Genomic DNA, 72,089 nt, shown 5'->3' with positions numbered 1-72,089 from the left:
TGAGAGTGGCCATTCTGGGAAATGTCCCTGCTCTGGGGATCGTCATTATTGGTCTCTTTTCCAGGAGCGAACATTGCTCAGTACACCTCATGGTCAGGGATGGAATGTAAATGCCCTCTTTGTATGAGTCACTACTTTTTCTCTCCCAAAGTGTGTGTTTTCCTTGGACATTGCCACACCAAAAGCAATCCCTGTTGCCTAAACATATGGAATCAACCACCAGTCAGAAACATCCTGGTTTATTGAGATATGAAAGAGTTTCCCTTTATCTCAGTGAAACAAGGTGAGATGTCCAAGTCACCCTCAGACGGGCTGCAGAATAATGGTGACCAAGATGAGAGAAAGAGCAGTAAGGGCATTTGACACAGAGTGCTATGGATATCTTGAAGTGAAAATTTTGAAATGCAGGCATAGAAGACACGAGACTCATCAAACAATACACCTATGGAGATCAGGTGACACCGTCTCACTGACACAGACAGTGAGACAGAGAGAGAGAGAGAGAGAGAGAAGCAGAGACTGAGGATATGAATGGATGAGTACGGGGTCATCCTCACGTGCACGGTGCACTGTCAAAGAGTCACAACAAACAGTTCGTCGAAGAGGACACAACGAAAGGAATTGCTACAGAGGGATTGAGCCAGAAAACTCACAGATGGATGAGGTCTTTACTTCTGGATTGTGACGGGCTTGTGACCATTGGAAGTGGCATTGAAGAGAGGACAGCAGAGGCAAATCAAACAAAAAGCCTTGGATTTTCTTCTGAGTATGAAACTAATACAAGCTAGAAGTAATTAAATTGTGGTGTGTTCAAACAAAGGAAGTATCATAGCATTGAGAAGAAACGGCCTGCTGCTGCACACAACAAGGATGAAACTCCCAAGCAAAACACTGGGTAAAGAAAACAGACATAAAAGATAATATAGTGCATATATTATTTTTGCATACTTTTCTATGTGATAGACTTTTATAAAAAAATTACCTAAAAATATTAAGCTCTTTACAAAATATTCAGAATCTAAATAAAATATCACCAACAAATATCACAGCCTTTCGATATACTTCCTTTTCTTTTGCATACTCCATATATATTTTGTCTCACTCGAATCAACTGTACATATATATTGAACAATTTTGTATGTCATTTATACTTTTTAAAAGATTTTTAAATGTATGCATAATATTTCATTTTGCGGATATCCACAGGTTATGTAATCTGTTTTCTATTGTGGGATATTTATATGGCTCCCAAGTTTTCACTATTTTGATAGAATGCTGTGTACACATGCTCCTCAACCTACAAAAGGGTTGCATTTGGATGAACGCATGGTAAGTTGGAAATATCACATCAGAAATGCATTTAATACTTGTACACCTCACCTACTGAACATCGTAGCTTAGCCTCGCCTACTAAACATGCTCAGAACAGATAGGCAAAATCATCAAACACAAAGCTTACTTGATAATAAAGTATTGCTTATCTCATGTCACTTATTGAATACCGTACTGAATGCATATGGCTTTTGCACCATTGTAAAGTCAAAAAACTGTTGTGAGACCACTGCAAATCAGGAACTGTCTGTACACATTCACATGCCAATATTTCTGTACACCTCTGAATAGTTCCTCATCACGGATATCTAGAAGAAACACCAGGTCAAAGGCTATGACCTTTTGGGGACACCTGGTAGGTGCTGCCAAAATGACCAAAACAGTTATACTACGTTACATTGTGAGAGAAGTGCAATGAAATTTTTTTTCTCCATTATCACCTTTACGCACATTATCTCTTTTAAAAATTGCTAATTTGATTGAAGAAATCTTAAAGTTTGTTAATTTGCATTTCTCACACCATGAATTCAGATGACATTTTCCGATGTTTTCTACCCATCAGTATTTCCTGTTCTATGACTTGTTATTTTTTGTGCGTCCCCTGTTCCCTTCCTGATTGGGGTTTCCCTGTTTTCTGTCTGATTAATATGAGATCTTGCTATCTTAGGGATAATAACCCTTTAAAATGTTTAATTGCAACAAATGCTTTTCACAGGCAGTGGTGTGATTTTGAAGTCTGATGTCTTTCACATACGGAGGGGTTGTTTGTTTTTATTTCATTCAAATTCATTAATATTCCTCATGATTCCTTCAAATGCTTTTAGACTCGGTCTTTCACTTGGATGAGAAAAACATCCAGCCATATTTTGTTCTAGTTTTTCCATATTTGTATTTATTCGATATTCGACTCTTTAATTGATCTCAAAATTATTTAAGTGTATGATGTGAGAGGAAATGAAATGTGTCTCCCACCAATAGTTAAGCATTTGTCCCAGCATGATTTACTCCCCATCTTTCCCAAATGAATGTAATATATTATGTTAACTCTAAACGTTTTGCTGAGTTTCCAGTCAGACAATTTTAGAACTAGAGCCACAATATCTTAAAATTGTACCTTCGAATGTTTTAGTATTTGATATGGTCAATCACCAATGTCCCATAAGCAGGATTTTCCAAGATTTTTAAAGCTACACTAAAGAATTTTCTCACACCCAAGAATAATTTGTGTTTCTCCACTTACCAAAGACTTATTTTATAACTCCACACTAAGGTATTCGTACTTCTTTCATACACGTTCTGTTAATTTTACTCATTTATTCCTTGGAATATTTTTGGGTAGCCATTATCAATAGGGTGTAGCTTGCTAAGTGCCTGATGCAAGTATATGAGAAAGCTACTTGTATTTATAGCTAATTAAAAATTTAGCTAGACTGACTAAAGAAGAAATAGAAAAGTCTCAACAGACAAACCTATAACTAGAGATAGAAGCAGTAATCACAAACCCCCCAACAAAGAAAAGCCCAGGACCAGATCGCTTCACAGCTGGATTCCAAGAAACATTTAAAGAAGAATTAATACCGATCCTTCTCAAAGTCATCCCATAAAGTTGAAGTGGAGGGAAGTCTTCCTAACTCATTCTATGAAGCCAGAACTACCGTGACTCCAAAGCCACATAAAGACATCACAAGAAAAGGAAATTACAGCCCAGTTTCCCTTATAAATTCAGATGCAAAACTCCTCAACAAAATTATAGCAAATCTAATCTTACAGCATATTAAAAGGATTGTTCAAGAGGACCAAGTGGGGTTTGTCCCAAGAATGCAATGGTGCTTCAACATAAGAAAAGCAATCAATGTAGTATATCACATTAAGACAATGACAAAAAAAAAATCAATATCTCAATTAATGCAGAAAAGGCATTTGACAAAACCCAACACCATTTTATGATGAAAAATTATTAGCAAACTAGGAATAGAGGAAAATTGCATAATCTGAAAAAAAGGTATTTCTGAAAAACCCACAGCTAACACTATTCCTAGTGGTGAAAGACTGAAAGCATTCCCCCAAAGCTCAGGACCAAGACAAGGATGCCCACTTTCACCACTGCTATTCAACATTGCACTGAAAACCCTAGCCAGAACAGTCAGGGACAGAAAGGAACAAGGCATCCAACTTGGAAAGGAAGAGGTTAAACTACCCCTATTCACAGATGACATGATCCCCTCTATAGAAAATCCCAAAGAATCCACAGGAAAGCTACTAGAGCTGATGGACCAGTTCAGCAAAGGTGCTGGGTTCAAGATCAATACACAGAAATCAGTTGCGTTTCTACATATCAGGAATTAACCTTCCAAAGGGAAATTAAGAAAGCAATTCCATTTACAATACCATCTAAAAGCAGTAAATACTTGGGAATAAATCGCTCCAAGGAGGTGAAAGAATGCTACACTGAAAACTACAAAACATTGTCAAAAGAAATTAAAGAAGACCTACATAAACGGGAAAGCAATCCGTGTATGGATAGGAAAACTTAATGTTGTGAAGATGGCAATACTACACAAAGCATTCTACTAATTCCATGCAACCCCTGTCAAAATGCCAACAGCCTTTTCTGTGGCATTATTTTTCTGTGTTACATTTGTCAACGATCTCACAGATAGTACACCAAAAGCATAGGCAACAGAAGAAAACAATAGTTAAACTGGAGTTAATCAACATTAAGAACTTTTGTGCATTAAAGGACAGTATAGAAAAAAGACAAAGACAATCTACAGAATGGCAGAAATTATTTGCAAATCATATGACTGATAAAGGATTAACATCAAGATCATGAAGGACCCCGAAAACTGAAGAACAGAAACTGAATAACCCAATTCAAAAATAGGCAAAGAACTTTATACACATTTCTCCAAAGATCTACGAATGGGCAATCAGGATGTGAAAGGATGCTCAACATCATGAGTCATTATGGAAATGCAAGCCAAAGCCACAATAAGATGCCACTTTCCATCTACTGGGATGGTTATAATTTGAATAATATATAATACAACAAGTGCTGGTGAACATGTAGAAAACCTGGAACCCTTGTGAACTGCTGGTAGGAATGTAAAATGGTGAAATTGCTGTGGAAAACACCATGGTTCTTCCTCAGAAATTAAACAGAATTATCATATGATGCAGCGATTTCACTTCTAGGTAAATGCTCAAAAGAGTTGAAAACAGGAACTTGAGCAGATATTCGTACAATGTTCAAAATGGTCAATAGATGGAAACAACGCAAATTTCTAATAGCAGTGGAACTGATCAAACAAGTGTGGTATATACACACAATGGAATATTATTCAGTCTTTAAAGAGAAAGGAAATTCTGATAAATGCCACAGAATGGAAAGACCCTGAAAACATTATGCTGAGTGAAATAAGTCAGACACAAAAGGAAAACTATTGTACAAATCCACATATATCAGGTACTTGGAATAGGCATAATCATAGAGACGGAAATGTTACCAGGGGCTGGAGGGGGCAGTTATTGTTTAATGAGTACAGAGGTTAGGTTGGAGATGATGGAAGGGTTTGGGTATAGCCAGCAGTGAGAGTTATACAACATTGTGAATGTGTTTAATGACTCTGAATAGTACACTTACAAATGGTAAAAATTATAAATATTATGTTATGAATATTTTATTTAATAAAAAATGTGGCCTAACTACCTTTACAGAAATCTCTTAGTCTTAGTTTTTTCCATCGGTCAGATAAAAGAGATCAGACTATAATAATTACTTTTCTGCATCCTCTTCTTTTGGCTAAAATTGGTCTTTCCACACTAATATTTTAGATATACTGCAGTCACTTTAACAACTCCTCATTTTTCCATCATTGCAGTTAAGCCATAATTTATTTATCCAGCCCCTAATTCATGGGTATTCAAGCTGCTTCTAAATGTTTACTCTTGCAAAGAACACTGCTGAACCATCTAGCATTTCTGCAACCAGTTCTATGGGATAAATTCCTAAATGTAGAAACAGTGGGTCAAAGGGTATCCACCTTTGAAAATTCTCCTCTACATCTTTTCCACTAAGAGACAGCTGTTGGAGTCACCCAGGTGTTCTAGAACACATTAAGGGAGTATCCTGCTGGTCTTCCATAGAGTGATAAAACCAGAACAGATAAGAGGTAAGAAATGACTTTTTGGCAGCAGTCAGATCAGGTGTCAGCAAATGACAACCTGTGCACCAAGTCGACATCGCACCTGTTTTTGTATAGTCCACAAGCTAAGAAAGTGGGGGGGGGGGTTATTTGTTTACATTTTTCAATGATTGAAAAAAAAATAATGTTTCATAAAATGGAAAAATTATAGGAAATTTAAATTTCAGTGTCCATAAAGGTTTACTGAAACACAGCCACACCCATCTGTTTCCATTTTAGCTGTTTTCGTGCTTCAAAAGCAGAGTTAAACACTTCAGACAGAGACCTTACGGTCTGCAAAGCTTAACATACTTACTTATCTGGCCCCTTCCAGAAAGTTTACCAATCAATCTCCAACCTAAGCAATAACATTTCGATGTTTCTAAAAGTATGAAACCCTAAGCCCCAAACAAATAAAACAGAACAAATTGTCATAAAGCTACTGAAGAAATATTCCAAGGGGTATGTGGAAGTGAAAACAGAAATGGTTTCACATTTCTTTCATAACTGTGATTGGGAAGCAACTCTGGGAGGGATAAATAGCTCTAGCAGTTCTGCTTGCAGGTCTCAACTTTGCATGAATTCATTTGAGGTCTGATGTAATTGGTATTAGGTTTTTAACTTGAAATTCTGATGGTTTATTGCTTGGATGTAGTAAAGTGATTGGCTTTTGGTTATTAACATTGTATCTTGCAAAATCACTTACTAGTTCCAGGAGATTTTTTTTTTTTATACTTTGAGACTTTCTACCTAGATAATCATGGCATCTGCTCTCCGGACTCTTGACATGACCTGTTATTCCTAGACGTTCAACTTTAGCTTTCCACTTTTGCTTGGCCACCAAATAGTGATAATTATAGTTGACCGATATGAATAATTTCAGAGACAGAGCATGCATTGTCCACAACCTTTTCTGAGGCTGTTTCCCCAAAGAGCGAAAAGAGAAAAGGGCACATGTGAAAGATGAAGTGAAGGGTAAATGCAAGCAGAACCAAACTCTGGGGTATTACCACAAAACTTAGCCCTCTGCTATCCACTTATTAATGTAAAGTTTATCGGGGTATTTTAGGAACTCACTGCAAATGGGAACCAGAGAGCAAAATTTTGCCCGGAAAGAAATTTAACAAAGTTACCATATGACATTCGGGATGCCAGCTGATAAGTTATCACTGCAGCCTTCCAAATTTGGTTGTATATTCAACATGTCATCAGTAATCTCTCTTTCAGAATCTTCTATTATGATGACATCATCATCATCAATTCTACTGTCGCAGTCGTCTCCAACAGTTACAACAATATAATCTAAGAAAAAGCAAAGAGAAAGTTTAGTTTGGAAACCACATTAAATAAACAGTTCCTTGAAGAAACTACCTTATAAAGTAATGGATTGCTTAAAAATCATATTTTAGCTGGAAAAATTACATCAAGTGTTTTTAAATCTATAGTCAGTACAGGTTAGCTAACAAATGAATTATTTAGTATAAAGCTTTGAGATACATATACAGGTGTGTATGTATGTATGTATGTATGTAAACACATGCAGAGTAATATTTCTACTAGTTTCAAATTTGTAAAGCAATGAATTTATTCTCAGTTAAGAATTGTGACCACCTGGCTCACGCTCCAACGTGTTCACTGATATGCATTAACTTGTAATTGATGCAACTGGTGTTACATAGCCACACTTGTGGTGACCATGAACTTCCGAACTTATGCTCTAAAAATTAGTATTAATAGTTACACTGATTAAAGATGCAGAAATAAAGTGCAAAAGTAAATGTTGTTATAAAGCAAATTCAATTCAATTTGAATCTGAGAGACCTTGAAATAGATAACCACAAATAAACGATGTGAAATATCTACTCAGTAAACCATTTTCATATATACGTAAAACAACCCAGTAGGCATAATATCTGATATCTACATTGGATTATTTAATCACGTTGGCCTGGAAAAGAACATGTTTAAACTTGAAGTATTTACTCACAAGATCATGTTTCCACTGCATTATAACTTGGATTCATTATACTTATTCCAAATGGACCAAAGCAGAAGAATAAGGTAATTAGCAAGTGTGAGTGGTATGTGATGGTGTGAATATGATACTGAATTAGAAATCACATAATGATGTTTCCAATACAACCTTTGGGCCAGAGACATAGACTCTTTCCCTTGTTTTCTAACCCTTAATGTGCAGTTGGGTTTGAAGAGCCACTGAGAATTCTACTGCATAGTCTTAATGGGGGTGGGGGTGGGGCGTGGGGAATGGAACATTAGAAATTACCCTAATTATCTAATAATTATCTAAACAAAAAGGTCAAATAATCAAAAGCTTCAATAAACAAAATTTTAAGTAAATTACGGCATTTCAATAAGATAGAAGGTACACCAGATAAGCATGTTCTCAAAAAACATTTCTAACAAGATGGTAGAAATGCAACATAATGTTCAAGGGTGAAAAGCTTTCAAAACAGAGAAATACAGTCTAATCCCAACCTTGAGAACCAAAGTAAACATGAATGGTTCTCTAGGTGGCTATCTCTGAATAGCAAATTTATTATCTTCATTAGACTTCCCCGTAGGTTCTCTGCAATGAACTTTCGAGTTTAGCATCAGAAGAAAATGGTAGTCGAATTACCAAGGTAACTGAACATTTACTGTTACATCGAGCTTTTGTATATCCACAGGTTTTTCAAACTACAGTTAGTTAAAGCCTCTGACAACTCCACTAAGGTTTCTCAATAAATGTGTAAAATTCCAATTAATTACTTTAGGTTTACATATAACCTTCATAATCAAAATTTAAAGGCATTATAACATTGAGAAGTTTTTTCAAAATTACGCTTCCAAGGTGGAAAGCAGTCACTTGTCTTCGACTTATCAGATAAGCCATGGTTCACAATGATGAGGACATTTCACCCCAGGACCACTTCAAGGAATACACAGCAACCTGTCACAACAGACAGACCACTCCAGTTTTTTCAAAAAACAAAAGTGAGGGCTGACCTGTTTCTCGGTTGGTTAGAGCACAGCGTTACAACACCAAGGTCAAGGTTTTGGATCCCCTCCTGTCCAGCCACCAAAACATAAAATAAAATGAAATGGAATAAAATACTGCATGTTAATACACTGACCAATCAGTTTCTGAATCTTCTGGCAGAGCTCTAAAAAGCATCCCTTTCATTGTCGTGTCAAACTTTACAGAAACCCGGTGCTGTCTCTAAAATGGGCGATAATGCAGCCAAAGTTGTATCCCATCGTCCAGCACGTGCTGCAGGCCAGACAAGTGAGTTTGGGAAGTGCATCTAGACCGTGTCCCGCTTTATAGAACACCGAGCAGAAGAGTCGTTGGGAAAGTCGCTAATTAGAAACACCTAACCAGTTTGCCACCTCATGTTATGAACCCTAGGGCAGTCCGAACTCGGGAGAGCAGGATAGAGGTGGGAGGGAAGCCACCTCCTACGGACCTAAGTTAGAGCCTTTTCTATGAAAGGCCTGTTCGGCAGGCGGCTGGGCCCTGGAGCTCGCTCGGAAGGGCTCCCCGGCTTTACAGGGATCCCCACATTTTGAAGCATTTCCTGACTCTGGCATCTGCCCTCATCAAGCAAAGGACAGGATCTATACGCGGAGACTTCTTCACAACACCCCTACACCGTTATTTTCTTCCTCATATATGGATTAACAATGAAACAGCGAAGCTCCACTATCTGTCTTTAACCAAACGCGGTCACCATCAAAGTCTCCAAATCTACGTCTCAATCTCAAAAGACGTTAAAGGAATCAATTCGCGGGTCTGTCAATTCTCAGAACCCAAAATCTGAGAGTCTGGGTCCTTTGCCCGCCTGCACCAAAGAAGAGATCAACTCGGCCCAGAAAGTCAGCACCAACCGTCTAATAAATGGCCAAATCCGAAAAAAGAAAAAGGAAGCAAGAAAAATGAAAATACAGAAGCCCCCCATAAAGAACGAAAAAAAGAAAATGCACTTTTCTGCTATCCTTCTTTTAAAAGCTTGATATAATCAAACCACATTGTATACATATATCAAAATATCCCATGGTGCCCCTTAAATGTATATAGTGACGATCTGTCGATTAAAATAATATTAATTTTAAAATAAACACACAAGAAAAGCTCACACTCACAGGGACGTGCTGCCGTCCCAGGACAGGCCTGTGCACCCCGCCGCAGCGCTGCTGGAACTCGAGGCTGCAAAGTGCTAACTCGCTCTTCCCGCAAAGCAGATCTCTGCTCCCAGGAGCACCCGAGCCCAGAAGCCAAATCGCTTTCCGGCTGTAACACGGCTGTGCTCCAAAAAAGAAAGCACAGAGGGACAGTCGTGCCCTGGCGCCAGACGCCAGAGCCTGCCATGCCGAAGCTCGAGAGGGCGCCAGAAACAGCTCGTGCTGGCGCAGTCTCCCCCTATGGGCGATGGCCTGGACTGTTTTATGGCTCCTCCAGGCTCGTTCTGGAAAATCCCGTGGACCCTGGATGCTGGACACCAAGCCCATCCTCTTGACATGTGCTCGTCGATGGCCCTAGTCTCTTCCAGCCCATGGGACACCCTAGCACTAGGATCACTGCGAGCCCTAGGGTCACCTAGAGCCACGAGACACCGCTAGCCCGAGGGTCACCTCCAGTTCTGAGATGCCACACGCCCTAGGGTCACCTCAAGCCCTGAGACACCACAAGCCCTAGGGTCACCTCAAGCCCTGAGACACCAGAAGCCCTAGGGTCACCTCGATTCTCAGTGTCATCGTGAGTCCCTGAGGCTCCTTGAACACGGGGCCATAAGCCGATCGGGGCGCCCGGGGCGCCCGGGGTGCCACGCGCGATCTACACAATGGGGACAGCACCGCTGACCCGTCAGCGGGTGGAGGCCGGCGGCCACTGGCCGAAGCTCAGAGGCACCTCGGCTACGCTCTGGCCCATGACCAGCAGATCGGACTAGCCCTTGAGGGCGTCTAAGTGGGCACGGTCCTTTAAATACTTTTCCCTCGCTGGTGGCACAATTTAAGCTTCTGTCGGTAGAAGGTAATGGATCGAGATTGTAGGAGCCAAGGGTTTTGTCTCCTGGTGCTTATGAGCTCTCTGGTCAGGCTGTTGCACAGCGCAGCTTTCCCCTGCACCCTAGAGGGCAAATTTCTGCCAAGTTCTAGAGGACAGGTTTCCAGCCAGCTCCAGAATTACAGCACCAGGGTGACTTTTCTCCTATTCACGGAGGCTTGGGCACTCTATCTCAGCTCAAACTCTTCTTTTTGTTTTTATCATTAGTTATTTATTTATTTCTCTATCAAGAATATTCATGAGACACAAAGGAAATTGTCCCCTAGCTCAATCTCTTCTGTACATTAAACTTTCCCTGTTGACCTTGGTTCTTGTCTCGTATCACACCCAGACTGATGCACTCGCCCTTCCGGATTTCCTTGTAGTACCTAATACTAAATCGGTGTAGAAGGTTTGTTCATAAAATGTGATTGAAGACCCAACAGATACTCAGCAATCCCCTTCAGTTTCATTTCCGGTCAATCCACTCCATTCATTTACTTGACCTGTTTTTCTCCGTGGAGGGAGATGGAATTCAGAAGGAAACGCTTTCCATACTGTCACTCCTAGGGCTGGCTTTCCATTTCCTGGTGTCCCTAAGCTGCCTTAACCTGAGTAGGGAAGAATAATAGTGACCAACAGGTGCTGGAGATCTCCCAGCAATGGGATGAATGGGGCAGGTGCTGGAAGTGCTATTGACGTGTTCTCGTTTACAAGCTGGACCACAGAGGTGATGGAAAGAGCAGGTATTTCTGTCAACACAGAATGAAGACATGGCAGCCAGGATTTCTCCCACCGGTAACGGGCACCGGGTAATAACAGCAGCCATTTCCCTAAAAGACCACTAGAAAAGCTGCATGAAGTGTTTTTAAAATGTAAACCACACTGAGATACCATCTCACCCCAGTTAGGACGGCTAATATCCAAAAGATTATGAATGATAAATGCAGGTGAGGTTGTGGAGAAAAAGGAACTCTCATACATCGTTGGTGGGACTGAAAAATGATGCAGACCCTATGGACAATGGTATGGAGATTCCTCAAACAATTGCAGATAGATCCATGCAGATACCTAGACCATATGACCCAGCTATCTCACTGCTGGGAATATACCCAGAGGAATGGAAATCATCACGTCGAATGTATGCCTGTTCCCCAAAATTCTTTGCATCCCTATTTACAATAACTAAGAGCTAAAAAGAGCACAAATGTCTGTCATCTGATGAGTGGAAATTTAAAATGTGGTAGATCTACACAATGGAATACTACTCTGCTATAAAAAAGAATGAAATACCGCCATTTGCAACAACATGGATGGAGATAGAACTATATTAAGTGAAACGAGTCAGGCACAGAAAGAGAAATATCACAGGTTCTCACTTACATATGGGAGCTAAAAATAAAGAAATAAATACATAAATAAACTGGTGGGAGAGGGAAGACTTGACACAAAATTTACAATACCTTGAATTTGAGATGAGAAGCAAAGAAATATGAAGTGTTTGGGAGGGAGGTGAGACGGGCAGGAGGGACGGAGGTTTTGGTAATGGGCCAAAATAATCAACCACATTGCACATTGCCAAAATAAAATAAGATTTAAAAATAAATAAATAAATGAAATGTTATCACACTAAACAACATCAAAAAGTTCACAAAACAATGGGCCATTGCTGAGCTAAGAGCTAGGAAGAATCAGAATCCCAGAGAGGTGTGAAATGCTGAGAGGACTGCCTTTGCTCCTGGGCGTTTACTGATCTAGAAAAGGCCTAAAGGGCCTGGGCTGCAGTTTTGCTGGCTTTGGGGCACTGAGGGACCAAAGTCAGAATCTGGAACACACCACAGGAGGGGAAGTGGAAAAGCACCTCCTGTCTTGGGCTGGGACCACAAACAGAGGTATCTCCGGAGTAAACGTGATCCAGAATTAACCAACAGTTAACCACACGGACTGTAGTTCAGGCTCACATCACAAGGGGATTCAACAACCCCAGGTGTCTGGAATAAGCAATCAAAAATGCTTTCCTGTGGAGACAATGTCCAGTTCTTTATACAAAGAATTTTTAAATAGAATATGTAGCATGAACTGAAATATCAGCCGATCTCAGAGAAGATAAGACACAAGAAAAAGAAGCAATGAAAACATCTAGGTTTGGGGGGACACAGGCCTCTGCTGCAACCCCCTCCCACCCTCCAACTACCACAGGGAACTTCCCGACATAGTGGCCGTGACACGGGCACCTGGCTAGCCACCTTGGTCCTCTGTGGGAATCGAGTTTGTGAGCATCTTAGCACATGCGTGGGAAGGGTCCAGACTGAAAATGCTGCGGGGTCCCAGTGTTCAGAAGGGAGCCTCCTCAGCCTTCACGAATGGAAAACCGTGTAACTGCACAGCCGGGGACAGAGGATCGCCGGCCTACGACTTCGTGGCTTCCGATACAGGCTAGAATAAAAGCTGCAGGACACCGTACACTGCAGTGTGTGGAGCTGAAATGACGGACTCAGTGATGCCGGGGACAAGAGAAACCGAGAGGGGAGAGGTGGCAGGGGATCTTGCAGTGCAATGGAGGGGAAGGCGGGAAAGGTGCGTTCCCCTAGGCAGCAGGAGGAGGACTGACGGCCGGGAGCACAGTGGTCAGGGGCCACCAGGTCACAGGGGACATTGGTCTCCCTGCCCGACGGCTGGTGCCCCACCCTAGTCACAGCCTGGGATCACCAGGGACCTGTAAAGACTCCTGACGCCCAGCGCCTGCCCAGAGACTCCCATGTCCCCGGCCAGAGGCGCTGGGGTGGAAACGCTCCGGGCGCCTCTCCCGGGCAGCCAGACTGCGATCCAGCGTCTCTGCACCTTCCTTTTTACTCCAGAGATCGTGACATTGAATTCTCACACCAGGGGCAAATCAAGCTCCCAACCCTTTTACTGAGCCTCAGGCTGTCAGTAGCAAATTTCTCCCTCCACAAAGCTATCCTTCTGCCTCTATATCCCCCTCTGGGCATGTTCTCCTTTAAACATCTCCATTCCGGCCGGCTGCTCTGCCTTCTTGTCTCTGTAAAGACTGGGGATCCTGCTGCCTGAAGCCAAGCCATCCGTCTACACACCAGAAACCGCAGACACGCGGCCCTGACTGGGAGGGATCAAGAGCAGGGCACAAGTACCCCAAAAGAAAAAAGTACCCCCTGGCCAAGGACTAACTTCACCCCCTTGAGGCTGCGTTTTTTCCTTCTTTATCGTCGCAAATCCTCACGCTGAAGGAGAAAAGTCGTGATAGTGTCATTCAGATGTGTCCCTGATCCCTTCTGAACTCCACTCACACCTCGCTAGAGTCACCCTTAGATGATCAAAATTCCCCAAAGATTCGCTACACATTGCTCTTCCCATTGCAATTCTGTAATTCCCAATTATGCCCAGTGTTAACCTGGTGAGACTTTCACAGAGACGTTCTATGAACGAAAGTACTAGAAAACAAATCCTAACTCCTACTGGACTTTCCGATATCATCGAAAGGGCCACGGATCATCAATTCCTGGTATCTCCTGGGAAATCCCCCGTCCTCTCTAGCTCTCACTACCCCACATTTCCCCACAACCTCCACTATCCTGAATCCACCGATCAACCTTGTCCTCGCCACTTTTTCTACCTTACAGATTTCATCACGTCAGTTTAGCTTCAACCATCTCATGTAGCTGCATGATAATTAAATAGGAGTGTGACGGAGAATGTGCTTGTCCACGAATTCAGTTCTCCTCTTCTTAGATTAAGAGACTTTTCACTGGATATGTGGCCACTTCATTAAAAGTCCCCTCGGAGGCTGGGAGTGACTGAGTGGGGGTGAGGATGTGATGGCAGGAGTTGGAGCAACTGTGTTGGGCCACGAGTTGGAAACCACAAGCTGAGGAAAGCAGAAAAAGAGGAAGGGGCATGGATCCCTGCTCTCATGTTTAAGGCAAATGAGAAGCAAGGTAAAATTACATAATTGTTTTTTCAAGTCAATCCTTGTGGTCATTTAATCTATTTACACATACTATCATTAAATTAAGTTGGTCTTCTGACATGTACCATTTTCCTTATGTTTTTGCTGTTTCTCCTGTCGGCAAAATGGCAATTATTTTGTTTGTTTGTTTATCTTCCACAGTGATTAGGACATGATAGGGCCTGGATTCTTGTAATTAAACAATTATTATAAAAGCAATACACAGCAGAGAACTAAGAAATGAAGATGAGCAAAGTGAAGTGAAACATATCCCGAATCTCACCCACCCCGAGATGCCCATTAAACAGGTTCATGTATATCTTCTAGGCATGTAAACACATCTGTATAGAAACACAAAATATAATCCCCTTACAGAAGTAATGGAATACATCTACATCTGTGACCTGCTTGGATCAGCATATTGTACGAATCCCTTTTCCTGTAAATAAATAACTTTCCCATAAGTAATTTTTAATGCCTCCAATCTATCTTATTGAAAGGATGAATCATAATTTAAACAGTTCACCTACTGTGGACTGGTTTATTAATTCTTTGCTATTACTGAGAATATTGTGATGTATAGGCTTGTTAAAACCTTAATCAATTTAGCAGATGGTTAGATCCACAGGAAACATTTGAGGTCTTGAAATTACTAATTCATCAGGCACGTGCATTCCTCAGGCTTTCTATATGGAATGCTAAACTGCGTTCTGGACATGTAACACCAAATTTATGTCCTATTAGAATGAACATTGAATGTTGGTTTTGACCTTTGCTACATTTCTAAAAGGTGAAGAATCACATATATCCTGTTTTCCTTCGTATTTCTTTAGTTACTTAAGATTGACTTTTCCTACGTAGGCGTTTTCAGCCTCCAAGATGGTCCCCAATGATTCCCACCTCCTGCTATCCACACTCTGTGTAATTCCCACCCACAGCCATTCAGGCCTGATCTGCATGACCGGTAGAATATAGACAAGTGGTCATCTGTCACTTCTGACTGACACTTAGGTTCCAAAAGATATTTTTTATTTTGTATGATTCATATGTTCATTGTAGCTTAACACGTGCTCAGTTTTGGGAAAGGTCTGTGAATGCCTCTGCCTCCTCATGGATCGCTTCTTACTGTGATACGCCTCAGTCTTAGATTGCTTGCACGAGAGGGACTTTGTGGCCACATTGTGGCGAGCTAACAGGCCAGCCCAAGGAGGGTCACCTTTAAGGTTCAATCTCATTGACCAATTGGACAGAACAGATCAAAAAGCAGGGAGACAGAGGAAGGAATACTGTCCACCATGCATTTCAAAGTGGGCCCCTCTTTTTCCCTCCTCTCTATCCTAGAGCACTCTCTCACGTCCTGGATCAGCCTCAGAGGGCTTTGTAAGCAAGTCCGAGCACGAGGCCGTGGAAGGATTAAAATCGACTTTGTTTTCTCTGCCACTTGCCAGTACAATCCCCTCTGTAGCCTGAAAAAGCAGTGCTTTTTCTCCCAATTAGTAGTCACACTATTTATGTTTTAATTTTGAACACCGCAGAAGCATGTGGGCATTTTTACCCTTGCGGACGGAGCCCTGGGTTTAAAAGTTTGGACAATCCCACTCTAGAACATATTCTCTAAGACATTCCAAGGATGAGAAATCACATGCATGGAACACCAAAGCAAATTCTGGGTATGCCTGGAAGGACTTAGAGCTCAAGGTGCAAAATTCTGCTGGCTAGAGAGGGTCAAAGGATGGACTGAGAGACAAAGCTAGGGGAAAGATCACTTTAAATGCCTGGAAAACTCACAGGAAAGAGAAAGTACATGATAGTCCCTGGACTCAAAATGTACAAACCTTACAGGAAAAAAGAGGGGCACTGAATCACTCAAGGCTCAGATCACTCAAGTTAACACCTCATTCCAGCCAGCTCATTAGCTAACCTAGAGCCTCAGTCTGGGCTCCAGTGTTGCCAGTGGAAGCTGGGTCACCTGTAGGCAGAGGGACAAGAGCCAGAATCTCAGGGAGGCAGCTCCTGGGTCCCAATGGTAAAAGATCGGCCAGAGTTGTGAGCCAGACGTACAGACTCACACAGGATGAAGTATCTGGGGGTACTGGCAATTTCTAGCACACTCGCAAAATCAGTAATATTTGAAGTAACAAAGCTTTGGAGCACAGTAAAGAAGTTCAGGAAGGCTTTCTCTTAGGGAGGCAGCATGCCTCCAAAATGTAAACCAGAGGTCTATTCTGAAATGGGTTCCTGCCACTTGTGTACTGGACACCAACTTTTCTCCATGGACCTCAAGTCTGTGTGTCCATCCGCAGAATCTCCATGGACCTCAAGTCTGGGTGTCCATCGCCAAACTCTGCATGGACCTCAAGTCTGGGTGCCCTTCCCCAGCCTCTCCTTGGACCTCAAGTCTGGGTGCCCATCCCCAACCTCTCCTTGGACCTCAAGTCTGGATGTCCATCCCCAAACTCTCCATGCACCTCTAGACCAGGTGCCCATCCCCAACCTCGCTGTGTACTACAAGTCCGGGTGTCCATCCGCAACCTGTGCATTGACTTCGATACTGATAATTTGGATGGCATGTTTACCAGGCATTTCTTAACCATAATCCCACCCTTGTTATGATCACCATTTTCCTACCACTATCCCTTCTCTCAAAGGAAAACTTCCTGTACCTGTAATTTAATCACTGTCTTACTAAGTCGGCTTGGGCCTCTATAGGAAAATGCCATAGTCTGAGTGCCTTGTAGACAACAGAATATTATTTCTCATTCTGGAGGCTGGAAATCCAAGATCAAGGTGCTGGCAGACTCAGTGCCCTGTGAGGACACACTTCTGGGTTTATAGATGGCACCTTGACCTCTCATGGTGGAAGGGGTGAGGGAGCTCACTGGGGCCTCTCCTATAAGGACACTAATCCCATTCATGAAGACTCCACCCCCATGACCTCCCAAAGGCCCCACCTCCTAACACCATGGCCATGAAGGTGAGGATTTCAGTATATGAATCTGGAGGGGGAGGGGCACAAACTTTCAGACCGTAGTGCTGTTTAATCTAAAAGCGTCAGGATGGTGTTCAAACAGTTCTTTCCTGCTGCCTCCCTGTGTTCAATCCCCTCACCCCACACTCCCTCAGGCATGCACTCCCCACCCCATCAAAGACAGCTCATTCCCCCTCCTCATTTGTTTGTTATAATAACAATAGTTCACATTTATTTAGCACTTACTGTGTGCCAGGCATGCTTCTAAGTCCTTCACAGTTGAAACTATTCTTACCAATCCCTGAGAAGTAGAAATGGCTCCATCCCTCATTTACAGATGAGAAACCCAAGGTGTGGAGAAGTCCAGACTCACCCAGGTCACACTGGGAGGTCATAGAGCTGGCCTTCAGAAAGGGCCATCTGGCTCTGCAGTCTTTCTTATTCATTTGTTTGTTTAAATTGACAAATAAAAATTGTATATACTTACCTTGTACAACATGACATACGCATCACCTCACATCCTTTTTTTGTGGGAGAGGTCTACTCTCAGTGATTTTCAAAATTTAACGCAATTTTATTAACTGTGGCCACAATGATGTACAGTAGATCTCTTGAACTGAAATTTTGTATTCTGTGACCATCATCTCCCCAATACTCCCCCTCCGCCCAGCCCCTGGTAACCACCATTCTCCTTTCTGCTTCTATAAGATCAACTTTTAAAAATTCCACACATGAGCAAGATTCATGCAGCATTTGTCTTTTGGTGCCTGGCTGATGTCAGTTAACTTAATGTCCTCCAGGTTCATTCATAGTGTCACAAGGAGCAGGATTTCCTTCGTCTTTAAGGCTGAGTAGTGTTCCATGTATATATGCCACGTTTTCTTTATCCATTTGTCTGATGACGGCCACTTGAGGTTGTTTCCATATCTGGGCTACTGTGAATACTGCTGCAATAAACAGGAAATGCAGGTGTCTCTTTCACGTACTGCTATCCTTTCCTTTGTATATATGCCCAGTAGTAGGATTGATGGACCACATGGTAATTTTACTTTTCATTTTATGAGGAACCTCAAAAAAATGACTGTTTTCCATAATGGGTGTACTAAATTACATTCCCACCAACAATGTACAACGGTCTTTTCTCACCAAAAACTTCAACTTTGTGATAATAACTTTTCTGACAGGTGTGAGGTGATATCTCATTGCAGTTTTGATATGCATTTCTCTAATGATTAGTGATATTGAGCATTTTTTTCACATACCTCTTGAATCTTCTTCTTTTAAATGATATCCCTTGATTCTATTCATGTGGTGAATTTATTTATTTATTTTCTAACATTAAGGCCTGTGTTCCTGGAGCAAACCTCACTGGGCCAGGACATTCTGTCCTTTCTATGGCTGAACTCAGTTTGTTAATACTTGGATATATTCACATTTATCTTACTGAGAAAAACTGGGCTCTGATGTCTCTTTTTGAATATCCGTGTCAGGTCTGGATCTTAGAGTTATGCTGGCTGGCCTTATACGACAGGTTGGGGCTTTGGAAACTGTTTTCTTAAGGACCTCTTAGTCCCATCTCCTAGTCCATATCTCCCCGTGACCAGTATTTAGGGAACTGTAAAGGGCCAGATAGTAAATATTGCAGTCCCTGTTGTAACCAGGCATCTGTCTTCTAGCACAAAAGCAGCCACTGAAAATAAACAAATATGACTAGCTGTGTTCCAATAACACTTTATTGACAAGAACAGGCAAAGGGCTGGATTAGTCCCACAAGCTGTAGTTTACTAACCCCTGCCCCATACAATCTGAGAATTTCTTCCCCCTTCAGGTGCCAGTGTGTGTCTAGTGAGGATTCTTTCCTGCCTTCCCCTTGAAGACTTCCGTGGTCCTCCTGCTCTCTGATCTTATATTTCCCAACCGCACTTCTTTGCTCTTCATCTGAATTTTTGCCATATTTGCATATGCCTGGGGAATTTTATTAATATGTATTAGTATTCTTAAACTGATGCAGTTACTTCTTCTTAAATGTACAAGTAGATATTAGTATAACTAGTTCTGTTTAGTTCTCTTCTGTTTGCATAACACACATTAGTTCTTTGCACCTTAAAATAAACTACTAAAATTTCAGACGTTTGCTCCCGTGCTGCCTAACATCATTTTGAGTACCACCGGGGATATGGATGCCATGAATGAGTCAGTCCTTCTTGGTGTCCAAGAATACAGCAGTTGTTCCAATTTTCAGTTCCACACATCTCTTGTTGGGTTGTCCCATGGATGGTGGCACTGCCCTGGGTACTAGGGTCAGAAGGATGGGTGAAAAGAGGAGGTCTTGTTGTTTTCTCCCCACCTAGAGAGGATCACGGATACTAAAGCAGTCAGCTCTTGCACAGGCTGATAAATGTAATATTAGAAGTGCCTGCCACGTGTGCACGGAGGGGCCCAGGGGTCCGGGAAAGGGCACACAGAGGAGATGGTATCTGAGCTGGGTCTTGAGTTAGAATTTTTCAGGCAAAGGAGGAAGAAGAGCTTTCCCAGGAACATTAGGAGACTAAGGGAAGGCCCTGAGGCACAGCTAAGCCAGCTTGTGTAGGGAAGAAACCACCTTGGTGAAGGAACCCTTGGATACATGGTGGGAGGGAAGAGGAGGAGGTGCTGGAAACTGGGTCTGGCAGCAGGTGAACACCAGCTCAGACGTTGGACCCAGTCCAGTGAGAAGCCATTGATTCATTTTTTAAGCTAAACCTGGAGGTAGTCTGAGTAAAAAATGACCCAGTTAATAACCTAAATGGTGGCTGTCAAGACCAATCAGCACCTGGGGGAAATGCTTATATCGTGTTATGTAAAAAAGAACAGGGATGCAGTATTCTATGATCATGAGGGTTATACGTAAAAATTAGTATACCTAGAGTAACGGGGCTATAGAGAATTCCCCAGTGTCAGGACAGGAGTTGAGCTGATTGTATAAAAATGTGAGTTATTTCCTCCGTCTTCCAAATTGCTTTCTCAGTTATTTTCAAATTCAAGTTTTTTCTAATTGTGATGTTTAACAGTGCTGTCCACAGTAAATCTCCAGATTGGCATCCATGCTCTTATTTCCTGATTTGCAGACGTTGAATCCCAAATGCACAAGGGTTCCAAACTGCTGGTGATCCCCCTGTGGTGCTGTGGACGAGACTGTTTGAGCCTTGCCTTGCCGAGCGGCCGACTAGAAGCAGGGCTGGGGTTCCCCTCCTCTGCATCCACTGGGCTTCCCGTGGGCGTTTGCAGGAAAGCAGCCTCCCCCACCAGCCCAGGGCCCCTTCACAGGGACCCCTCACCCATGGCCCAGCATTGACCGGGGAGGAAGTAGCAGCCTAGTTTATGACCTGAGTACGCTTTCCCCTCCTGCATGTTTCCCATGCTTAGAGGATATTAAAATTGTCTTGGCAGGGGCTCCCGGCCACAATAGTCAGCCACCCGAGCTGTAGTCAGCTGCCACCCTTGGGGTCCAGGCCACATGTTAGAAGTGAAACCCTGTTTTAATGAGATCCTTCTGGTATTGCCTTTGGACACCCTCCAAGGCAGTTCCATTTTACACTAAATTCCATGGTATGGTGGGTCATCTCGAACAGGTCTGCACGTATAAAAACATTCCCACTGCACTCTGTACTCTAGCAAAATGTGGACAGAATGAGGGTAGGAGTCAGGCCCTGGGCCATGAGGATTTTTTACAAATATATACACACATTGAAATGTAAAGCAGATAGGAACATGCCGAGTGATTTAGACTGCAAAATCAAACAGAATTCTCAGCATGTTTTCGTACATTTTGCTGTTGATGAAGCTGGGGTTTGCATATGCTAAGGATCGCTTCTCTGGCAGCAAATGCTGTTGTCTGGTGAGACCAATCCATCTCTGTAGAAGGGAAGTGAGGGTAGTAAATTAGCTCCAAAGGGAGGATGCAATTTCTAATTCTTGCACCTTTTCTGTTTATTCTTTCTTACTCTGAGAAAGAGTGTGAGCGTGTATTTCCGTGTGTGTTTTCTCCTTGGCTATCTGGCCCAGCTCCCACTATATCTCCACAGCCCTCTCCCGTCTTTATTTTGATCAGTACCCTCCACCACCTTGAGTCACCTTGGCCCCAACCTTGAGAGCAGAGCAGGCACCATTCCAGTTCTGCTGGAAAACCTTTGAGGGCAGTCTAGTATTTCATGGTTCATGACTTCCTGCCACCTCCTGCAAGAACAGAAACTCAGAGCAAAGTTTTATGACCTGTTTACTTCCTGTTTGGGGCTTCTAAGTGGTGGCAAGCACCTGGGCATTTAGGAGACCCTAGACCCTATGTTACAAAAGGTTTCTTTCCTCTTTTAAGAGGATGCCATCTTGAGTCATCAAAGGTTTAAAAACACATTTCAGTAGTGGATGGTGTGTGGGTTAAGAGCATGGATTCAAGGGTCATTTGGATGTTTGCTAGCTGTGTACCCTCAAGGAATCACATAACCACTTCATGACTCAGTTTCCTCATCTGCAACATGAATTTAACTGGACCAATTCGTAAGTTGTCAGATCTCTCTGACTTAATTCATGAAAAGGGCTGATGCACATAGTAAGTACCCACTGTCATTAGCTTTACTGTTGCTGTTTATAAATCTTTCCAAATAATTAATTGGTTTTTGATTCAGGTATAGATTTATGGCTGAAAGTTTTCTGACTGGCACCCTTGTCTAAAAACTCAGTTTCCTAACTGTTGTGCTGTTGTGCCTAAATACTCAAGTCTTGTCTGTCTCCTTGAAAGTCCTTTGTTATGACAATAGTGACAGTCACTTCCTGTCACGCTGGGGTGTAGAAAGGACTCCTGGCTGTGGCCATAATTACCCAGAAGGAAAAGGTGTCCACAGGGGTGAGAGCAGGGTTTCTAAACCTTGGCACTCTTGAAATGTTCTTCCAGATCATTCTTTGTTGAGGTGGACTGTCTTGTGAGTGGTAGATATTTAGCAGCATCCCTGGTCTGTACCTGCCAGGTGCCTACAGCATAAGAACACACACACCCCCATTATGACAACCAAAGATGTTTCCATGTACAAGTTGAGCATCCCTAATTCAAAAGTTTGAAATCCACTATGCTCCAAAATCCAAATCTTTTTAGCACTGACATGATATCAAAAGAGGAAAATCCCACACCTGACCTTATATGACAGGTCATGGATTTCATGCACAAAATTATTAAACATATTGTATAAATTGCCTTCAGACTGTCTGTGTAAGGTATATATGAAAGATAAATGAATTTCTTGTTTAGACTTGGGTTGCGTCCCGAAGATATCTCATTATATATATGCAAATATTTCAAAATCTGAAATCCCAAATCTGTAACATTTCCAATAAGGGATACTCAACATGTATTGCCAAGTGTCTTCTTCTGGGGAACACAACTGCCCTCCTTTGAGAAACTGCTGACCTAGACTGAGAGACCAGAATGAGCAAAGTCATCCTGCAGGAAAGGAGGCATGTGCTTGGAGCAAGGCACGGGAGAGATGACAGCGGAGGTTTGGAAGGCCATGCTGAGGCCGGGGGTTTGCCCAGGCAGGAAGGAGCGCAGTAGGCTGCTTGCGGTGAAACAGCAAAGTTGCTGTGATGGTTTTGTGTTGCATCACGTTATTATCAGGACTGTTAGAAGCAGAGGAATGAAAGAGGGGTTGGGAGAGAGTAAGGATCCAGGATCAGAGTGGTGGCAAACAGAAGAGAAAAGTCAGGTGTATAGCATGGATACGGAGAGAAGAGAGGATCTGGGAGGCTTAGTGATACCATGTATATATGTGTGTGTATATAATTGGGTTAGCATACTCTTCATGTAAGGCAGCAGATAGTAAATATCTTCAGCCTCGGTGTGGGCAGTATGGTCTCTTTTGCAACTACTCAGCTCTGCCCTTGTAGCATGAAAACAGCCATAGACAATACACCAAGTCATGGGTGTGACCATGTCCCAATAAAACTTTAATTATACATACAGTCAGTGGGCCAGATATGGCCTGCGGGCCTCAGTTTGCCAAGCGCCAGTCTAGACCATTTTGAAATAAACAGACTGTGCCCACTGGATAGCTGTCAGTATGTAAGTCTGTTAAATACTCAATACAAGTTCTGTTTTTAATGCCACAATATGGTGCCCTTGGTATTTGTTTCAGCTGAAGATGCAAAACTAACCTCAGAGCTGCCTGAGTATTAAGTGTCTGCTTTTCTCTGTCAAATAAGCAGTATTTCTAAGGGCTGGAGGGTGATAATTTAGCAAAGTTTGCTGATAAATCAGGTCTGCATTAACTGGGCATAATGGGTCAGTGTACAACTGAAATGGTTTGTGAAGCCATTTGTGAAAGTGCTAGAGGTAGGCAGTATTCTAATTTTAAGAAACAAAGTGTGTACTTGTTTTGTTTTGAGTGTGTTTTTATTCCCTAGTGAAGTGAGACAAACTCATGCACAGATTGTTTCCTCTCTTGTGAGACCAAGGCAATTTTCACTACAAACGGACAGGACTCTACTTTTGAAGATCCGACCATTCTTCATAGCATGTGGTTCTTATTTTAAGCCTTCCTCAGTTTATCTTGATTGTGTCTTTTTTTCCTTGGGAATAATTTTGCCTCATCTGGTGGTTGTCTGTTACTTCATATTCTCTAAAGTTTGTGATCAATTGCATGTAGACAGGGACTTTCTTTTCATTGGCAACAATCCAGAAACAAGCAGAAAGACGAGTAGAATAGAGCTGTGGAGAGTGGTCTTTTGGGGGGTAAATTCCTCTGTGTCATTGGTTTTCAACCACAGCAGTGTCAACTGGATAATGTTTGGAGACATTTTTGGTTGTCCCAGTTGGAGTGGATGCTACTGGCATCTAGTGGAAAGAAGCTGGGGACACTGCTCAACAGCCTGCAAAGGCACAGGACAGCTCCCACAGCAAAGAATGATCGAGCCCAAAGGTCAGCTGTGCTACTGCTGTGGAGATGCATCAGGGATACAGTTGCTAAGTGCTGGCAAGCCTGCTGGCTTCCGTAACGCCTTCTGGGTAGCTGAGCAGCAGGCACCAAGGACACTGACTCGTTGCCCTCACATGGATCTTTCATGCATCCACCACCATGCTTTTTTTTTTTTTTTTTTTTTTTTTTTTTGTCTTTTTCGTGACCGGCACTCAGCCAGTGAGTGCACCGGCCATACCTATATAGGATCCGAACCCGCGGCGGGAGCGTCGCCGCGCTCCCAGCGCCGCACCCTCCTAAGTACGCCACGGGCTCGGCCCCACCACCATGCTTTTTGTACTTCTCCCTTTTAACTACTCCTGCACCTGCTGCTGGGGCAGTCCTGAGTGTTGCATCTGCCAATGACATTCTGATCTTTGTGCCTACCTATGTCTTGTTGGGTAGAAGAGATGTGTTGAATGTCCTGGGACAGCTGAGAGGTACAAGTTACAGAAGTCTCACCATGCCAGCAGACTGCGAGCGGATGTGCTCATGAGCCTTGGAGTCCCATTGGAGGGGTGGGACGCTGGCAGTGGTGGAGGTCGTCTCGCCCTGGAAGAGAAGTGTCCTGCCTGGAAGTACACGTCTTCCAGGACAGCACCTTACACAGCACCTGGCCGTGGCCGCCATCTAGCAACTGTGGCCTAAGAGGAAGTAGTCGAGCAGGCCTCAATTACATAGTCCTTGGGCATTGTCTTAGTCTGTACAGGCTGCTATAACAAAATACGTTAGACTGGGTCATTTATAAAAAACAGAAATTTATTGCTTACAGTTCTGGAGGCTGGAAGTCCAAGATCAAGGTGTGGCAGATGCCGTGTCTGGTGAGGACCTGCTTCGTGGTTCACAGACAGTGTCTTCTCACTGTGTCCTCACATGGTGGAACAGGCGAGGGGGCTCTCTGGGGTCTCTTGTATAAGGACACAATCCCATTCATGAGCATGGAGAACACATGACTTAATCAATTCCCGGAGGCCCCAGCTCTTAATACTGTCACAATGGGTATTAGTTCCCACCATGAATTTTGGGGAGACACCAACATTCAGACCATAGCAGACACCTCCCTGATCCAGAATGAATATCAGAACTGGAAAGAGTCCTAGCAGCCATTTCATCCAATGTCTTCATTGTACCAACAAAGAAATGCAAAAAATGATGTTTCCTCTAGCTCGTGGTCTTCTGTCCTGACCCATAAGTGTCTGGGGTCTGGGTGCTCTTGCATCTGGCTCTTCTGTCAGCTCCTTGAGGTCCCGTTTATTGCCACAGTACAGAAGAGGAAACAGAGGCCCAGGCACAGTGAGTGACATGGCTCAGATGCTCGATGACAGGGCACACATAGAAGCCAGAAATCGTGACTGTCCCCAATGTCTTCCCCATCGAGCCCGCCTCCGGCCTCGATGACATCAGACTGGCCAGGAGTCAGCGAGAAAGTCTTACAAGTTAATGGACTGAAAAACCATTGATATAGAGTTCATATACAGATCCATCCAAAGAGATGCAACTAATATGAATTTAAGCAACTAGGAGAACTTCTTTGAATAGGGATATAGAACATACAGACTGCGAGTCTTTATGGAGGTGCCTAATTTCCAGTCATGATTACCCGCTCTCTCCAGTAGAAGACCCAGGCTAATCAAAAATGTTCAAGGTCATGGTACCCTGTAGAGCTTTATCCTGCCTTTTCCTCGTCATTCAGCTGCCATGGGGAAACTCGTTCTAGCAGACAGTTTTCAGCTCAGACTCCTAGACCCTCAGCCCATCTTTACTGCTTCGTCCCTTTTTCAAGAAGACTCAAATCAGTACCATCATCAATGCAGTCTAGAGTTGGAATCCCCACCAAAGAGCATCATCCCGTAAAGGTAAGAAAGTGATGCAGTCAAACCATATACTCAACACTTAAAACCCCAGAGCAAGAGAGAAATAAGGGGCGTACTCAGGTCTGTGGTTAGAAATAGAAATGGGCTCTGCATCCATTTGCATGTTATCTGGCCCTGCAGTGATGCTGCTGGTCAGAGCTGCCAGCCGTGCAGCCGGGCAGCAGGTGGGAGTGCCATCTGCGTCAGCCTAGAGGCTGCAGGAATTCTGCTTCCTGTGCCTGCGGGTCTTACAATGTAGGGTAAAAGGATGAATCTTGGAATTACAGGGTCTAGGGTTCAAATTCTAGATCAGCCTCTCATCACAGGTGTGAACCTTGGGCAAGTTACCTAATTTCTCCAATAGTTTTCCTTCTTTTGTGTAAAACAAAGACAGTACCGGCTCTGAACAGCTGATGTAAAGATTTAGGTAATGAGTACAAAGCTCCCAGATTTGGCTAAAGGTAGCAATGCAGTCAGGATCAGCTGTGCTTCTCGGAGCATGCATCCTTAAACATCAGTTCTGTGGCCCGGTGTTGCATGAGAGAACGAATGAATGAATGAGTGAGTGAATGAGTGAAATACAGACAGTCCCTGGCTTGCTATGGTTCAATTTATGATTTTTTGACTTTACGGTGGTGCAAATGTGATTCAGTAGAAATCGTACTTTGAGTTCTCATACAGCCATTCTGCTTTTACTTTAAATATGATTTTCAGTAAATTACGTGAGATGTTCAACACTATATTATAAAACAAGCTTTCATGAGGTGATTTTGCCCACCTGTAGGCTAATGTAGTTGTTCTGAGCACATTTAAGGCAGGCGAGGCTAAGCTGTGATGTTTGGTGGGTTAGGTGTATTAAATGCACTTTGGACTTTCAGTATTTTAACACGCGATGTTTTATCAGGACATGACATCATTGTAAGTCGAGGAGCATCTGCACACCAGAAGCCGGACTTCTCTTGCACAATTGCTCCAGCAGTTACTGAGATTTGTTTGTCAGGAGCCCTCATCAGCAGTGAATGCTGTGCTCTGAAGCGTTTAGTAGATGTTTCTCGACAGTGTTTTACAGTGACTAAGTACAGTGTCCCACTGCCGGGGTGTGGAGCTCAGCCCCACCCCTACCAGCTCAGCGATGTGTGCCCATCAGTCACCCTTGATAGATCTCGGGGACTTATTCTGTGAATGGGGAAGCAGAGGAATAAGGGAAAGATGGCAGAGGGAACGACTGCCAGGAGGCTTGAGTGAACTCGAATAAAGCCCCAGAAGCAGTGCCAGGCTGAGAGTGGGTGCCCTGTGAAGGCTGGCTGTCATTATTATTAGGACTGCAGTGTCATAGCCCTGCATGAGGTCTTTTCAGGATACCAGGAGGGTGAGACATAGCCCTCCATCCATTGATCAGCCTTGCTGGAAACCTGGACGAGGAAAGCCTGGAGCTATAACGCTGCACAGCATGGTGGAGATACAGGGGAGTCACTGGTTGAACGCAGGGGTGGCTTGTTTTGTTTTGCTAGGAGTGGGTCAGGGAAAGGAAGGTGGGTAAAGAGAAAGAAAACAGGGGAGAAGGGAAAGGTAAGGTCTACTGTAAAGGGCCTGTGCTTGTATCCTCTAAAAACGCAGAAGAGAGGAAGCCTTGCAACCTAATTTATGTATGGTTTTGTAAAGAATTACAGGGCTGTATGCAACTGAGTGCAGAATTAATGACATCTACCACGTTTGTTCCGTCCCGTCAATATAAACTACCTATTTTACACATCCGTTATTACCCGGAGATGAGGGAGGGACGGGATGGATTGGGGAGGAGCGAGTGGATAGGGAAGTGAGAAGGGGATGGGGCAGGAGAGCACAGACACAGACGCCTCCTTTCATGGAGGTGTGCTCCCATCTAGTGAGACTTTGGTTTATTGCAAAGTCAGTTCGATTTGGATAACGGGAGGCAGCAGGGCTGATGATATTGCATCTGATGAGAGCCGAGCCCACGCGCTCCCGATCCCGCTGCCTCTGTTCGGGTGACTGAGAGAGGGTGGAAGGGAAGCAATTGCCAGGCCAGGTGGAAAGGCACCCACCTGCTCGGGTAACCAGGGGCTAAGCCTGCAAACTGGCAACGTCGCCGTAAACAGTGGGCAGAACAAAGTCAGGAGGAGTGGTCACTTTGAGAACCCTTGCTGCCCGATCAGCAGACAATAGAAACGGAGTGAGAGGCCCTGCCCCACCTCTGGCCGAGGAGCCCAGCATGGGGGTCCAGGTTACTCGAATCCCCCCACAGCATTCACCTCCCTGGGATTATGAGCCCTCGAGCACCCCAGGGCCGCCTGTGGGCCACACGGGGCGATCAAGCCCCACCAGACTAGGCTGCCTGTTTTACCTGCAGCTGCGCAGATTCCCCCACCGACAGCAGGGGGCCACTTTCCTGTCCTTAAGGAGGGGCTGTTGCAGCTTCCCCGCTGCCCTCAGACCCCTACGTGGACCCCCAGCACCTCCTTCCATGCCTCATGCCACTGCCTTCTTTTCGCAACGCCGCTGTCATCCACACGCAGTAGCCATCCTGGCTCTTCTGAACTTTTCCTTAAAAACCTTCATCCAAAATTCCTTTGAGTTGCCAAGCAGCTTCCCACACAGGCAGTAACGGAGACACATTGGGGGAGGAAGGGGACACAGAGAGGCTGCGGCACTGAGCTCCTGCAAAGAATATGTGAACCGAGGGGTCGGGGAACGCCCAGAGTGGAATTTCTGCAAGAGACAGCCATCCAGGGCACGTGGGGCTGCCTCCACTCTGTTCCCTTTTGCTTCTTAATAGCACTGAAAGGGTCCTCCCATGAAGGCATCTCATCCATTCCACAGTCTTCCTTGATCTCACACTCGTCTCTCTCCCCCTGCACTTTCCTGCCTGCCTGACTCCACATCGGAAGCCGGGAGTCCTGCAGCAGTGTCCACCCCGTTAATGAAGCGTGGTTCAAATCCGCGCCGCCCCCTTCAGAGCTGGCTGGCTGTGCCCGCTCTTCCAGCTCTGGTCTCACCTGCCTGTCCTCCCTCTCGCTGCAGGTTTTTCCCACTCGGCCTTCACGTTCGGGATCGAGAGCCACATAAGCCAGTCCAACATCAACGGGACGCTGGTGTCGCCCGCCGCCCTCATCTCCATCCTGCAGAAGGGGCTGCAGTATGTGGAGGCTGAGATCAGCATCAACGAGGTACGTGAGGGGTGCGGGGCTGGGCTTCCCAGCAGCGGGGGGCTCGGGACCCCGGTCCAAAGCCCGCGTGTGCTTCCTGCAGGCGTCTGAGAGCAAGCTGGGGTTGCTTGTTTGGTTTTTGATACACTTTGAGCATCCCAAATCCGAAATCCTAAATGGTCCAAAATCTGAAGTTTTTGAGCGTCAGTTTGATGCTCAGAGGAAATGCTCACTTGAGCATTTCAGATTTTGGATTTTCAGATTTGGGGTGCATAACCAGTAAGTGTAATGCAAATATTCCAAACTCAGAAATAATTTCACATTGTGAAACGCTTCTGGTCCCAAGCATTCCTGGGAGCCTGACAGAGGGACAGTCAGGGACAGAGAGATGATGGCCCTGTGTTAAAGTGACTTCAGGTGCTGGTTTCACGACTGTGCTCCTTGTGGAGCTGATCCGGGGAAAGATGGAACAAAAACCATCAATTAAAATCATACAGATTCTCTTGTATCCCCTCCCACCTTCTAGATTGGAGCTGTGCCGATTTGATAGGAATTTTGAAAGTCAGTTATTTGGGTTTTAAGCAGTTCCCTTCTCCTCCCTGGCCCCTTCATCTGTGCTCTCGGGATTCAGCTGAGTCCCACGGATGAGTCCACGAGTCCCAGCTCTGTCCTGCCTTCCTCAAGTTCAGAGCACACAAAAATGTGTTTGTCCGTCCACCAGGCAGCACCCTGAGCACTGCGGGTTTCATGTGATTCGAGTATTTAGAAAGCACGTCTTACTTTTAAGTGTGTACAGAAATTTTTTTGATAGTACCAGAGAATTGAAGGATGTTCAGACAAAAATGTGAATCAGAGGCCCAGACTGGAGCCTACTCGGGAGAGCGTGGTGCTGACAACACCAAGTCAAGGGTGATCCCCTTACCGGTCATCTTTTAAAAAAAACAAAAAATGTGAATCAGAACTAAACGAGGTCATTGTGGGTTGTATCGTGGCTGTATTCGGTCTAAACCCTGAACCCAGGGCATCGTTTCAAGTAGCTGTAAGTGCTTATTTTATTAGATCAGATGGGCACGTGCACCAGGAAGGAAATCCTGAATGCTGCAGGCATCTCTAAATCGGGGCCGATGCTTCCAAAGACTTACTCCTCCCACAAAAGTGGGTTCTAAGAGATTCCACACTTGCCATGGCACCAGGCAGGGTTTCTCCTGCTCAGCACAATGTACATTTGTGGCTGGACCCTGCTCTGTGGTGGGGACTGTCCTGTGCACTGGAGGATGTGGACCAGCATCCCTGGTCTCCACCCACCAGCTGCCAGTAGACCCCCCGCCAAGTGGTGACAATGAAAAATGTCTCCAGTCATTCCCTGATGTCCCCCAAGGAGACAAAATTACTCACCCCATACACAACCCCTGCCCCTGTTGAGAATCCTTGCATCAGGGATATAGCACTTTTTCTAGGAATAAAGGAGACACGTTCACATGTCCTTAATGCCCCAGTTCAGGTTGACTCTTACCAAATATCAGTCTCCCTCGGGACAGCCATCATACCTAGTTCTTCATCAACGGTTCCCCTTGTCCACCTCCCTGTCCTTGGCCCACCATGGAGTCCCTCTGCCCTGCCCCTACAGTCCAGGCACCTGCTTGGTTCCACCGACCCCCGACCCCTGCCCCTGAGCTCCCAGGCGTCTCAGTTTCTGGGCCACCTTCCTGCACCTCTCCCACCTGGAAGGCAGAGTCTGGTCCTGGAGGTCCTCTTTTGCGGGTGCTGACGGCTGCCCTTGGCTTACTTTCCCAGGATGGCACGGTGTTTGATGGCCGCCCCATAGAGTCCCTGTCCCTGATAGACGCCGTGATGCCCGATGTGGTGCAGACGCGGCAGCAGGCGTTCCGCGAGAAGCTCGCACAGCAGCAGGCCAGTGCGGCGGCCGCAGCGGCAGCAGCAGCGGCTGCAGCAGCAGCCACGGCAGCCACGGCAGCCACGGCAGCAGTTTCCCAGCAAAATCCACCAAAGAACGGAGAGGCCACGGTCAACGGGGAGGAGAACGAGCACACGCAGTATGTAAGTGTGGGGCTTCTGGCGCTTTATTGTGCTTCTAAAGCTGGGCGAATGCAACGACTTCTTAGAGATCTGCCCGCTGTCAACTTCTCACCAGTTGCTTTCCAGTGCTTGCTTACTGTCTGGCCGGAAGACCTTCAGGTTCCCTGTTTGTCACCAAAATCCTTAGACCCGACCTTCTCGACACACATCCTGGATTTTATGAAATCCTGCTGCCCTGCTCCTTAGGGCTCACGTGTAACAGGGACAAGTACCAGATGCTCACTGTCCAACATAAGCAAGTATCTCTCTCAGCCTTCCATGCAGAGGGTTTTCAGCCAAATTATGGTCTAGTAGTCGAGCCCACGGTCAGTGCAAGGGCACCACGCCCCGGACACCAGGCATCATCTTACTTGGTCATTGCAAAACCCCGGGAGGTTAGACCTGTTAGCTAATCGCCCAAGAGTATGCAGCAGATGAGTCAGAGCTCGACAGTCATATCACAAAACTTGCTCAGGCCCGGTGCACCTTCCACCAACTAACTCCCACATCAGAAAATCTATTTAAAACTAGAACAACAGAGACAAAAGAGGTGCCCTGTCCTGGGACCCAAAGTCAGAATGCAAGGCATGCCTGTGCCCCATCCAGGACCTGAGCCATTCTGCCACCCCTCTGGTCTGAGGTCGGCTCCTTACCCGTTCCCCATCTCTGGTCTGTTCCTCTGGAGGCTGTTCCCTGCTGTGGCCGTGGGAGTGGGAGTTCTTCTGCCCAGGCTGCGTCTGGGCACTGACCCCTGCCCCAGGGAGCCCAGCCTCCTTCTCTTGCTCGTGCACGTGGCTAATACACCCTGGCTCACTGCTCTTAAGTTCTGCAGCAGCCGCCTCGACCCCCTTCTCAGCACCTCACACCTGGTATGCAGACCAGCCTGTCGGGGCTGGAGCGTGCCACGGCTGCCTGTGGATAAGTGAGCACGTGACAGCCTCCTCTGCACGCCTCTATAGAGTCCCAGGCCCCCACTACACGGCTGGCTGGGACGCCAGCTGTCCTCTCGCCATCACCAGGGGATGGATCCACCAAACTTGGAAGATCATTATGCTTTTCTTCATCTTCTCCCAGCCACATGGGAACTTGGGAAGCATAAAAGAAGTAGCGTTTTTACACAGCCTCACTGTTCCTGAGGGTAGGCTGTGAAGATTTTGTGTCATTATTCTCAATCCAAGCAGGGTCACCAGGCATTTTCATATTTTTATGTGGTGACCCAGAAGCAGTGGATCTTAGGTTACTTGCCACTGAGAAGTGAGTCCTTCTCTTCCTGGGGTTTTGCACCAAAATACCTGAACAAGAAGATGTAACAGCAGACTCAGCTCTACACTGCATTACAAAACTCTCAGCTGCTGCTGACTGTGTGCTGATTAGATCGGACTGCTGCCTTCTCTTTCCCGTAAAGCAGGGGCTACTAAACTTTCCCTAAGGGGCCAGACAGTGGCTGTCACAGGCGTTCAGAGCCAGGCAGTCTCTGTCACAGTGACCCAACTCTGTCTTGAAATGCAGAAGCAGCTGTCCTCTTCTGCTCAGGCTGCTGTGACAGAGCACCGCAGATCTGCGGCAGAAACAGCCAACATTTCTCCCCACAGGCCTGGAGGCTGCAAGTCTGAGCTCAAGGTGAGGCAGGCTGGTTCCTCCTGAGTCCTCTCTCCTTGGCTAGTAGACACCATCTTCTCCCTGTGTCCTCACATGGTCGTCCCTCTGTGTGTGTCTGTGTCCTAATCTCCTCTCCTTATAAGGACATCAGTCGTATTGGATTAAAACCCTCTCTAGCAACCTCATTTTACCTTAATCACCTCTTTAAAGACCCTGTCCCCAAATAAAGTCACTGTCTGAGGTACTGGGGACACGGTTCATCCCATAACAGTTGCTGCAGGTAATGCATAAATATGTGGGCGTCAGTAAATAACTTAAACGTTGTTTATGAGGAGAGGCTGCAGCAGGCTAGGTTTTGGCCCATGGGTCTTAGTTGACTGGCCCCAATTTTAAGGAATAAATTAGTATATTCCTCACTCAAATTTGAAGACTGGCAAAATACAAAGAGACATAAAATACCCAATCACACAAAGCCATGATTTAGTTATAATCGTCCGAGATGGTAACGCCTAGTACATAAAAACAAGGTGTTCCTAAAACAGAAGCCCCCTGAGAATGAGTTTCTTTTGTATTGATAAGCCACGTGCCTTTTTGTGTTTCCTACAACAGATAATCACTTGAAACCCATGGAAATTGACGGGGACGTTGAGATTCCACCCAAAAAAGCCAAAGTCCTTCGGGGCCATGAGTCCGAGGTGTTCATTTGTGCCTGGAACCCTGTCAGCGATCTGCTGGATTCTGGGTGAGGATGTCAGGTGGGGGACGCTCCAGGGTCAGGGGAATCCCTGCTCGTCTCTGGCATTCAGCCTCGAGGGACACATGCTGTTGTCTGATCTCCTGTGTCACGTCTTCCTGACATGAGCAGATCCGGAGCGGGTCCTGTGCACTCCACAGCTCTGTGTGTCTCGGATTGTGAAGTTGACATTCCTCGCTGTGTTGTCGGATTGTAAAGTCGATATTTCTCACCGTGTTCTGCATGGGATAGGGAGCAAAGACATTTAAAACTGCTAAATGCAGAGATGGGGAGAAGGGGGGGTGCATGGGAGGGGTGGAAAGAGCTGTTCCCACCAAGAGCTGAGGTGCGTGTGTTTTTATTCTGCAGGTCTGGAGACTCGATGGCCAGGATATTGAACCTTAATGAACACAGCAACGGGGACTCCACCCAGCTTGTGTTTAGGCACTGTATACGGGAGGGGGGACACGATGTCCCCAGTAACAAAGATATCACCTCACTGGACTGGAACGTAAGCATCTTCCACACCCAGGCCCCTTGAAATGTCAGGGTGCGGTGGCCCTGCCCTGAGCTGCGGGCTCACAGGTGCCCCCCCATCTCCAAGAGCTCCTGCTGAGGCCATGGCGGGCACAGAACGAGCTGGGTGTTGGGTGGCCGTGCCTTCCCATGGTCAGCACGCATGAGCGAGTCGAGCCTGATGGCGCTGTGAGGGGGACCTCACGGCGTGAACGTGGGACCCCAGGATGGCTCAGCTGGGGAGCTGTGACAAGCAGCCAGGAATGCAAACTTTCCACCTTGAGAGCTCAGGACCAGCTGCTATGTGCATTTATACATGGGACACACGCCGTTCAACTTCTTTTTGTTTTCTGCAAAGTCCTAGGATGACTTTCTGTAGGTATTTTAAATTCTGTCCTTAATTAGACAGCACACAATGTGAGTTGTTCCAGTGTGGCTTTCTTGCTTACTGGTCCACATGCCTTGCATTTAATTTAACAGCAGTGTGTGCTGACGTAGTCAGAGATAACCCATTAGTCTCTTAACGTGGCATCAGTTATCAGCTTAGGAATATTCTAGACTTCGGATCCTGGCGATTTCTGTGTGCTTTTCTGGTGCCACCACTACTAAGCTGCTTCTGTGGGTTTGTGTCTCTTTCTGGCCCGCAGAGCGATGGGACACTTCTGGCCCCAGGTTCATACGACGGTTTTGCAAGGATATGGACGGAAGACGGTAAGTCCTGCGTCTGTCGTGTTGGGGTTGGACAGGACCTGCTTCTGTATGTAACCGTGAAGTGAACAGACCATGACTTTGAAGTCAACATGTTTGTCTATATTTTTTTTTACATAACAGGTATCCTGGCCAGCACCTTAGGCCAACATAGAGACCCCATCTTTGCCTTGAAATGGAACAAAAAGGGGAATTATATTTTGAGTGCTGGTGTAGACAAAGTGAGTATTAACTTAAAACACATACTTTCGATCTATACATGTTTATTTTCAGTCTCCAGATAACACGGTGTTTTCTTTGAATTCTTAGGCTTTCTCCTTCCCATTAAGAAATCCAAAGGACCTGTATAGGTTTTGTTTTTGTAATTTTGATCTTAGTGTTAATTTATAGCACGTAATCTCTGTCAGTAAATTCCACTGTTCTACAGACCTCTGTGCAAAGTGTCCCTTCTTTTGAGGTTCATAGTTCAATGATAAAGAGAGGAAAATCTCCAGACTGTGTTTATCAATGGCTGGACAGAGCAGGTGGTGTGGGTGTGCTCTGTGTAAACTTTCACCCCTAGAGTGATGTTAGTGACACAGACAGTTCTCTTAGCAGACTTCTGCTCTCCTAATTTGATAAGCTCCTGCTTCCCACTGTAGACTACACATTTCCTGAGCAGGAGTAAAATGGACCCAGGGACAGGGCACTGTCCCCTGACCGGCCACGGAGCCAAAGTGGGACTCCCTTACTCTGCACTTGGACAGGGCTGCCAGAGAGACGTGATGGCATTAGAGCCAGGTGCCTCTCGAAGCCATCATGGGGTGGAAGATCCCAGAACAAAGAGGAAGGAGACATAGAACCATTCCCCCACAGAAACTACACTGGTTTCATGATAGTTTGAAAACTTTACTCTGTTACTGCTTTCTGTTCATTCAAATTGTAAAATTTAATATAAAATAATAAACGAACTCTAAACATCATCACACTCTTGGAGAAGTCATGGGTGCACTTGGCAGGGTACAGCCCACACAGGCCATAACTGGCCCATCACCTGTTCTTTTAATTAAATTTTATTGATACACAGCCACTCCCATTTGTTGAGAATTGTCGGTGGCTGCTTTCACGCCTTAGTGGCCGAGTTGAGCACTTGCAACAGAAGACCATTGGCCCTCAAAGCTTAAGGTATTTACCAGGTGGCCTGTGACAGAAAAAGAGTGCCAGCGCCTGTATGTGGATATAACTGTGTAGGTCAATGAATCATTTGTTCCTTTTCTCTATATTTAAGCCAAGAAACTCTTCATTCAGACTTTGGAGACTAATTTATTATAATATAAGAAAAGATAAGCTGCTGTGGTTGACACACTATATGTGTCATGTAACTACCATCAAATTTTTCCCAAGATGTTCTAGTTCAAGTAATACGCATACACAGCACTCTGTCATGCCTTCAGCAGGCCATCGGTAACTGCCACTTGAATTATGAAAATAATTCATGAAAATGATGGCTAATATTTACAGCAAGCACTTTACTACTATGTGTGTTAACCCATCCGATACTCTCAAGATCGAGGCAGGCATTAGTATGATTAATCCCATTTTACAGAGGAAGAACTGGAGCCCCAGAGAGGTTTATTAACTTGTCTAGTGACACACAGCTGGTGCAGCGTGGCAGAGGATGAGGCCCCGGCTTACCAGTAACTCTGCCCTCTGACTTGCCGAGCATTCTAAATCGTTTCCTGGCCTCCTTCTCACCTGGTGGATCTTTTATTTTACATTCATTTGTGCGTTTCTCACCGATTATTTATTTTGACTCTACCAAGTGACGGACTGTACGATCAGTAAAATGTGTATTTGGAATCATGTTAGTCTTTTGGTTCATATATGTCCCTCTTTACTCCTTAGTCAACCATGGCAGGAATAATAACAGTGTCCTTGAACATAATACCCATGGAGAAAATGTAATTTATGAGGATGCTGGTGTGACCTTCAGTGTATGCTTAACCCAAAGTGACAAAAATATATTTCACAGTCTCAAAGCTTTTGTGAAATGTTTTCTTCGGTTCAATGTATATTTAACATACACGTCAACTAAATGTTCCAGTGACTGATTGCAGTATGTGAAATTGTATCAGACATTTGTGAGTGTACTTACAGTTTGACCCGTGAACAGCACAGGTCCACTTATACATGGAACATTTTTGGTCTGGTAAATACTGCACAATGCTATAAATGTATTTTTCTCTTCCTTATGATTTTCTTAATAACATATTCTTTTCTCTAGCTTATTTTATTGTAAGAATACAGTATATACTATATATAACATAGAAAACATGTTTTAATTGAATGTTAATGTTATTGGTAAGGAGCCAGATCAATAGTCGGCTATTAGTAGTTAAGTTTTGGGGAAGGCAAGAGTTACACGTGGATTTTCAACTGTGTCCGGGTCGGTACCCTAAGCCGCACGTTGTTAAAGGACCGATTGTACTCACAATATATAATCCAAATTTGTTTGTGCTTGACAAATTAAGAAAACAGTTGCAGACAGTGACATGTGGTCCTGAGCTGACCCCAAATGTAGGAATACCATGTTTAAAAGACACTTGCTGCTCTGAGTGATTCCTCTTAACCTTTCTACAATCAGACCAAAACATAACCTGTTCTTAAAATGAAATCTTTATGAAGTCCCACTGACAGACAGGTGTAAAGTTTCCAATGACGTTGAAACTTCCGGTTAATGAAGACTTAATTCCAATGGTATTTATGCAGCTGCCCCTGGCTGCTGCTTTAAGTATGTTCCTAGCATCAGTAAGTTCATCATAATTCACGATTTACTTTGTGTTCCGAGGTGCTGATTACCTTTTTCCTTACTGTAGACCCATAAATCAGCACCTGACCTGGGCGTAATCCGATGGCTTTGCCACATCTCGTGCTCCTGGTTCATGGAGTGTTGGTCAGGGGAATTTCCAGAAATGTCTGTTTGTGCAGCTGTTCATTTGGAAAACTGCTGAAAAGACATTTAGATATGTTTTGATACAGGTTTTTTAGCGTCTTGGGATGAGGGGGAATCACCATTGATTTGGGTAGTTTTCTCAGGTATCAGTTAAGGCTGCTGTGTCCGCTGCAGTAGCCACCAGCTCATGTGGCTATAGTTCATCACATGTGGCCGTCCAAACTGCTTTGTGTAAAACACGCTGTGATTCCAAGCTCTAGGATGGGGGGCAAGAAAGAATGTCAGATACCTCATTAATATTTTTCTATACTGATTACGTGTTGAAACAATAGTAATTTGGCAATATTGGAGTGAAATAATATACACTGTTAATGAATTTACTAGTTTCTTTTTTCTTTTTAATGTGGTGAATGTAAAATTAAAAATTAGTGTAGTGACTCACATGATGCCTCTATGGGACACTGCTAGGCAGTTAGCTTATTTGGGGAGAGCACGGTGTCACACCAAGGTCAAGGTTCACATCCCCTTACCAGCCAGCCATTAAAAACCCCCAAACTACAGAGAAAAGAACACTCCCCTCTACTTCCCCTTCTCCTAATAATATGACCTCTCCTCATCCTGAACTTCCTACAGCTTCCCTGAAAAATTAAAGGAATAGGTCTATTGGACTGTGCTGGTTTAGAAGGAATAAGGGCCCACTGTCTTTTCTTGCATGATGCATTTTTCATGAGAAAACTTTGCAAGAAGAATAATTACTAACTTTTTCCTTTGTTTGCGGAGCACAGACAACAATCATTTGGGATGCCCACACAGGAGAAGCCAAACAACAGTTTCCTTTCCATTCAGGTGAGGTTTGTTTTGATTTTGTAATTTAAAAGTAATGATTCAGAGTTCTGTGAAATGTCCCTTAAAGTAATTGTGAACGCACAGAGGGAGCAGCCTGTGGAACCTTGCTGGTGGGAAGGAGACCCATTTCGTGTTAAGTGTTGTCGTTCAGGTTTGCAAGGTACAGATGCCTCAACACCAACCTGTCCCGAGTCTGGAAACACAACTGGGAACCAGCCAAAGAGCCAGGGCAGGCTTCTCTGTCCTGCTGCTCCAGGAGGGCTGCTGTGTTGGGGTCCCCGAGACCACTCCGTGTTTGGCAGTCTGCTGGGTGGACACACAGGACTCAGCATACACAGCTAAGACTTCTTGTGGGAACGGATACAAAGCAACATCAGCAAAGGGAAAAGGCATGAGGGATGAAGTCCCGGGGAGAACAGACGTGAGCTCCCCGGGAAGTCGCACGGGATCTGCTTAATTCCCCCAGAAGTCAGCTGTCTTCCAGGGAAGCCCATTAGAGACTTGGTGCTGAGGGTTTTCATTAGGGGCTGGTCACATGGAGGCACCCACTGCCTACTCCATGCCCGGATTCCAGACTCCCAGAGTTAAGCAGGTGCTCAGCACAAACTGCACTGTTTGCACGGACAGCACAGGCAGGGGCTATTCCCATCAGTGAAGGAATGGTGAGAGCTCGTATCATAAGAGGGTGGTCAGACCTTGATGGCTAAACCTTGAAGAACTGAGCTCCTGGCACTTGAAGACATTACCTGGTTACAATGGCCCAAAACGCTATGTAGGCAGCACCCTATTCTCTGTGTGACGTGTGCTCTAGGGCGGCACTGTTCACAGTCCTCAGGCCATGAGCTTTCCCAGTCAGGGTTCTGTGAGCACAGGGCTCAGTTCCAGAGCTTCTCTTTCTCAGAAGCAACCTGTGATGATCCTGAATAAAAGGGACTCGCTGAGATTCCTAAGGAGAAGGGGCTCATCACATGAGCAGCTCCCTTTCCCCCTTGCTGTTCCTTCCTGAGCCCCCCGCCTCCTGCCGTCACCTCTCACTTGGTGCGTAAATGCCTCTAGGGAGTGTTCCAGTGGGACTGCCTCAGGGGAGCAGAGACTATACAGACATGAGCGGTGCATGGCCACGAGGTCCCGGGAGTGCCAAGTGATCACTTGAGCTAGTGGGTGCCTGAGAGGAGGTGGGAGCAGCCGCCCTCAGCCGCAGACCCGCTCCCTGTAACTGGATAGGCATGAGGCTTGGAGGCCACAGGTACAACATCCATGGGGACTAACACATCTGTACCCCTTCTCTGGCTGGTAGCTGTGCTGATGGCCTGAGATGTCTTGTCTCACTCCATGCTCAGCATCCCCTGAGGGCTTTTCAGAAAATCCCTGTGTGCAGCTGAGACCCCAGGACCTGCCTGAGGGACAGAACAAGGATGGAGTCTGGCTGCTCTAACTTCACCACCCTGGTCTTTACGTGTTCTTCCATCGTCTTGGGGCACCCAGCTCTGAGGACAGAACAAGGGCTGGGCGTTTAACAATGGCCCTGGGCATTTCAGTGCATTGGATAGTGGCCGGATTTCCCGCTGCCTTCTCAGCAAAGAACACAGAAATTAGAGAATGAGACCCTAACTAAACTGCATCATTAGTTAACCTTTGTATTGTTCCCATCGTCGTTACTTCTGAGGTCCCTTCAGGGGCAGGGCTCACACTAGAACAAGGATTAGGGAAAGCTGGGACATGCATAGATCTAGCGGGGAGTGACCAGAGGGCAGTCACCTCAAAACCCTCAGCAGAGCAGAGGGTCTCTTGGACTCAGGCAGGTTGTTCATCACGAGTCCTGACCTTTCACCCAATTTCGTCCCTAATATGGGATTCTTGTTGACACTAATTATCCCCAAATCCATGGGATGCATTAATGGGTTGCAGGAGGTTTTTTAATTGGGGTGTCTTGAGCACAGGCTATGAAATCTTTTTCCTCTTCTTTTTTCTCCTCTCTCTGTGAAAACAAATCTAACAGGCCCACCATGGTGATACTGCTCAAGCAGGAAGGTATGGGGGGAGGTAGCCGGCACACCTCATCTGCCCTTTCTCACCTGTGCCGTGGGAGCAAGAGATGCTGCATGCCATGGGGCTCAGAAAGGGCCACAGGGCCTCTCTCCAGAGTCATCTTGTTGTCCCTGCAAATGTCGGAGGAGAGGGTCTTTAAGGTCTTTGAAAGTAAGAGTCTGTTCACACGGGAATATGTTTTATCGTGTTACTAGATATGGCTTCTCCACCATGCTGTTAATTGTTCTAAGTCAGCCGAGCTCTGTGCACAGTTGATAAATGTCAGTGTCCTCCCTGTCTTTCCTGCTCCACAGCCCCTGCTCTTGATGTGGACTGGCAGCACAACACTACCTTTGCCTCCTGTAGCACAGACATGTGTATTCATGTATGCAGACTTGGCTGTGACCGCCCGGTCAAAACCTTCCAAGGACACACAGTAAGTGGGACTTCTGAGTTTCAGACTTGAGTTCATGAGAATGTGATGTGGGAGCCTTTTTATATTTTTTACCTAGAATCAAAAGATTCCATGACAGCAGACCAGTTCTTCTGCCGACCTTTGCTCTTGCGCTGTCGCAGCTACCCTAGGCAGTTGGATTAACCCAGTGATGGGAAGGCAGTGAGAAAAAGTGACTCTGAGGTGATCTAGATGTTGGACTTTGTGGCAAAGGCTATGAAAAAAATGTATGAGGATATAAAGGAAAAGATGCTTGTAATAAGTGAATAGATGGGGAGTGTCAGCAGAGAATGGAAATACTATGTTTCTAAAAAGAAATGGAAATTGGAGAACTGAGAAGCAAAATGTCTGAAACGAAAATCTTATTAGATGGGTGTAAAAGCAGGCTGGAGATTGCAAAAGCAAGGTTAGTGAACCAGAAGGGAGATCATAGAATGGACAACTTGAAGAACAGAAAAGACTGAAAAAATGAGTGAAGGCTTATTGACGTATGGGACAATATTAAACATATATCTGTGTTATATGGGTAGAAAAAAGAGAATGGAACAGGAAAATTCCTTGAAGCAACAGTGGCCACATTTTACTAAATTTGGTGGAAAACATCAACATTCAATCCAAGAAGCTGGGCAGACCCCAAGCAGAACATCTAGAAAGAGATCTGTACACCTAGGCATGTGGTCAGCAAACACTAAAACCAATGATAAAGAGAAAATCGTAAAAGCAACCAGAGGCTGAAAAAATAATCACATCATATACCAGAAAAGAACAGTATGAGCAGCAGCTGTCTTACCAGATTTTTTAGCTAAGCACATGAGGCTCTTCCCAGTCTTTCCCCAGCAGATCCCTCTAGCGTCCCAAACCCCCCCATTCCTCAGTTCTCCTGGAAGACACGTGTGGTCCAGCCCCTCACACCTCATCTCAGCCACTCCTGAAATGCTTCCCTGCCTTAAACTGTCACAGCCCCCATCTTACACCCACTCACCATGTCCCTGGTCTGACACAAAATCTTTCCCATCTTCCACGACCCCATTCAGATGTCCTCTGGATTCCTTGGGGACAATTCATGACTCCCACCTGGGCTCTCTCATGTGCCTTCTCGTTTATTCTCACCAGCACCCAGAATGTCATTAGATGTTGGGGATCCCCTGTTAAAGCAGAGGGGTCTGATCAAAGCCCCTGGGGAGTTCCCATCATGCCCCCAATTTAAGGGAATTCAATTCCATTGTCCTCAGTGCCTGCGCCTTTCCCTAGTACCCACCAGTCTCAGCTCCCGGCCCAATGCGTCCCTGCTTCCAAAAGAAAGTTTTTTTGGAGCACAGGCATCCATTGTCCCGTGAATATCTGGCTGTGGTTACAAAGGGACACTTGCTTTTTCTGGTCTAAACTTATTTCTCCTCTAACCCTGGTTGATCTGCAAACTTTTAATAGTACTGCCCGCAGTCTGTGCATGCCGTAGGGTACAAGGTCACATAGCTATGTGATTTCCTGGTGCCGTGCCTGGGACTTTACCACCGTGCCACCACTTGGCTCTTTAAATGGGTCTCCTTGTGGCTAATCGTTTGGAACAAGCCTCAAGCTAAATGTGGCTGAGCTACTTCTTCCTAAGACTTCTGAGCCTCTTCTCAATGCTTCCTAGGAATTGTGACTTGGGCTAAAAGTGGCGGGTGGGTGGGGTGGCACTCCATTCCCAGGAGGGTTCAGCTGGAGACAGTTCATGGTGACTGGCTCCAAATTCCTGGGCCCCAAGAAACCTGCCCATCGATTCTCCTCTCAGCGTCTGCAGCCAGAACCAGCTATCCTTGTGCACATTGACACACGCCCACACTCCCACACATGCATGCACACACTCACACCTCCACACTCCAGCACATGCACGCACACACATACATGCATACACACTCACACACAAGCAGGCACAATCATGCATACTTGCATGCACAATCACATGCCTGGACACTCATGTATGTGTATGAAAACCCACACACAGCCACATGCTGACACACTTATGCACACTTGTGCACATGCACACAAAGTCAAGCATGCTCATGCACACTCATGTACACTTGTGCGCACGTATGTGCATGCACACATCTGCAAACTCACACGTGTACACATTATCCCCTCTCCAGTCTGACCTCTTCATCCTCCCCTGGCTCATAGGAGCCCACTCCTTGGACTCATTTGCATGCCCAATCACAGGCCTGGACACTCATGTACGTGTATGAACACCCCCACAAGGCACATGCTCACACACACGTGCACACGCATGCACACTCACACTTATACACACTTGTGCACATGCACACAAAGTCATGCACACTCATGTACACTTGCACACACATATGTGCACACACACGTCTGCACAGTCACACACAGGTCCACACGTTATCCCCTCTCCAGTCTGACCCCTTCATCCTCCCCTGGCTCACAGGAGCCCACTCTTTGGACGCACATGCATGCCCACTCACACTCCTGGACACTCACGTCTACATATGCACACCAGCATACATGGCCACATGCTCAGACACATGCCCATGTATTCATACACATCCATGCACTTACACACGTCTGCACACTCACACACACCTGGGCACTCACATGCACCTCTGCGCACATGCCACTCTCCAATCTGACCTTTTCATCCTCCCCTGGCTCACACAGGAGCCCACACCCTGGACTCCAGGCTTTCTTCCTCCCTGTTCCCAGGCCATCCGTGCCATGTGGAACACTGATGTGGCACTGTCACTTCTTTGCTTTACACCCTTCACAACTCAGTTTCCTTAAAAAGTAGTGTGTCCGTATAATTTATCCTCCAAACCAGAGTTCTTAGGAGTGTGAAATTATTTAGAAAATGAATTATGAGTGTGAAGTTAGTTAATTGTTTGGCTGGACAGCAGGCATAATATTGTGGGATTGTCCTGAGCAGATGGGGCCCTACAGTCACCCTAAGGAAAAGACCCTTGTGGGTGCACCTTCTCCTTGGTCTCCGTGTGCGGCACTGTGTTCCTCTGCCACAGGCTGTTCCTTTGTAGAACCATGTTCCCTGTGTGTCCCCCTCTCCCTTGCCTACCAGGTACATTTGCCTTTGTCCCCCAGGGCTTAGCCTCGGGGTCTCGGGGCCCTGGTGGCCCTCAGGAACAGTCCTGTTCCTTTGTGCACCCAGCATGCTGAGCTGCCTGGTAGAATTCCCCTGCCCTTTGTATTTCCAGGCTGTTTGCACTGGAGCGCAAGCCCCTTGGGTGGGTTTTGTTTCTCCTGTGTGTTCTCACAGAGCCACCCTCTGGGCTCTGGCGTGTGCTCGTGCACTTGGGGCACACGGGCCTCCTGTTCCCTGTGGAACCCCACCATGGCTGGAGAGTTTCGTTTGTCTGCATTGACCCCTGTCCACTGCCACTCGCCAGAAAAAATGTAGCAGATTTAGATAGAAGGAGTAGCTGTTGCATTAAAAATGCACAGGGAATTGATTTCCTGGTCCAATTTTAAAAACAGCTGTGGTTTTGGTGTTTTTATTTGCTACCTATATTGTACATCAATTCTTCATTTGCTTCCTTCCTAGTATGGAATTTTTTCCCTTCAAGAAATATTGATGGGGGTGGCTGCTCATTTGTGGTATATGGCTGTGCTTTTATATAAATGAAAAAGGCAAAGTGAGAAAAAAGAAAATGCATGGCCTCCCAGGCTCTGTGCTATGCTTTCGGGGAAAGCCCCAGGTGGCCGGTGAGCAGGATGACAGAATCTTGCTTCCCCTGGAGGATGGCCAGCAGGATGACAGAACGTTACTGCCCCCACCAGCAGTCTCTGGTGGATGGTAGGCAGGATGAGAGGGTGCAACTGCCCACTTGTGTAAAGCTGCTGGGATGACAGGGCGCTACTACCCCCTTGTGGACAGCCACTGGGATGACAGAGTACTATTGCCCCCTGGTGGATGGCAGGGTGAGAGAGCACTACTGCCCCCTGGTGAACAGTAGGCAGGTTGAGAGAATGCTACTGCCACCTTGAGGACAGCCACTGGGATTATAGAGCACTATTGCCCCCGGTGGATGGTCGACCAGATGATAGAGCACTATTGCCCCCGGTGGACTGTAGGCAAGGAGAGAGAGTGCTACTGCCCCCTGGTGGACGGTAGGCAGGAAGAGAGGGTGCTACTGCCCCTTGTGAACAGCCACTGGGATGACAGAGCACTACTGCCCCTTGGTGGATGGCAGGATGACAGAGCAAAAATGCCCCCTGGTGAACGATAGGCAGGATGAGAGAATGCTACTGCGCCCTTGAGGACAGCCACTCGGATGACAGAGCACTATTGCCCCCTGGTGGACGGTAAACAGATGAGAAATTACTGCTGCACACTTGTGGACAGCTGCTGGGATTACAGAGCACTATGGCCCCAGGTTTGGGGTAGGCAGGAAGAGAGTGCTACTGCCCCCTTGTGGATAGCCACTGGGATGACAGAGGACTACTGCCCCCTGGTGGACGGTAGACAGGATGATAGAGTGCTACTGCTCCCATGAGGACAGCCAGGGCGGTTACAGAGCACTATTGCCCCTGTTGGATGGTCGGCCGGATGACAGAGCTTTCTGCCCCCTGCTGGACAGTAAGCAGGATGAGAAACTACTGCTGCCCACTTGTGGACAGCTGCTGGGATTACAGAGCACTATTGCCCCTGCTGGATGGTCGGCCGGATGATAGAGCACTATTGACCCCTGGTGGACAGCGGCTGGGATGAGAGAGCACTATTGCCCCTGGTGTGTGGTCGGCTGGATGACAGAGCGCTTCTGTCCCCTGCTGGACGGTAAGCAGGATGAGAAAGTACTGCTGCCCACTTGTGGACAGCTGCTGGTATTACAGAGCACTATTGCCCCTGGTGGATGGTCGGCTGGATGACAGAGTACTGTTGCCCCCTGGTGTAAGGCAGGGTGACAGAGTGCTACTGCCCCCTGGTGGACAGCCACTGGGTCTGATCTCAGGACTTTATTTCTTTTCCAAACCCGTCCTATCTTTCAGAATGAGGTCAATGCTATCAAATGGGATCCTTCTGGAATGTTGGTAGCATCCTGCTCTGATGACATGACATTAAAGGTAAAGTTGGCATCTGTAGGGATGAGATTTTTAACCCTAAACAGCCACCAGTACTCAATGCAAGTCTCACATTCCCTGTTCCTTTGGGGGTTATCTGTACTGAGTCCTCTTCCTTCCTCTGTAATTTGTCTCATTACTGACTGTCAGATTAGCTCTCGCCCAGTGAACTCTGATGTACCAGTCGAGGGTCCTGCTAGGAGTCCCAGGCCTTCCTGAGCAATGACCTGCAGTTTTTTCCAGTGGGACACTCGAATGGCTTGTGTACGGTTCACAGCCAGCAGTCTCTTGGCTGACTGGAGGGACATAGCTGCTCATATTGTTACCACTGTGTTTTCTAGATCTGGAGCATGAAGCAGGACACGTGTGTGCATGACCTGCAAGCTCACAGCAGAGAGATATACACCATCAAGTGGAGTCCCACCGGACAGTCCAGCAGCAACCCCAACTCCAACATCATGCTGGCGAGGTAAGGACAGGACCCCTGCACAGCCCAGTCTCGGCTCCTGAACGCAGCCTAGCCCGCTGTCACTGAGTCAGCAGCACAGCAGCAGAACTTCCTCATACACAGAGAGAACAGGACGTTTTGCTGGAGCATTGAACGTCGTAGCGCCCTTTTGAAGGGGCTGAGATAGAACGTTTAAGTGAGGCTGGGAGAAGGCACGTGTTCAAAGGGCTTCAGGCACCTGGCTTTGCTGAAGGTTTTCCTGACAGCAGAGAAAGGAAAGGGAAAGAGTTCACCTCGGACCTTGGGCTTGGTTTATTCGTTCAACTCAGGGCTTACATGGGCAGGGATTTCAAGCAGGGATAAAAGTTCCCCCAGCCACAGCCAGACTTGACCTGACATTTTATATAGTGAATCCCCTAATATACAAGCTTGGGAGGGAGTGGAGTGGCCAGCGAGTCACCGCCAGAATTGGGAAGACGGGTTATAAGTGACAAAGGTGGCCTCCTCCAAACCACGTGTCTTTAGGCTTCATTCAAGAGCATTATTGTGCCCTGAAGCTCGCCAGACCCCGTTAAGAGTAGAATGTTCCACTCTCGTTATTTCAGGAAGAACTCTTAGAAGAAGAAGCTAAAGAGATTCTGAGACCGAATGCCGAGCTCCTTAGGGGTCTGAAAACCAGGATCTGGACCCATGAAATGTGGATGTCCCCTTAGCCTACAAGAGAGGAGAGTTAAGGGGAATGTTTGGGTACCAAGAGGCAGCAGCGGGTTATTCTGTGTAGCTGCAGAGAGAGGGTAGTGACAGGCGGGCACACACCTCCTGTAAGGGGAGAACGCCTGCCACCTGCCTCTGGGGCAGAGGGAGCCAGCCAGCCGCGCCATGAGGGAGCATTTCGTTGAAAGTGCTCAGCCCAACCAAGCTTGTTTCTTAGAAAAGACTGGAAAGAGTCCCTGTATCAGCCGAGTAGTTGAACAGAACAACAAAAAGGCCATAATTCTCTTATTTCACGTAATTGTCCTAAAAGCCTCTTAAATGACTACGATACAGCACCGCTTACTATAATTATGTATTGGTGACTTGGGGAGTTCTTTTGTGTCACGTATTACCCGTTAGGAACATAAATGACCCTTTAGTCAGCACACACGAAAAGGACAGGGTGGTACCAGCCCTTTAGAGAAAAAGAAAGCCAGATAGCAGGTTTGTCATATGTATTTTATTTTAAATTTGAAAATAACTGAAATTTGCAGCACTCAGCAATGTGGTCGAATGTGTAGATGTGACTGTGTTTTAATTCCTGTTGGATTAAAAATGTCATGAATATTTATTCACTCTATTCTCTGCTTTTCCAAACCTGGCTATCTGCATTTGTTGGTAACAGTAGAAGTTTTTCAATGTAAGAGCATCTTAGAGAACTTGACAAATATTCCACAAAAGTATTTACCATTTATATCTTTAAACAAATGCAGAGACATAGGAACGTGGGTATCAATTTGCTTTCGTAATAACAGCACAAAAATTTGTTTGTTTTGTGACGATGGTTTTTTTTCACCGCATCTGTGTTGCATTTTAGGAGGAGAATCTCACCGATCTGGACCTAGAAGCGGGGAGAGAGAGACGGCTCCTGTGAGGTGTGGCCCGTGTTGGAGGGACGTGTGCTAAATGCCCACATGCTCAGGTGATAACGTGTCCCCTCCGTCTCCGCAGTGCTCCGTTTGACTCCACGGTCCGGCTGTGGGATGTGGAGCGTGGGGTGTGTATCCACACGCTGACCAAACACCAGGAACCTGTCTACAGTGTCGCTTTTAGCCCCGACGGGAAGTACTTGGCCAGCGGCTCCTTGGACAAGTGTGTCCATATGGGGTTGAGTCCTTTGCAAATTAATGCCCGAGTAGCTGTGTTTGCAGTGACCTGGGCTCAGAAGAGTCACCGGGGAACTGGCGCTCAGGAATGAGCTGCCAACCCCCATGGAGAGCCCAGTCCTGGGCTGTCTGTCCGGCTCCGCCTGGCTGTGCCCTTGCCCAGGACAGACACCGGCCACTCCCTCCCCGGGAAAGGTGTCTGCTTCTGCTGTCCTCAGGGCTCACAGCTCCAAGCAAGACATCTTGGAGACGTCCCTCCTTGGAGGAGCCACCACCTTCTTTTCCCCTTTATGAGCAGCTCCCCGCTGTCCCCGAGACCCGTGCAGCACCTGGGCGGGCAGAAGGGCTGCACCCCGTGTGGTAAGCGCTGGTCACTGTGCTTTCTCCGCAGAGTGGCAGTCTCGTCCACAGCTACTGAGGCACCGGTGGCATCTTCGAGGTGTGCTGGAACGCTCGCGGGGACAAAGTGGGCGTCAGCCCCTCCGATGGCTCCGTAAGCAGTGCTCGAGTTGGCAGGGGCAAGCGTGGGGTCGGGACAAGCCGGGGTGGCACTCGGCAGGGCTCAGCTGAAGCGCGGTGACCGCTTTGGGTGGCCTCACAGCTGAGAGTGGCCCTTGCTTCAGCCCTTGCAGAATGTCTTTCTGGTCATCATTTCCTGGATGAAATTGGGGTGCTCTGCCCCTAGGAGGACATTACGCAATACCTGGAGGACTGTTGGGCTGTCACTGCTAGGGGTTGGGGGGCTCCTGGCATCTCCTGGGTGGAACCCAGAGATGCAGCACAACCTCCTACCATGCACAGCACAGCATTGACCTCGAAGGCCAGGGTCCCCAAATGTTCTTGGAGGCCTTTCACTTAGGCCGAAGCTGCTACCTACCTCGCCATGTAGGCATCTGGCTGTGGTTCCTGCTGCTGCCACTGTCACTCTGCCACGTGGACCTTAGTCCTTGCCCTGGTGTTTCCCCCAGTGCTGTTTGCTTGAGTTTGCTTGGTCAGGTGTGCAGGCACTAGCCTGTTCTTGGAGCTTCTCTGACCTTCATGACTGTGTTCCAATGAAACTTTATTCACAAAAATTGGTGGTTGGCCACCATCTACCGACCCCTGCTCTAAAGGCACATTTGTGTCATCTCTCGAGATAACAGGCGCCTCTGTCTTTCCTTCCAGGGGTGTGTTTTAGGTCTGCGGAAGTAAACACAAAATATTCTAGAAAAACTCAAGATTTCTAGTGGACCAGCAGAGAACGTGTGGGGTCGTGGTCCTCTCCAGACACCATTCTGTCAGCTCCAAAACTGTACAAACTTGACTTGCGTTAGAGTGTACTTGGAAATCAACTCGTCCCTGGCCACAGGAGTCTATATGTTTTCGTAATCTTCATCAAGAAGTTCCCAAACAAACAAGGAAAAACAAAAGCATACACACAGTCATATCAGAGGGGGAAGAGTGGTCTCCACCCAGGACATTCAGCCCAGGAAACAGGAAGCTAGACCTGCACGGTGTGGTTTCCATCCAGAAGAGGCTCTGATGGCTGAACCGAAAACAAGAAAAAAGGAAGCTGTGCCAAAAAAAAACAAAAACAAAAAACAAAACAAAGAAGCAAAATGCTGTGATAAACCAGAAGGGGAAACGTCCTCTCCTCGCGCTGGTTTTTCCTTTCCCCTGACAATTGGGACACTACAGCTGCTATGGCAAAGGATGTTCAAAGACCAGTTTGTACTCCCTGGACTCCAGGCTTTCTTCCTCCCTTTTCCCAGGCCATCCATGCCATGTGGAACACTGATGTGGCCCTGTCACTTCTTTGCTTCACACCCTTCAGAACTCAGTTTCCTTAAAATGTATTGTGACCGTATATTTATCCTCCAAACCAGAGTTCTTAGGAGTGTGAAATAATTTAGAAAATGAATTATGAGTGTGAAGTTAGTTAATTGTTGGGCTGGACAGCAGGCATAATATTGTGGGATTGTCCTGAGCAGATGGGGCCCTACAGTCACCCTAAGGAAATGACCCTTGTGGGTGCACCTTCTCCTTGGTCTCCATGTACGGCACAGTGTTCCTCTGATACAGGCTGTTCCTTTGTAGAACCGTGTTCCCTGTGTGTCCCCCTCTCCCTTGCCTGCCGGGTACATTTTCCTTTTTCCCCCAGGGCTTAGCCTCGGGGCCTCGGGGCCCTGGTGGCCCTCAGGAACAGTCCTGTTCCTTTGTGCACCCAGCATGCTGAGCTGCCTGGTAGAACTCCCCTGCCCTTTGTATTTCCAGGCTGTTTGCACTGGAGCGCAAGCCCCTTGGGTGGGTTTTGTTTCTCCTGTGTGTTCTCACAGAGCCACCCTCTGGGCTCTGGCGTGTGCTCGTGCACTTGGGGCACACGGGCCTCCTGTTCCCCATGGAACCCCACCGTGGCTGAGGGGCTTCGTTTGTCCGCATTGACCCCCGTCCACTGCCACTCGCCAGAAAAATGTAGCAGATTTACATAGAAGGAGTAGCTGTTGCATTAAAAATGCACAGGGAAGTGATTTCCATGTCCAGTTTTAAAAACAGCTGTGGTTTTGGTGTTTTTATTTGCTGCCTATATTGTATGTGAATTCTTCATTTGCTTCCTTCCTAGTATGGAATTTTTTCCCTTCAAGAAATGTTGATGGGGGTGGCTGCTCATTTGTGGTATATGGCTGTGCTTTTATAGAAATGAAAAGGGCAAAGTGAGAAAAAGGAAAACGCATGGACTCCCAGGCTCTGTGCTTTGCTTTTGGAGAAAGTCCCAGGTGGCCGGTCAGCAGGATGACAGAATCTTGCTCCCCCTGGAGGATGGTCAGGAGGATTACAGAACGCTACTGCCCCCACCAGCAGTCTCTGGTGGACGGTAGGCAGGATGAGAGTGTGCTACTGCCCATTTGTGTACAGCTGCTGGGATGACAGGGTGCTACTACCCCCTTGTGGACAGCCACTGGGATGACAGAGCACTATTGCCCCCTGGTGGATGGCAGGATGACAGAGCACTACTGCCCTCTGCTGGATGGTAGGAAGGAAGAGAGGGTGTTACTGCCCCCTTGTGGACGGTCACCGGGATGACAGAACACTACTAACCCCTGGTGGACAGTAGGCAGGATGACAGAGTGCTACTGCTCCCTTGAGGACAGCCAGGGGGTTACAGAGCACTATTGTCCATGGTGGATGGTCGGCCGAATGATAGAGCACTATTGCCCCCTGGTGGGCAGCAGGTGGAATGACAGAGCACTAATGCCCCATGGTGGACAGCGGCTGGGATGACAGAGCACTATTGTCCCCTGGTGCATGGTCGGCCGGATGACAGAGCGCTTCTGCCTCCTGCTGGACGGTAAGCAGGATGAGAAAGTACTGCTGCCCACTTGTGGACAGCTGCTGGGATAACAGAGCATTATTGGCCCTAGTGGATGGGCGGCCGGATGACAGAGCACTGTTGCCCCCTGGTGGACGGCAGGGTGACAGAGTGCTACTGTCCCCTGGTGGACAGCCACCATGATGACAGAGCGCTACTGTCCCCTGGTGGACAGCCACTGGGTCTGATCTTAGGCCTTGATTTCTTTTCCAAACCCGTTCTATCTTTCAGAATGCGGTCAATGCTATCAAATGGGATCCTTCCGGAATGTTGCTAGCATCCCGCTCTGAGGACATGACATTAAAGGTAAAGTTGGCATCTGCAGGGATGAGCTGTTTAACCTTAAACAGCCACCAGTACTCAACGCAAGTCTCACACTCCCTGTTCCTTTGTGGTTTATCTGTACTGAGTCCTCTTCCTTCCTCTGTAATTTGTCCCATTACTGACTGTCTGATTAGCTCTCGCCCAGTGAACTCTGATGTACCAGTCGAGGGTCCTGCTAGGAGTCCCAGCCCTTCCTGGGCAATGACCTGCAGTTTTTCCAGTGGGACACTCCAATGGCTTGTGTACGGTTCACAGCCAGCAGTCTCTTGGCTGACTGGAGGGACATAGCTTGCTCATATTGTTACCACTGTGTTTTCTAGATCTGGAGCATGATGCAGGACACGTGTGTGCACGACCTGAAAGCTCACAGCAAAGAGATATACACCATCAACTGGAGTCCCGCCGGGCTGGCCAACAGCAAACTCAACTCCAACATCATGCTGGCGAGGTAAGGACAGGACCCCTGCACAGCCCAGCCTCGGCTCCTGAACGCAGCCTGGCCCGCTGTCACTGAGTCAGCAGCACAGCAGCAGAACTTCCTCATACGCAGAGAGAACAGGACGTTTTGCTGGAGCACTGAACGTCGTAGCTCCCTTTTGAAGGGGCAGAGATAGAACTTTTAAGTGAGGCTGGGAGAAGGCACGTGTTGTGAGGGCTTCAGGCACTTGGCTTTGCTGAAGGTTTTCCTGACAGCAGAGAAAGGAAACGGAAAGAGTTCACATCGGACCTTGGGCTTGGTTTATTCGTTCAACTCAGGGCTTCCAGGGGCAGGAATTTCAAGCAGGGATAAAGGTTCCCCCAGCCACAGCCAGACTTGACCTGACATTTTATATAGTGAGTCCCCTAAGACACCAGCTTGGGAGGGAGTGGAGTGGCCAGCCAGTCACCGCCAGAATTGGGAAGAGGGGTTATAAGCGACAAAGGTGGCCTCCGCCAAACCACGTGGCTTTAGGCTTCATTCAAGAGCATTATTGTGCCCTGATGCTCGCCAGACCCCATTAAGAGTAGAACGTTCCACTCTCGTTATTTCAGGAAGAACTTTTAGAAGAACAAGCTAAAGAGATTCTGAGACCGAATGCCGAGCTACTTAGGGGTCTGAAAGCCAGGATCTGGACCCATGAAATGTGGATGTCCCCTTAGCCTACAAGAGAGGAGAGTTAAGGGGAATGTTTGGGTACCAGGAGGCAGCAGCGGGTTATTCTGTGTAGCTGCAGAGAGAGGGTAGTGACAGGCGGGCACACACACCTCCTGTAAGGGGAGAACGCCTGCCACCTGCCTCTGGGGCAGCGGGAGCCAGCCGGCCGCGCCCGGAGCGAGCAGCTTGTTGAAAGTGCTCAGCCCAACCAAGCTTGTTTCTTAGAAAAGACTGGAAAGAATCCCTGTATCAGCCGAGTGGTTGAACAGAACAACACAAAGGCCGTAATACTCTTATTTCACGTAATTGTCCTAAAAGCCACTTAAATTACTACGATACAGCACCGCTTGCTATAATCATGTACTGGTGACTCGGGGGGTTCTTTTGTGTCACGTGTTACCCATTAGGAACATAAATGACCCTTTAGTCAGCACACACGAGAAGGACAGTGTGGTACCAGTCCTGTAGAGAAAAAGAAAGCCAGATAGCAGGTTTGTGATACGTACTTTATTTTAAATTTGAAAATAACTGAAATTTGCAGCTCTCAGCAATGTGGTCGAATGTGTAGATGTGACTCTGTTTTAATTCCTGTTGGATTAAAAATTTTATAAATATTTATTCACTCTATTCTCTGTTTTTCCAAACCTGGCTGTGTGCATTTGTTGGTAACAATAGAAGTTTTTCAATGTAAGAGCATCTTAGAAAACTTGATAAATATTCCACAAAAGTATTTACCATTTATATCTTTAAACAAATGCAGAAACATAGGAACGTGGGTATCAATTTGCTTTCGTAATAACAGCACCAAAAGTTGTTTGTTTTGTGACGATGGCTTTGTTTTCACCGCATCTGAGTTGCATTTTAGGAGGAGAAGCTCACCGATCTGGACCTAGAAGCGGGGAGAGAGATTCGGCTCCTGTGAGGTGTGGCCCGTGTTGGAGGGACGTGTGCTAAATGCCCACGTGCTCAGGTGATAACGTGTCCCCTCCGTCTCCGCAGTGCTTCATTTGACTCCACGGTCCGGCTGTGGGATGTGGAGCGTGGGGTGTGTATCCACACGCTGACCAAACACCAGGAACCTGTCTACAGTGTCGCTTTTAGCCCCGACGGGAAGTACTTGGCCAGCGGCTCCTTGGACAAGTGTGTCCATATGGGGTTGAGTCCTTTGCAAAGTAATGCCCGAGTAGCTGTGTTTGCAGTGACCTGGGCTCAGAAGAGCCACCGGGGAACTGGCGCTCAGGAATGAGCTGCCACCCCCCATGGAGAGCCCAGTCCTGGGCTGTCTGTCCGGCTCCGCCTGGCTGTGCCCTTGCCCAGGACAGACACCGGCCACTCCCTCCCCGGGAAAGGTGTCTGCTTCTGCTGTCCTCAGGGCTCACAGCTCCAAGCAAGACATCTTGGAGACGTCCCTCCTTGGAGGAGCCACCACCTTCTTTTCCCCTTTATGAGCAGCTCCCCGCTGTCCCCGAGACCCGTGCAGCACCTGGGCGGGCAGAAGGGCTGCACCCCGTGTGGTAAGCGCTGGTCACTGTGCTTTCTCCGCAGAGTGGCAGTCTCGTCCACAGCTACCGAGGCACCAGTGGCATCTTCGAGGTGTGCTGGAACGCTCGCGGGGACAAAGTGGGCGCCAGCACCTCCGATGGCTCCATAAGCAGTGCTCGAGTTGGCAGGGGCAAGCGTGGGGTCGGGACAAGCCGGGGTGGCACTCGGCAGGGCTCAGCTGGTGCGCGGGGACCGCTTTGGGGTGGCCTCACAGCTGAGAGTGGCCCTTGCTTCAGCCCTTGCAGAATGTCTTTCTGGTCATCATTTCCTGGATGAAATTGGGGTGCTCTGCCCCTCTGAGGACATTAGGCAATACCTGGAGGCCTGTTGGTCTGTCACTGCTTGGGGTTGGGGGGCTCCTGGCATCTCCTGGGTGGAACCCAGAGATGCAGCACAACCCCCTCCCATGCACAGCACAGCATTGACATCGAAGCCCAGGGTCCCCAAATGTTCTTGGAGGCCTTTCACTTAGGCCGAAGCTGCTACCTACCTCGCCATGTAGGCATCTGGCTGTGGTTCCTGCTGCTGCCACTGTCACTCTGCCACGTGGACCTTAGTCCTTGCCCTGGTGTTTCCCCCAGTGCTGTTTGCTTGAGTTTGCTTGGTCAGGTGTGCAGGCACTAGCCTGTTCTTGGAGCTTCTCTGACCTTCATGACTGTGTTCCAATGAAACTTTATTCACAAAAATTGGTGGTTGGCCACCATCTACCGACCCCTGCTCTAAAGGCACGTTTGTGTCATCTCTCGAGATAACAGGCGCCTCTGTCTTTCCTTCCAGGGGTGTGTTTTAGATCTGCGGAAGTAAACACAAAATATTATAGAAAAACTCAAGAGTTCTAGTGGACCAGCAGAGAACGTGTGGGGTCGTGGCCCTCTCCAGACACCATTCTGTCAGCTCCAAAACTGTACAAACTTGACTTGCGTTAGAGTGTACTTGGAAATCAACTCGTCCCTGGCCACAGGAGTCTATATGTTTTCGTAATCTTCATCAAGAAGTTCCCAAACAAACAAGGAAAAACAAAAGCATACACACAGTCATATCAGAGGGGGAAGAGTGGTCTCCACCCAGGACATTCAGCCCAGGAAACAGGAAGCTAGACCTGCACGGTGTGGTTTCCATCCAGAAGAGGCTCTGATGGCTGAACCGAAAACAAGAAAAAAGGAAGCTGTGCCAAAAAAACAAAAACAAAAAACAAAACAAAGAAGCAAAATGCTGTGATAAACCAGAAGGGGAAACGTCCTCTCCTCGCGCTGGTGTTTTCTTTCCCCCTGACAATTGGGACACTACAGCTGCTATGGCAAAGGATGTTCAAAGACCAGTTTGTACTCCCTGGACTCCAGGCTTTCTTCCTCCCTTTTCCCAGGCCATCCATGCCATGTGGAACACTGATGTGGCCCTGTCACTTCTTTGCTTCACACCCTTCAGAACTCAGTTTCCTTAAAAAGTAGTGTGATCGTATAATTTATCCTCCAATCAGAGTTCTTAGGAGTGTGAAATTATTTACAAAATGAATTATGAGTGTGAAGTTAGTTAATTGTTGGGCTGGACAGCAGGCATAATATTGTGGGATTGTCCTGAGCAGATGGGGCCCTACAGTCACCCTAAAGAAAAGACCCTTGTGTGTGCACATTCTCCTTGGTCTCCATGTACGGCACAGTGTTCCTCTGCCACAGGCTGTTCCTTTGTAGAACCGTGTTCCCTGTGTGTCCCCCTCTCCCTTGCCTGCCGGGTACATTTGCCTTTTTCCCCCAGGGCTTAGCCTCGGGGCCTCGGGGCCCTGGTGGCCCTCAGGAACAGTCCTGTTCCTTTGTGCACCCAGCATGCTGAGCTGCCTGGTAGAACTCCCCTGCCCTTTGTATTTCCAGGCTGTTTGCACTGGAGCGCAAGCCCCTTGGGTGGGTTTTGTTTCTCCTGTGTGTTCTCACAGAGCCACCTTCTGGGCTCTGGCGTGTGCTCGTGCACTTGGGGCACACGGGCCTCCTGTTCCCCATGGAACCCCACCGTGGCTGAGGGGCTTCGTTTGTCCGCATTGACCCCCGTCCACTGCCACTCGCCAGAAAAATGTAGCAGATTTACATAGAAGGAGTAGCTGTTGCATTAAAAATGCACAGGGAAGTGATTTCCATGTCCAGTTTTAAAAACAGCTGTGGTTTTGGTGTTTTTATTTGCTGCCTATATTGTATGTGAATTCTTCATTTGCTTCCTTCCTAGTATGGAATTTTTTCCCTTCAAGAAATGTTGATGGGGGTGGCTGCTCATTTGTGGTATATGGCTGTGCTTTTATAGAAATGAAAAGGGCAAAGTGAGAAAAAGGAAAACGCATGGACTCCCAGGCTCTGTGCTTTGCTTTCGGAGAAAGTCCCAGGTGGCCGGTCAGCAGGATGACAGAATCTTGCTCCCCCTGGAGGATGGCCAGGAGGATGACAGAACGCTACTGCCCCCACCAGCAGTCTCTGGTGGACGGTAGGCAGGATGAGAGTGTGCTACTGCCCACTTGTGTACAGCTGCTGGGATGACAGGGTGCTACTACCCCCTTGTGGACAGCCACTGGGATGACAGAGCACTATTGCCCCCTGGTGGATGGCAGGATGACAGAGCACTACTGCCCCCTGGTGGATGGTAGGAAGGAAGAGAGGGTGTTACTGCCCCCTTGTGGACAGTCACTGGGATGACAGAGCACTACTGCCCCCTGGTGGGCAGTAGGCAGGATGACAGAGGGCTACTGCTCCCTTGAGGACAGCCAGGGGGGTTACAGAGCACTATTGCCCCTGGTGGATGGTCGGCCGAATGATAGAGCACTATTGCCCCCTGGTGGGCAGCAGGTGGAATGACAGAGCACTAATGCCCCCTGGTGGACAGCGGCTGGGATGACAGAGCACTATTGCCCCCTGGTGCATGGTCGGCCGGATGACAGAGCGCTTCTGCCTCCTGCTGGACGGTAAGCAGGATGAGAAAGTACTGCTGCCCACTTGTGGACAGCTGCTGGGATAACAGAGCATTATTGGCCCTAGTGGATGGGCGGCCGGATGACAGAGCACTGTTGCCCCCTGGTGGACGGCAGGGTGACAGAGTGCTACTGTCCCCTGGTGGACGGCCACCATGATGACAGAGCGCTACTGTCCCCTGGTGGACAGCCACTGGGTCTGATCTTAGGCCTTGATTTCTTTTCCAAACCCGTTCTATCTTTCAGAATGCGGTCAATGCTATCAAATGGGATCCTTCCGGAATGTTGCTAGCATCCCGCTCTGAGGACATGACATTAAAGGTAAAGTTGGCATCTGCAGGGATGAGCTGTTTAACCCTAAACAGCCACCAGTACTCAACGCAAGTCTCACACTCCCTGTTCCTTTGTGGCTTATCTGTACTGAGTCCTCTTCCTTCCTCTGTAATTTGTCCCATTACTGACTGTCTGATTAGCTCTCGCCCAGTGAACTCTGATGTACCAGTCGAGGGTCCTGCTAGGAGTCCCAGCCCTTCCTGGGCAATGACCTGCAGTTTTTCCAGTGGGACACTCCAATGGCTTGTGTACGGTTCACAGCCAGCAGTCTCTTGGCTGACTGGAGGGACATAGCTTGCTCATATTGTTACCACTGTGTTTTCTAGATCTGGAGCATGATGCAGGACACGTGTGTGCACGACCTGAAAGCTCACAGCAAAGAGATATACACCATCAACTGGAGTCCCGCCGGGCTGGCCAACAGCAAACTCAACTCCAACATCATGCTGGCGAGGTAAGGACAGGACCCCTGCACAGCCCAGCCTCGGCTCCTGAACGTAGCCTGGCCCGCTGTCACTGAGTCAGCAGCACAGCAGCAGAACTTCCTCATACGCAGAGAGAACAGGACGTTTTGCTGGAGCACTGAACGTCGTAGCTCCCTTTTGAAGGGGCAGAGATAGAACTTTTAAGTGAGGCTGGGAGAAGGCACGTGTTGTGAGGGCTTCAGGCACTTGGCTTTGCTGAAGGTTTTCCTGACAGCAGAGAAAGGAAACGGAAAGAGTTCACATCGGACCTTGGGCTTGGTTTATTCGTTCAACTCAGGGCTTCCAGGGGCAGGAATTTCAAGCAGGGATAAAGGTTCCCCCAGCCACAGCCAGACTTGACCTGACATTTTATATAGTGAGTCCCCTAAGACACCAGCTTGGGAGGGAGTGGAGTGGCCAGCCAGTCACCGCCAGAATTGGGAAGAGGGGTTATAAGCGACAAAGGTGGCCTCCGCCAAACCACGTGGCTTTAGGCTTCATTCAAGAGCATTATTGTGCCCTGATGCTCGCCAGACCCCATTAAGAGTAGAACGTTCCACTCTCGTTATTTCAGGAAGAACTTTTAGAAGAACAAGCTAAAGAGATTCTGAGACCGAATGCCGAGCTACTTAGGGGTCTGAAAGCCAGGATCTGGACCCATGAAATGTGGATGTCCCCTTAGCCTACAAGAGAGGAGAGTTAAGGGGAATGTTTGGGTACCAGGAGGCAGCAGCGGGTTATTCTGTGTAGCTGCAGAGAGAGGGTAGTGACAGGCGGGCACACACACCTCCTGTAAGGGGAGAACGCCTGCCACCTGCCTCTGGGGCAGCGGGAGCCAGCCGGCCGCGCCCGGAGCGAGCAGCTTGTTGAAAGTGCTCAGCCCAACCAAGCTTGTTTCTTAGAAAAGACTGGAAAGAATCCCTGTATCAGCCGAGTGGTTGAACAGAACAACACAAAGGCCGTAATACTCTTATTTCACGTAATTGTCCTAAAAGCCACTTAAATTACTACGATACAGCACCGCTTGCTATAATCATGTACTGGTGACTCGGGGGGTTCTTTTGTGTCACGTGTTACCCATTAGGAACATAAATGACCCTTTAGTCAGCACACACGAGAAGGACAGTGTGGTACCAGTCCTGTAGAGAAAAAGAAAGCCAGATAGCAGGTTTGTGATACGTACTTTATTTTAAATTTGAAAATAACTGAAATTTGCAGCTCTCAGCAATGTGGTCGAATGTGTAGATGTGACTGTGTTTTAATTCCTGTTGGATTAAAAATGTTATAAATATTTATTCACTCTATTCTCTGTTTTTCCAAACCTGGCTGTCTGCATTTGTTGGTAACAATAGAAGTTTTTCAATGTAAGAGCATCTTAGAAAACTTGATAAATATTCCACAAAAGTATTTACCATTTATATCTTTAAACAAATGCAGAAACATAGGAACGTGGGTATCAATTTGCTTTCGTAATAACAGCACCAAAAGTTGTTTGTTTTGTGACGATGGCTTTGTTTTCACCGCATCTGAGTTGCATTTTAGGAGGAGAAGCTCACCGATCTGGACCTAGAAGCGGGGAGAGAGATTCGGCTCCTGTGAGGTGTGGCCCGTGTTGGAGGGACGTGTGCTAAATGCCCACGTGCTCAGGTGATAACGTGTCCCCTCCGTCTCCGCAGTGCTTCATTTGACTCCACGGTCCGGCTGTGGGATGTGGAGCGTGGGGTGTGTATCCACACGCTGACCAAACACCAGGAACCTGTCTACAGTGTCGCTTTTAGCCCCGACGGGAAGTACTTGGCCAGCGGCTCCTTGGACAAGTGTGTCCATATGGGGTTGAGTCCTTTGCAAAGTAATGCCCGAGTAGCTGTGTTTGCAGTGACCTGGGCTCAGAAGAGCCACCGGGGAACTGGCGCTCAGGAATGAGCTGCCACCCCCCATGGAGAGCCCAGTCCTGGGCTGTCTGTCCGGCTCCGCCTGGCTGTGCCCTTGCCCAGGACAGACACCGGCCACTCCCTCCCCGGGAAAGGTGTCTGCTTCTGCTGTCCTCAGGGCTCACAGCTCCAAGCAAGACATCTTGGAGACGTCCCTCCTTGGAGGAGCCACCACCTTCTTTTCCCCTTTATGAGCAGCTCCCCGCTGTCCCCGAGACCCGTGCAGCACCTGGGCGGGCAGAAGGGCTGCACCCCGTGTGGTAAGCGCTGGTCACTGTGCTTTCTCCGCAGAGTGGCAGTCTCGTCCACAGCTACCGAGGCACCAGTGGCATCTTCGAGGTGTGCTGGAACGCTCGCGGGGACAAAGTGGGCGCCAGCACCTCCGATGGCTCCATAAGCAGTGCTCGAGTTGGCAGGGGCAAGCGTGGGGTCGGGACAAGCCGGGGTGGCACTCGGCAGGGCTCAGCTGGTGCGCGGGGACCGCTTTGGGGTGGCCTCACAGCTGAGAGTGGCCCTTGCTTCAGCCCTTGCAGAATGTCTTTCTGGTCATCATTTCCTGGATGAAATTGGGGTGCTCTGCCCCTCTGAGGACATTAGGCAATACCTGGAGGCCTGTTGGTCTGTCACTGCTTGGGGTTGGGGGGCTCCTGGCATCTCCTGGGTGGAACCCAGAGATGCAGCACAACCCCCTCCCATGCACAGCACAGCATTGACATCGAAGCCCAGGGTCCCCAAATGTTCTTGGAGGCCTTTCACTTAGGCCGAAGCTGCTACCTACCTCGCCATGTAGGCATCTGGCTGTGGTTCCTGCTGCTGCCACTGTCACTCTGCCACGTGGACCTTAGTCCTTGCCCTGGTGTTTCCCCCAGTGCTGTTTGCTTGAGTTTGCTTGGTCAGGTGTGCAGGCACTAGCCTGTTCTTGGAGCTTCTCTGACCTTCATGACTGTGTTCCAATGAAACTTTATTCACAAAAATTGGTGGTTGGCCACCATCTACCGACCCCTGCTCTAAAGGCACGTTTGTGTCATCTCTCGAGATAACAGGCGCCTCTGTCTTTCCTTCCAGGGGTGTGTTTTAGATCTGCGGAAGTAAACACAAAATATTATAGAAAAACTCAAGAGTTCTAGTGGACCAGCAGAGAACGTGTGGGGTCGTGGCCCTCTCCAGACACCATTCTGTCAGCTCCAAAACTGTACAAACTTGACTTGCGTTAGAGTGTACTTGGAAATCAACTCGTCCCTGGCCACAGGAGTCTATATGTTTTCGTAATCTTCATCAAGAAGTTCCCAAACAAACAAGGAAAAACAAAAGCATACACACAGTCATATCAGAGGGGGAAGAGTGGTCTCCACCCAGGACATTCAGCCCAGGAAACAGGAAGCTAGACCTGCACGGTGTGGTTTCCATCCAGAAGAGGCTCTGATGGCTGAACCGAAAACAAGAAAAAAGGAAGCTGTGCCAAAAAAACAAAAACAAAAAACAAAACAAAGAAGCAAAATGCTGTGATAAACCAGAAGGGGAAACGTCCTCTCCTCGCGCTGGTGTTTTCTTTCCCCCTGACAATTGGGACACTACAGCTGCTATGGCAAAGGATGTTCAAAGACCAGTTTGTACTCCCTGGACTCCAGGCTTTCTTCCTCCCTTTTCCCAGGCCATCCATGCCATGTGGAACACTGATGTGGCCCTGTCACTTCTTTGCTTCACACCCTTCAGAACTCAGTTTCCTTAAAAAGTAGTGTGATCGTATAATTTATCCTCCAATCAGAGTTCTTAGGAGTGTGAAATTATTTACAAAATGAATTATGAGTGTGAAGTTAGTTAATTGTTGGGCTGGACAGCAGGCATAATATTGTGGGATTGTCCTGAGCAGATGGGGCCCTACAGTCACCCTAAAGAAAAGACCCTTGTGTGTGCACATTCTCCTTGGTCTCCATGTACGGCACAGTGTTCCTCTGCCACAGGCTGTTCCTTTGTAGAACCGTGTTCCCTGTGTGTCCCCCTCTCCCTTGCCTGCCGGGTACATTTGCCTTTTTCCCCCAGGGCTTAGCCTCGGGGCCTCGGGGCCCTGGTGGCCCTCAGGAACAGTCCTGTTCCTTTGTGCACCCAGCATGCTGAGCTGCCTGGTAGAACTCCCCTGCCCTTTGTATTTCCAGGCTGTTTGCACTGGAGCGCAAGCCCCTTGGGTGGGTTTTGTTTCTCCTGTGTGTTCTCACAGAGCCACCTTCTGGGCTCTGGCGTGTGCTCGTGCACTTGGGGCACACGGGCCTCCTGTTCCCCATGGAACCCCACCGTGGCTGAGGGGCTTCGTTTGTCCGCATTGACCCCCGTCCACTGCCACTCGCCAGAAAAATGTAGCAGATTTACATAGAAGGAGTAGCTGTTGCATTAAAAATGCACAGGGAAGTGATTTCCATGTCCAGTTTTAAAAACAGCTGTGGTTTTGGTGTTTTTATTTGCTGCCTATATTGTATGTGAATTCTTCATTTGCTTCCTTCCTAGTATGGAATTTTTTCCCTTCAAGAAATGTTGATGGGGGTGGCTGCTCATTTGTGGTATATGGCTGTGCTTTTATAGAAATGAAAAGGGCAAAGTGAGAAAAAGGAAAACGCATGGACTCCCAGGCTCTGTGCTTTGCTTTCGGAGAAAGTCCCAGGTGGCCGGTCAGCAGGATGACAGAATCTTGCTCCCCCTGGAGGATGGCCAGGAGGATGACAGAACGCTACTGCCCCCACCAGCAGTCTCTGGTGGACGGTAGGCAGGATGAGAGTGTGCTACTGCCCACTTGTGTACAGCTGCTGGGATGACAGGGTGCTACTACCCCCTTGTGGACAGCCACTGGGATGACAGAGCACTATTGCCCCCTGGTGGATGGCAGGATGACAGAGCACTACTGCCCCCTGGTGGATGGTAGGAAGGAAGAGAGGGTGTTACTGCCCCCTTGTGGACAGTCACTGGGATGACAGAGCACTACTGCCCCCTGGTGGGCAGTAGGCAGGATGACAGAGGGCTACTGCTCCCTTGAGGACAGCCAGGGGGGTTACAGAGCACTATTGCCCCTGGTGGATGGTCGGCCGAATGATAGAGCACTATTGCCCCCTGGTGGGCAGCAGGTGGAATGACAGAGCACTAATGCCCCCTGGTGGACAGCGGCTGGGATGACAGAGCACTATTGCCCCCTGGGGCATGGTCGGCCGGATGACAGAGCGCTTCTGCCTCCTGCTGGACGGTAAGCAGGATGAGAAAGTACTGCTGCCCACTTGTGGACAGCTGCTGGGATAACAGAGCATTATTGGCCCTAGTGGATGGGCGGCCGGATGACAGAGCACTGTTGCCCCCTGGTGGACGGCAGGGTGACAGAGTGCTACTGTCCCCTGGTGGACGGCCACCATGATGACAGAGCGCTACTGTCCCCTGGTGGACAGCCACTGGGTCTGATCTTAGGCCTTGATTTCTTTTCCAAACCCGTTCTATCTTTCAGAATGAGGTCAATGCTATCAAATGGGATCCTTCCGGAATGTTGCTAGCATCCCGCTCTGAGGACATGACATTAAAGGTAAAGTTGGCATCTGCAGGGATGAGCTGTTTAACCCTAAACAGCCACCAGTACTCAACGCAAGTCTCACACTCCCTGTTCCTTTGTGGCTTATCTGTACTGAGTCCTCTTCCTTCCTCTGTAATTTGTCCCATTACTGACTGTCTGATTAGCTCTCGCCCAGTGAACTCTGATGTACCAGTCGAGGGTCCTGCTAGGAGTCCCAGCCCTTCCTGGGCAATGACCTGCAGTTTTTCCAGTGGGACACTCCAATGGCTTGTGTACGGTTCACAGCCAGCAGTCTCTTGGCTGACTGGAGGGACATAGCTTGCTCATATTGTTACCACTGTGTTTTCTAGATCTGGAGCATGATGCAGGACACGTGTGTGCACGACCTGAAAGCTCACAGCAAAGAGATATACACCATCAACTGGAGTCCCGCCGGGCTGGCCAACAGCAAACTCAACTCCAACATCATGCTGGCGAGGTAAGGACAGGACCCCTGCACAGCCCAGCCTCGGCTCCTGAACGTAGCCTGGCCCGCTGTCACTGAGTCAGCAGCACAGCAGCAGAACTTCCTCATACGCAGAGAGAACAGGACGTTTTGCTGGAGCACTGAACGTCGTAGCTCCCTTTTGAAGGGGCAGAGATAGAACTTTTAAGTGAGGCTGGGAGAAGGCACGTGTTGTGAGGGCTTCAGGCACTTGGCTTTGCTGAAGGTTTTCCTGACAGCAGAGAAAGGAAACGGAAAGAGTTCACATCGGACCTTGGGCTTGGTTTATTCGTTCAACTCAGGGCTTCCAGGGGCAGGAATTTCAAGCAGGGATAAAGGTTCCCCCAGCCACAGCCAGACTTGACCTGACATTTTATATAGTGAGTCCCCTAAGACACCAGCTTGGGAGGGAGTGGAGTGGCCAGCCAGTCACCGCCAGAATTGGGAAGAGGGGTTATAAGCGACAAAGGTGGCCTCCGCCAAACCACGTGGCTTTAGGCTTCATTCAAGAGCATTATTGTGCCCTGATGCTCGCCAGACCCCATTAAGAGTAGAACGTTCCACTCTCGTTATTTCAGGAAGAACTTTTAGAAGAACAAGCTAAAGAGATTCTGAGACCGAATGCCGAGCTACTTAGGGGTCTGAAAGCCAGGATCTGGACCCATGAAATGTGGATGTCCCCTTAGCCTACAAGAGAGGAGAGTTAAGGGGAATGTTTGGGTACCAGGAGGCAGCAGCGGGTTATTCTGTGTAGCTGCAGAGAGAGGGTAGTGACAGGCGGGCACACACACCTCCTGTAAGGGGAGAACGCCTGCCACCTGCCTCTGGGGCAGCGGGAGCCAGCCGGCCGCGCCCGGAGCGAGCAGCTTGTTGAAAGTGCTCAGCCCAACCAAGCTTGTTTCTTAGAAAAGACTGGAAAGAATCCCTGTATCAGCCGAGTGGTTGAACAGAACAACACAAAGGCCGTAATACTCTTATTTCACGTAATTGTCCTAAAAGCCACTTAAATTACTACGATACAGCACCGCTTGCTATAATCATGTACTGGTGACTCGGGGGGTTCTTTTGTGTCACGTGTTACCCATTAGGAACATAAATGACCCTTTAGTCAGCACACACGAGAAGGACAGTGTGGTACCAGTCCTGTAGAGAAAAAGAAAGCCAGATAGCAGGTTTGTGATACGTACTTTATTTTAAATTTGAAAATAACTGAAATTTGCAGCTCTCAGCAATGTGGTCGAATGTGTAGATGTGACTGTGTTTTAATTCCTGTTGGATTAAAAATGTTATAAATATTTATTCACTCTATTCTCTGTTTTTCCAAACCTGGCTGTCTGCATTTGTTGGTAACAATAGAAGTTTTTCAATGTAAGAGCATCTTAGAAAACTTGATAAATATTCCACAAAAGTATTTACCATTTATATCTTTAAACAAATGCAGAAACATAGGAACGTGGGTATCAATTTGCTTTCGTAATAACAGCACCAAAAGTTGTTTGTTTTGTGACGATGGCTTTGTTTTCACCGCATCTGAGTTGCATTTTAGGAGGAGAAGCTCACCGATCTGGACCTAGAAGCGGGGAGAGAGATTCGGCTCCTGTGAGGTGTGGCCCGTGTTGGAGGGACGTGTGCTAAATGCCCACGTGCTCAGGTGATAACGTGTCCCCTCCGTCTCCGCAGTGCTTCATTTGACTCCACGGTCCGGCTGTGGGATGTGGAGCGTGGGGTGTGTATCCACACGCTGACCAAACACCAGGAACCTGTCTACAGTGTCGCTTTTAGCCCCGACGGGAAGTACTTGGCCAGCGGCTCCTTGGACAAGTGTGTCCATATGGGGTTGAGTCCTTTGCAAAGTAATGCCCGAGTAGCTGTGTTTGCAGTGACCTGGGCTCAGAAGAGCCACCGGGGAACTGGCGCTCAGGAATGAGCTGCCACCCCCCATGGAGAGCCCAGTCCTGGGCTGTCTGTCCGGCTCCGCCTGGCTGTGCCCTTGCCCAGGACAGACACCGGCCACTCCCTCCCCGGGAAAGGTGTCTGCTTCTGCTGTCCTCAGGGCTCACAGCTCCAAGCAAGACATCTTGGAGACGTCCCTCCTTGGAGGAGCCACCACCTTCTTTTCCCCTTTATGAGCAGCTCCCCGCTGTCCCCGAGACCCGTGCAGCACCTGGGCGGGCAGAAGGGCTGCACCCCGTGTGGTAAGCGCTGGTCACTGTGCTTTCTCCGCAGAGTGGCAGTCTCGTCCACAGCTACCGAGGCACCAGTGGCATCTTCGAGGTGTGCTGGAACGCTCGCGGGGACAAAGTGGGCGCCAGCACCTCCGATGGCTCCATAAGCAGTGCTCGAGTTGGCAGGGGCAAGCGTGGGGTCGGGACAAGCCGGGGTGGCACTCGGCAGGGCTCAGCTGGTGCGCGGGGACCGCTTTGGGGTGGCCTCACAGCTGAGAGTGGCCCTTGCTTCAGCCCTTGCAGAATGTCTTTCTGGTCATCATTTCCTGGATGAAATTGGGGTGCTCTGCCCCTCTGAGGACATTAGGCAATACCTGGAGGCCTGTTGGTCTGTCACTGCTTGGGGTTGGGGGGCTCCTGGCATCTCCTGGGTGGAACCCAGAGATGCAGCACAACCCCCTCCCATGCACAGCACAGCATTGACATCGAAGCCCAGGGTCCCCAAATGTTCTTGGAGGCCTTTCACTTAGTCCGAAGCTGCTACCTACCTCGCCATGTAGGCATCTGGCTGTGGTTCCTGCTGCTGCCACTGTCACTCTGCCACGTGGACCTTAGTCCTTGCCCTGGTGTTTCCCCCAGTGCTGTTTGCTTGAGTTTGCTTGGTCAGGTGTGCAGGCACTAGCCTGTTCTTGGAGCTTCTCTGACCTTCATGACTGTGTTCCAATGAAACTTTATTCACAAAAATTGGTGGTTGGCCACCATCTACCGACCCCTGCTCTAAAGGCACGTTTGTGTCATCTCTCGAGATAACAGGCGCCTCTGTCTTTCCTTCCAGGGGTGTGTTTTAGATCTGCGGAAGTAAACACAAAATATTATAGAAAAACTCAAGAGTTCTAGTGGACCAGCAGAGAACGTGTGGGGTCGTGGCCCTCTCCAGACACCATTCTGTCAGCTCCAAAACTGTACAAACTTGACTTGCGTTAGAGTGTACTTGGAAATCAACTCGTCCCTGGCCACAGGAGTCTATATGTTTTCGTAATCTTCATCAAGAAGTTCCCAAACAAACAAGGAAAAACAAAAGCATACACACAGTCATATCAGAGGGGGAAGAGTGGTCTCCACCCAGGACATTCAGCCCAGGAAACAGGAAGCTAGACCTGCACGGTGTGGTTTCCATCCAGAAGAGGCTCTGATGGCTGAACCGAAAACAAGAAAAAAGGAAGCTGTGCCAAAAAAACAAAAACAAAAAACAAAACAAAGAAGCAAAATGCTGTGATAAACCAGAAGGGGAAACGTCCTCTCCTCGCGCTGGTGTTTTCTTTCCCCCTGACAATTGGGACACTACAGCTGCTATGGCAAAGGATGTTCAAAGACCAGTTTGTACTCCCTGGACTCCAGGCTTTCTTCCTCCCTTTTCCCAGGCCATCCATGCCATGTGGAACACTGATGTGGCCCTGTCACTTCTTTGCTTCACACCCTTCAGAACTCAGTTTCCTTAAAAAGTAGTGTGATCGTATAATTTATCCTCCAATCAGAGTTCTTAGGAGTGTGAAATTATTTACAAAATGAATTATGAGTGTGAAGTTAGTTAATTGTTGGGCTGGACAGCAGGCATAATATTGTGGGATTGTCCTGAGCAGATGGGGCCCTACAGTCACCCTAAAGAAAAGACCCTTGTGTGTGCACATTCTCCTTGGTCTCCATGTACGGCACAGTGTTCCTCTGCCACAGGCTGTTCCTTTGTAGAACCGTGTTCCCTGTGTGTCCCCCTCTCCCTTGCCTGCCGGGTACATTTGCCTTTTTCCCCCAGGGCTTAGCCTCGGGGCCTCGGGGCCCTGGTGGCCCTCAGGAACAGTCCTGTTCCTTTGTGCACCCAGCATGCTGAGCTGCCTGGTAGAACTCCCCTGCCCTTTGTATTTCCAGGCTGTTTGCACTGGAGCGCAAGCCCCTTGGGTGGGTTTTGTTTCTCCTGTGTGTTCTCACAGAGCCACCTTCTGGGCTCTGGCGTGTGCTCGTGCACTTGGGGCACACGGGCCTCCTGTTCCCCATGGAACCCCACCGTGGCTGAGGGGCTTCGTTTGTCCGCATTGACCCCCGTCCACTGCCACTCGCCAGAAAAATGTAGCAGATTTACATAGAAGGAGTAGCTGTTGCATTAAAAATGCACAGGGAAGTGATTTCCATGTCCAGTTTTAAAAACAGCTGTGGTTTTGGTGTTTTTATTTGCTGCCTATATTGTATGTGAATTCTTCATTTGCTTCCTTCCTAGTATGGAATTTTTTCCCTTCAAGAAATGTTGATGGGGGTGGCTGCTCATTTGTGGTATATGGCTGTGCTTTTATAGAAATGAAAAGGGCAAAGTGAGAAAAAGGAAAACGCATGGACTCCCAGGCTCTGTGCTTTGCTTTCGGAGAAAGTCCCAGGTGGCCGGTCAGCAGGATGACAGAATCTTGCTCCCCCTGGAGGATGGCCAGGAGGATGACAGAACGCTACTGCCCCCACCAGCAGTCTCTGGTGGACGGTAGGCAGGATGAGAGTGTGCTACTGCCCACTTGTGTACAGCTGCTGGGATGACAGGGTGCTACTACCCCCTTGTGGACAGCCACTGGGATGACAGAGCACTATTGCCCCCTGGTGGATGGCAGGATGACAGAGCACTACTGCCCCCTGGTGGATGGTAGGAAGGAAGAGAGGGTGTTACTGCCCCCTTGTGGACAGTCACTGGGATGACAGAGCACTACTGCCCCCTGGTGGGCAGTAGGCAGGATGACAGAGGGCTACTGCTCCCTTGAGGACAGCCAGGGGGGTTACAGAGCACTATTGCCCCTGGTGGATGGTCGGCCGAATGATAGAGCACTATTGCCCCCTGGTGGGCAGCAGGTGGAATGACAGAGCACTAATGCCCCCTGGTGGACAGCGGCTGGGATGACAGAGCACTATTGCCCCCTGGTGCATGGTCGGCCGGATGACAGAGCGCTTCTGCCTCCTGCTGGACGGTAAGCAGGATGAGAAAGTACTGCTGCCCACTTGTGGACAGCTGCTGGGATAACAGAGCATTATTGGCCCTAGTGGATGGGCGGCCAGATGACAGAGCACTGTTGCCCCCTGGTGGACGGCAGGGTGACAGAGTGCTACTGTCCCCTGGTGGACGGCCACCATGATGACAGAGCGCTACTGTCCCCTGGTGGACAGCCACTGGGTCTGATCTTAGGCCTTGATTTCTTTTCCAAACCCGTTCTATCTTTCAGAATGCGGTCAATGCTATCAAATGGGATCCTTCCGGAATGTTGCTAGCATCCCGCTCTGAGGACATGACATTAAAGGTAAAGTTGGCATCTGCAGGGATGAGCTGTTTAACCCTAAACAGCCACCAGTACTCAACGCAAGTCTCACACTCCCTGTTCCTTTGTGGCTTATCTGTACTGAGTCCTCTTCCTTCCTCTGTAATTTGTCCCATTACTGACTGTCTGATTAGCTCTCGCCCAGTGAACTCTGATGTACCAGTCGAGGGTCCTGCTAGGAGTCCCAGCCCTTCCTGGGCAATGACCTGCAGTTTTTCCAGTGGGACACTCCAATGGCTTGTGTACGGTTCACAGCCAGCAGTCTCTTGGCTGACTGGAGGGACATAGCTTGCTCATATTGTTACCACTGTGTTTTCTAGATCTGGAGCATGATGCAGGACACGTGTGTGCACGACCTGAAAGCTCACAGCAAAGAGATATACACCATCAACTGGAGTCCCGCCGGGCTGGCCAACAGCAAACTCAACTCCAACATCATGCTGGCGAGGTAAGGACAGGACCCCTGCACAGCCCAGCCTCGGCTCCTGAACGTAGCCTGGCCCGCTGTCACTGAGTCAGCAGCACAGCAGCAGAACTTCCTCATACGCAGAGAGAACAGGACGTTTTGCTGGAGCACTGAACGTCGTAGCTCCCTTTTGAAGGGGCAGAGATAGAACTTTTAAGTGAGGCTGGGAGAAGGCACGTGTTGTGAGGGCTTCAGGCACTTGGCTTTGCTGAAGGTTTTCCTGACAGCAGAGAAAGGAAACGGAAAGAGTTCACATCGGACCTTGGGCTTGGTTTATTCGTTCAACTCAGGGCTTCCAGGGGCAGGAATTTCAAGCAGGGATAAAGGTTCCCCCAGCCACAGCCAGACTTGACCTGACATTTTATATAGTGAGTCCCCTAAGACACCAGCTTGGGAGGGAGTGGAGTGGCCAGCCAGTCACCGCCAGAATTGGGAAGAGGGGTTATAAGCGACAAAGGTGGCCTCCGCCAAACCACGTGGCTTTAGGCTTCATTCAAGAGCATTATTGTGCCCTGATGCTCGCCAGACCCCATTAAGAGTAGAACGTTCCACTCTCGTTATTTCAGGAAGAACTTTTAGAAGAACAAGCTAAAGAGATTCTGAGACCGAATGCCGAGCTACTTAGGGGTCTGAAAGCCAGGATCTGGACCCATGAAATGTGGATGTCCCCTTAGCCTACAAGAGAGGAGAGTTAAGGGGAATGTTTGGGTACCAGGAGGCAGCAGCGGGTTATTCTGTGTAGCTGCAGAGAGAGGGTAGTGACAGGCGGGCACACACACCTCCTGTAAGGGGAGAACGCCTGCCACCTGCCTCTGGGGCAGCGGGAGCCAGCCGGCCGCGCCCGGAGCGAGCAGCTTGTTGAAAGTGCTCAGCCCAACCAAGCTTGTTTCTTAGAAAAGACTGGAAAGAATCCCTGTATCAGCCGAGTGGTTGAACAGAACAACACAAAGGCCGTAATACTCTTATTTCACGTAATTGTCCTAAAAGCCACTTAAATTACTACGATACAGCACCGCTTGCTATAATCATGTACTGGTGACTCGGGGGGTTCTTTTGTGTCACGTGTTACCCATTAGGAACATAAATGACCCTTTAGTCAGCACACACGAGAAGGACAGTGTGGTACCAGTCCTGTAGAGAAAAAGAAAGCCAGATAGCAGGTTTGTGATACGTACTTTATTTTAAATTTGAAAATAACTGAAATTTGCAGCTCTCAGCAATGTGGTCGAATGTGTAGATGTGACTGTGTTTTAATTCCTGTTGGATTAAAAATGTTATAAATATTTATTCACTCTATTCTCTGTTTTTCCAA

The 72,089-nt window shown here is 47.8% G+C and overlaps 1 protein-coding gene across 1 annotated transcript; it reads left to right on the top strand.

Annotated features, from left to right (window-relative positions):
• Positions 1-17,486: 17,486 nt before the first annotated feature.
• On the top strand, positions 17,487-55,210 carry LOC134368667 (F-box-like/WD repeat-containing protein TBL1X; the record flags this gene model as incomplete). The annotated part of the gene is made up of 13 exons (XM_063085083.1): positions 17,487-17,498; positions 29,328-29,510; positions 31,284-31,551; positions 33,774-33,906; positions 34,267-34,408; positions 35,061-35,124; positions 35,245-35,342; positions 38,839-38,899; positions 41,242-41,363; positions 46,383-46,457; positions 46,796-46,923; positions 54,566-54,749; positions 55,112-55,210. Coding segments are annotated over exons 1-13 (1,569 nt in total), but the record flags the coding sequence as incomplete, so codon positions are not given.
• Positions 55,211-72,089: the final 16,879 nt, after the last annotated feature.

Source organism: Cynocephalus volans, chromosome X (genome assembly GCF_027409185.1).
Source record: "Cynocephalus volans isolate mCynVol1 chromosome X, mCynVol1.pri, whole genome shotgun sequence".
NCBI lineage: Eukaryota > Metazoa > Chordata > Mammalia > Dermoptera > Cynocephalidae > Cynocephalus > Cynocephalus volans.
Note: the sequence above shows the minus strand (reverse complement) of the source record. Positions and strands in the feature narration are given on the sequence as shown.